This window comes from Arachis hypogaea, chromosome 19, assembly GCF_003086295.3.
Source record: "Arachis hypogaea cultivar Tifrunner chromosome 19, arahy.Tifrunner.gnm2.J5K5, whole genome shotgun sequence".
NCBI lineage: Eukaryota > Viridiplantae > Streptophyta > Magnoliopsida > Fabales > Fabaceae > Arachis > Arachis hypogaea.
In genome coordinates, this window is record NC_092054.1 from 133044063 (window position 1) to 133116151 (window position 72089).

At 33.6% G+C, this 72089-nt stretch overlaps 2 protein-coding genes and 1 non-coding gene across 3 annotated transcripts; 2 read left to right on the forward strand and 1 right to left on the reverse strand.

Annotated features, from left to right (window-relative positions):
• Positions 1-19536: 19536 nt before the first annotated feature.
• LOC112781469 (small nucleolar RNA R71) lies at positions 19537-19644 on the reverse strand. The gene has a single exon (XR_003192245.1). It is a non-coding gene; the product is annotated as a small nucleolar RNA R71 (small nucleolar RNA).
• A 26695-nt stretch (positions 19645-46339) lies between these two features.
• LOC140182357 (uncharacterized) lies at positions 46340-48345 on the forward strand. The gene is made up of 5 exons (XM_072228527.1): positions 46340-46478; positions 47318-47401; positions 47591-47812; positions 47888-48009; positions 48130-48345. Exons 1-5 carry the CDS (start codon positions 46340-46342, stop codon positions 48343-48345), a joined length of 783 nt encoding a protein of 260 aa, XP_072084628.1.
• A 12741-nt stretch (positions 48346-61086) lies between these two features.
• Positions 61087-64674, forward strand: LOC112776764 (uncharacterized). Its single transcript, XM_025821000.3, has 4 exons — positions 61087-61580; positions 61711-61899; positions 63102-63332; positions 64197-64674. Exons 1-4 carry the CDS (start codon positions 61556-61558, stop codon positions 64451-64453), a joined length of 702 nt encoding a protein of 233 aa, XP_025676785.1. The 5' UTR covers positions 61087-61555; the 3' UTR covers positions 64454-64674.
• Positions 64675-72089: the final 7415 nt, after the last annotated feature.

A 72089-nucleotide genomic window follows, 5' to 3' on the forward strand; every position in this document is an offset into this window, starting at 1 on the left:
GTCGAGCTCTACGTTTCTACCAGAACAATTTTATAGGTAACTTTCTATTTCACCTCAGTCCCTTCTTTCCCCCAATTTTTGAATTTTGAGTGGGAAGATTGAATTTCTTTGATTTTCGATGTTTTAGGATCCAATTAGCTTGAGGGAAACGTTCACTCTTGCTTATGCGAAGCTTGAGTAAGGTGAGGATATGATAATTCTATTTTATTTTTATTGAATTTAAGCTTTGAGTATTAAATTGGATATATACATGTTATGAATGTGTATTAGGTTGTGAATAAATAATTGGAGCTTGAAATTGTGAATACTGAAACTTAGAGGAAGCTGATTAGTTGAGGTTTTGAGGGCTTTGTTCTTTAGGAAAAATTATCTTGGAATAATACTTGGGAATCGGCTAAGGTATGGTTTAGGTTTCTTGCATTTAATATATAATGTTCTGTGAAAACTTAGGCTAGATGACCATAGGATAAGTTGGATTGCATGTGTATATTTAATACTTAGTATCCTGTTGATGAACATGGTTGGTTTGGTGCTTGTTGATTAAATGGTGATTTGGTGAATTATTGATTTGAGGTATAACTATTGTGGAGGTTGTTGTGATAATGAGGTGTTTTGTGTTAAAAGCCTAGGATTTGTGAACTATGATTTTTAGTTGAATTTTGGTTGTTGGATTTGAATATTGTATGAGTTTAATTGTTGATCTGAGGTAGATTTATTGTGGTGATTGTTATGATGATGAGGAAGGATATGTTGAATTGAAAAGAATGCAGGTTTGGACCCAAAAAGGGTGGCAAAGTCCGAGTTTTAGAGGAGATGCTGCCAAAATTTTATAAAAATTAGAGATTTTGTTTATATGATTATTTAAAAAGATTTAGATTCAAAGGTTATATGGTTTGATTTTGAGTTATTAAGAAAATGAGCATGTTTTAAGTTTGATTCATTTAGAAAAGAATGAATTATGTTTTGAATTGGAACTATTGATGGACAGAATGGGAGGTGTGATAATGAATGGTAAGAATTGAATATGATTGATGTATGATGATTAATGAGATATGATTGAGAATGATGTGGATGTTGATGAATTATAATTGAATTATTTATATGGCTTATGAATTTGAATAATCTGAGATACGAGATTCCCTGGATAAAGTGCCGTGGCTTGCCACCATGTGTACCAGGTAGAAAACTCGATACTCTGTTGACCCTACGACGTAAGTGTGACCGGGCACTATATAAATTTCCGAGAATGTTACCCCCATTGAGCAATATTGATTGTTTGAGAAAAAGCTATGCATAGACTCTTGGGGATGCACGTCGGGGGGACAGTCTAAGTACAATTCAGACTTGTCAGGTTGGCTAGATAACCGGCAGATGAGTCTCATCAGCCATAGGACAGGCATGCATCATATGCATAATACTTGAATTACTTGCTTGTGCTTTAATTGGGTGTGCCTATATGTACTTGCCATGTTAATGTGTATTTGTTACCTGCCATAATTGTAACCTTCTTGTGCTTACCTTTATCTATTTATTTGTCTGTGAAAATGCATGGTGGAGTTAGCGGTATGGAGGAATGGCAGTGTGGGACTTAGATTTTAAGGTTAAGTTAAGTTAGGTTTAAATATTCTTAGAAAACCACCTCTTATGGCTTCTGTTTAATACTTTAAGCTCCACAATCTGAGTTTTGGCGTTCTAGGATTGCCTCTGGCATTCACAGAACCTTATATATTATGTGTGTGGCACCTTTACCATACTGAGAACCTCTGGTTCTCATTCCATACTATGCTGTTATTTTTCAGATGCAGGTCAAGAGGCACCTCGTTAGGCGTCTGGACTCTTGAAGCGGAGTGGTTACTAGGTAGTTTTGTTGTACAGTGATGTATATATATATATATATATATATATATATATATATATATATATATATATATATATATATATATATATATATATATATATATATATATATATACTTAGTTTTGTTGGATATGTATCTATATATGTGTAAATATTCTCCGGCCAGTCTTGACTTTGCAGGCTGAGTTAGGAGCTTGTTATTTTGTATCTTTGGCACTCTACTCCTACTTCTGTCATCTTATGTTTAGTAGTCACAGTTTTCTTAGCACGCAAGTTGACTCGTTCCTTGAGCGTTGCGCTTTTATTTTGCGATTTTTATTTCCTTTATTCTTCAAGGCTCCTAGCATATTATAATTCTTCTGCTATTATATGTACTCATTTTATTTTAGAGGTCGTAATACCACACCACCTCCATTTTACGACTTAAGCGTAAAGCTTTGTGTGGTAGGGTGTTACACTTCTATGGACTAAGAATTCAACAAAAAATGGTAGGGTCTAAATATTGTTCAACAATAATATTTATCTGAGGTAGAGACTCTTATTGTTCAGCATGAAGACTATCTGGATAAGTATAGAAGACCTGAATCTCTTGCACCACAAGCACACCTATCACAAGCTAATCTTGGAGGAAGGAGAGGTTGTGGTGGCCACTTTTCTACAAAGTGCAGAGGCAATTTTTGAAATTCTCGTCCATAGTGCCAAGTTTGTGGAAAAATTGGCCATCTAGCCTGGTATTGTTATTATGGATTTGATCAATATTTTCCTTCTCCATCACAGTCACAATCAACTCATTCTTTTACAAATTCACAAGCACCAAGACTAGGATCATCATCCACAGCATCTTTTTCACCATCTAGAGCCCCACCCTCATCTTCATTTCACAATTTAACTGCATTCTTGGCTATACCTTCTTCTGTTTCTAGTGATTCATGGCATTTTGACACAGGTGCTTCCCAACACCTCAAACTTAATCATCCAATCTTTATCAAGTATATCTTATCAAGGCCCAGATCAGGTTGAAATAGGTAATGGCACAGGTATGCATATCTCTCATATGGGTCACTATTTACTTCTTGCAAAAGATTCAAATCGTATTTTCAATTTATTCCAATTAATTCATACTCCAGATTTAACAAAGAATTTTATAAGTGTTGCTAAATTTGCTGAGGATAATCAGATTTTCTTTGAATTCCATGTCAATCCTTGCTATGTAAAGTGCGAACATACTAAGAAACCTCTCTTGCAAGGAATCTGAACCAATAGCATCTATGAATTTTTAAATGTATCTGTACCAAAAATTGTTACGCAACTTGTGAATTCTATGTTGTATTCTGCTCTTTACAATTCTTACAATATGTGGCACATGAAACTTGGACATGCTACAACTAAAATAGTTCAGCAAGTTATGAAACAATGTAATATATATTTTAGTAATAAAATTGACTCCTCTTCTTTCTCTTAAATTTGTCAATATTGTATGCAAGCAAAAATGCATAAACTATCATTTACAGATTCTTTAACATAATATACTAAACTTTTGCAATTAGTATATTCAGATGTGTGGGGCCTTCTCCATTAGTTTCACATCTTGTTTTTCATTATTAGATAACTTTTATTGATGCTTTTTCAAGATATACGTGCCTCTATTTGTTAGTCACTAAGTCTCAGTTTTTTTGAAGTATTCAAAAGCTATAAAGCAACTATGGAAAACATGACTGGTTAGATAATTAAAAATTCTCAAACTGATAATGGTAAAGAGTATCTCCCTCACTCTTTTTAAGATTTTCTTACAGAGTCAGGTATCATTCATAGAAAAATATGCCCTTATATATCTGAACAAAATGGCAGAGCTGAAAGAAAGCATTGGCACATGACTAAGATGGGTCTAGCAATGCTCTTGTCAGCATCCATGCCTTTACTATATTGGGATGAAGCACTCCTCACTTCCACTTATGTTATAAATAGATTACCAACCACTGTTTTGAATACTAAATCACCATATGAGCTTCTTTTTTCAGCCAAACTAGATTATACTTTTCTAAAGGTGTTTGGCAGTGCATGCTATCCACACCTTAGACCATACAACCAACACAAGTTTGACTATAAGACACAACAATGTGTTTTTATAGGATATGCTTCCAACCAAAAAGGTTACAAGTGTCTTACACTTATAGAAAAGGTTTATGTCTCAAGACATGTGGTTTTTAATGAAACCAATATTTTATACACTACCTTATTCACTTCTAAGTCATCAGATTCCCTGACTAATACCCTTAATCATAATAGTATCCCCTCAATCACCAAAGAAATCACTGTTAACCCACCAACTCTAAATAACCCCCTTTCTTCATCCGTTTCTCAGACCCCTACTACTACTCATAATCAAACTACTACAACTATCTCAAATACAAAAGTCTCACTCTCCAAGCCATTGACTGGCCAAATACCTATATCACCCATAGAAATTTACCTTCCTCCTATAGTGCCATCCACAAATAGCCATTCCATGACAAGTAGAGCTAAAGCTGGAATATCTAAACCCAAATCATGTACTGCTAGCATTAATAGAGCACAAAAAGTGAAAGATCTTTTACCAAAATCTCCACATATTTCTCTAACTATACTTCACTAGCCTGAGGCTATAAGGGAAGAATACAAGGCTCTAATTCGTGCCAATATATGGGATCTTGTTCCTGCTCCATCATAATAGGATGCAAGTGGGTGTTTGCAGTAAAGAAAAATCCAAATGACACTATACAGAGATACAAAGTAAGATTGGTTTCTAAGGACTTCCATCAACATGAAGGCATTGATTTTCAAGAGGTGTTTAGCCTTGTCATTCGACTAGCTATAATTAGGCTTGTTCTATCTCTGGCTCTTTCTCAAAATTGGACAATAAGACAATTCGATTTTAATAATACATTTGTAAATTGAGACTTGCATCAAACCATATATATGACTCAACCAATCAATTTTAATCAACAATCACCCAATTTAGTTTGCAACTCAATAAAAGTTTATATGGTTTGAAGCAAACTCCAAGAGAGTGGTTCACTAAGTTAAGTCAGACATTCTTCTCTTTTCGCTTTAACAACACAAAATTAGATACTTCTTTTTTATTAAGTATGACACGAATTCTATAATCTATCTTCTATGCTATATAGATGATATCATCATAATAGGCAAAGATTCTGATGAAATCCCGAACATGATTCACTCTCTTAATAATGCTTTGATGAGTTTAAAAACTTGAAATTATTGTGATGATCAAACATAATTAAAAATGTTAATTAGAAAAATTTTTAATTTAATATTTGCTTCCAATTGTTTGGTTAATGGGTTTGTTAATGTGCAGAAAAATTGAAATGAATTTTCTGTTGGGCCAAAAGGCAATATAAGCCAAATGTGATGAAAATGTGATCAGCCTTTGTGCAAAAATGTTTTATACTGAATGGTTGAATTATTTAAAAGGATATCAAGGCTATTTGAGCCAGAAAATATATGCACAGCCCAAAACAATTCTTTTGTTAGACCAACAAGCCTTTGGTCCAAAATTGAAGGAAGAGAGAAAGACTCCAAGCAAAGCCACAGATTACCTACTCCCCATTGTGGATTGAAATTCAAAATCAAACTTGGTTAATTGCATAGGTAACCAAAACTAAAAATTAAATTGAGTTAATTTTACATTGAATGCTTTGTCTCTTCTCTCTCCTCTCTCTCTTGTTTTTGGTTGTCACTTCAATCAGAGAAAAGAAGCAAGAGCAAGTTATCAGAGAAAAATAGTGAAGCTATGAAGAAGAAAAAGGCTAGGTTGATGATGGCCTTTGCAAAAGAAAGATCCGAAGCATGGTGTGGGTAAGATGTTTGCCATTGAAGGCAAGTTTTCAAGAGGAGCTTCAAGATCTTCCATACCAAAGATAGGAAAGATCCATCTCGGTCAGAGAAGAAGATCTCAGTGGGTAAAGCTCATTTCCATTTTGGTTATTCCAAGAGAGAACGTAGCTACTGGAGCTACGAAAAGGAAGAAGCAAATATGGAAAGGAAGAAGCTGTCAAGGATCAGAGATTCATCAAGGGTCAGAGTTCTTCCTTGGAGCCAAAGTCAACATCAAAGGCTCATATTGAAGAAGCTTGATGAGAAAGGAGGAGAGAGGTACATGCATGTTGATTTTCAGTTTTTCCTCTCTCTTCTCTTTGTCCGAACCGAAATTGCTTGTGTGTTGGAGAAGATGTTGGTGGTTTGGTTGAACCGGTTACAACCTTGGAAGCTTCCCCTTCTATAATAAGGGTAAACGGCCAAGGGTTGAGACAAGGAGAAAAAGCACAGAGTTCTCATAGCTACTGATGAGCGGATAATTTATACCCTTTTTGGCATTATTTTTATATAGTTTTTAATATGTTTTAGTTACTTTTTATTATATTTTTATTAGTTTTTATGAAAAAATCACATTCTGGACTTTACTATGAGTTTGTGTGTTTTTCTGTAATTTCAGGTATTTTCTGGCTAAAATTGAGGGACCTGAGCAAAAATCTGATTCAGAGACTGAAAAAGGACTGCAGATGCTGTTGGATTTTGACCATCCTGCACTCGAAATGGATTTTTAGGAGCTACAGAATCCCAATTGGTGCGCTCTCAATTGCGTTGGAAAGTAGACATCTTGGGTTTTCCAGCAATATATAATAGTCCATACTTTGCCTGAGATTTGATGGCCCAAACTGGCATCTAAACGCCGGCCAGAGACCCTTTTCTGGAGTAAAACGCCCAAACTGGCACCCAAGCTGGCGTTTAACTCCAAGAGTGGCCTATGCACGTGAAAGCTTCAATGCTCAGCCCAAGCACACACCAAGTGGGCCCCGGAAGTGGATTTTTGCGCTATCTGCACTTAGTTATTCATTTTCTGTAATCCCTAGTAACTAGTTTAGTATAACTAGTACTTTTTACTATTGTATTAGGGGATTATGATATTATCATCCTTGGACTTGGAGGCTAGCCACACGGCCATGCCTAGACCTTTTACTCTTATGTATTTTCTACGGTGGAGTTTCTACACCTCATAGATTAAGGTGCGGAGTTCTGCTGTTCTTCATGAATTAATGCAAGTACTATTGTTTCTCTTTCAGTTCACACTTACTTCTTCTCCAAGATATACTATCGTACTTAATTCAATTAAGTCAGAATGAAGGGGTGACCCATGACAATCACCCACTATCTTCGTTACTCGCTTAGCCAAGATCCGCGTGCCTGACAACCACAAGCGGTCTACATGATGTTCAATGTAGTCATTGGACGACAGCCGGAGTATATTCTCTTGGGTCTCTAATACACGGACCGAGTCCGTGAGATTAGGATCTTCGTGGTATAGGCTAGAACCATTGGCATCCATTCCTGAGATCCAGAAAGTCTAAACCTTGTCTGTGGTATTCCGAGTAGGATCTGGGAAGGGATGACTGTGACGAGCTTCAAACTTGCGAATGTTGGGCGCAGTGACAGTGTGCAAAAGGATAAGGGTCCTATTCCGACACTAGTGAGAACCGACAGATGATTAGCCGTGCGGTAGCTGTACCTGGTATTTTTCATCCGAGACGAGACATCCGACAGTTTATTAGCCGTGCAGAGATCGTACCTGGTATTTTTCATCCGAGAGGATCATACAGCTTGCCATGGAAGGGAGCATGCATGATTGGAAGAAGACAATAGGAAAGCAGAGGTTCAGAAGCAACAAAGCATCTCCAAACTCTTATCTGAAATTCCCACTAATGAATCACATAAGTATCTCTATTTTATTTTATGTTTTATTTATCTTTTAATTATCAAAACCTCATAACCATTTGAATCCGCCTGACTAAGATTTACAAGATGACCATAGCTTGCTTCAAGCCGACAATCTCCATGGGATCGACCTTACTCACGTAAGGTATTACTTGGACGACCCAGTGCACTTGCTGGTTAGTTGTGCGGAGTTGTGAAAAGTGTGAATCACAATTTCGTGCACCAAGTTTTTGGCGCCATTGCCGGGGATTGTTCGAGTTTGGACAATTGACGGTTCATCTTGTTGCTTAGATTAAGTAATTTTATTTTATGTTTAAGCTTTTTATTTTTTATTTTTGAAAAAAAATTGTTCTTCAGAGTTTTTAAGAATGAATTCTAGAGTTTCATGAGATATGTTGAAGCCTGGCTGGCTGTTAAGCCATGTGTAATCTTTTGGACCGAGGTTTTCACTTTCCATTGTAGAAAAGACATGTCTGTAATTGATATGCTAAAGCTTGGCTGGCCACTTGGCCATGTCTAATTCGATTGGACCGAAGTTTTAGACTAACATTGCAGGAATCCTGGAATTCTTATTAAAAATTTTGAATTTCTTTATTTTCTTTTTCCAAAATAATTTCAAAAAATATACAAAAAAATTAATAAAATCATAAAAACTAAAAAAATTTTGTGTTTCTTGTTTGAGTCTTGTGTCAAATTTTAAGTTTAGTGTCAATTGCATGTTTTTAATTTTTCTTAGACTTTTGAAAATTCATGCATTGTGTTCTTCTTTGATCTTCAAGTTGTTCTTGATGATTTTTCTTGTTTGATCTTTCATTTTTCTTGTTTTGTGTCTTTTCTTGTTTTCATATGCATTTTCGAATTATTGGTGTCTAAAGTTTAAAAATTTCTAAGTTTGGTGTCTTGCATGTGTTTCTTTTCTTAAAAATTTTCAAAAGTATGTTCTTGATGTTCATCATGATCTTCAAAGTGTTCTTGGTGTTCATCTTGGCATTCAAAGAGTTCTTGCACGTATTATTTGTTTTGATCTTAATTTCTTATGTTTTGTGTCATTTTGTGTTTTCTCTCTCTTCATTAATTCAAAAAAATAAAAAATAATATCTTTCCCTTATCTCACTCATAAATTTTGAAATTTTGGTTGACTTAGTCAATTTTTTTTTTAAATTTAGTTGTTTCTTGTTAGCGAAGCCAAAATTTCAATTTAAAAACTCTATCTTTTCAAATCTTTTTTCAAAAATAAAATCTTTTTCATTTTTTCTTCTTAATATTTTCTAATTTCTTAAATAAATTTTCAAAATTTTTTTCTTAATTTTATTTCATAATTTTCGAAATCATTGCTAACATTTAATGTTTTGATTCAAAAATTTCAAGTTTGTTACTTTCCTGTTAAGAAAAGTTCAATCTTTAAATTCCAGAATCATATCTTTTAGTTTCTTGTTAGTCAAGTCATCAACTTTAATTTTCAAAATCAAATCTTTTTTTTATTTCTTTTTCAAATCTTTTTCAAAATAAATTTCAATCATATCTTTTTCAAAATTTAATTTCAAAATCTTTTTCTAACTTCTTATCTTTTCAAAATTTATTTTCAAATCCTTTTCAATTAACTACTTGACTTTTTGTTTTAATTTTAAAAAAAAAGTTTACTATTTCTTATCTTTTTCAAAACCACCTAATTGCTTTTTCACTTCTAATTTTCAAAAATCACTAACCACCTTTTCAAAATTCTTTTTAATTAACTAATTGTTTTAAATTCTAATTTTATTTTATTTATTTTCTTAAATTTCGAATTCTAACTTATAATTAAAATAAAAACAAAAATATTTTTCTTTTCTTTTAATTAATATTCGAATACTCTCCCTCTCTCTGTGTTCGAATTCCTCTCATTCCCTCTCTACCTCATTCTTCTATTCTTCCATTCTTCTACTCACATAAAGGAATCTCTATACTGTGACATAGAGGATTCCTCTTCTCTCTTTGTTCTCTTCTTTTTCATATGAGCAGAAACAAGGATAAAGACATTCTTGTTGAAGCTGACCCTGAACCTGAAAGGACTCTGAAGAGGAAGCTAAAGCACAATACTCTAGAGAGGACCTTACAAAAATTTTCGAAAAAGAAGAAGATATGGCAACCGAAAACAACAACAATGGTGGAGATGCAAGGAAGATGCTTAGTGACTTTACTGCACCACCTTCTGACTTCTATGGAAGAAGCATCTCAATTCCTGCAATTGGAGCAAACAACTTTGAGCTTAAGCCTCAATTAGTTTCTCTAATGCAGCAGAATTGCAAGTTTCATGGACTTCCATTGGAAGATCCTCATAAATTCTTTGCTGAATTCTTGCAAATCTGTGACACTGTTAAGACCAACGGGGTTAATCCTGAGGTCTACAGACTTATGCTTTTCCCCTTTACTGTAAGAGACAGAGCTAGGATATGGTTGGACTCACAACCTAAAGAAAGCCTGAACTCTTGGAAAAAGTTGGTCAATGCTTTCTTGGCCAAATTCTTTCCATCTTAAAAGTTGAGCAAGCTCAGAGTGGAAGTCCAAACCTTCAGGCAGAAGGAAGGTGAATCCCTCTATGAAGCTTGGAAAAGATACAAGCAATTAATCAGAAGGTGTCCTTCTGACATGCTTTCAGAATGGAGCATCTTATGTATATTCTATGATGGTCTGTCTGAATTGTCTAAGATGTCATTGGACCACTCTACTGGTGGATCTCTTCATCTGAAGAAAACGCCTGCAAAAGCCCAGGAACTCATTGAAATGGTTGCAAATAACCAGTTCATGTACACTTCTGAAAGAAATCCTGTGAATAATGGGATGACTCAGAAGAAAGGAGTTCTTGAGATTGATACTCTGAATGCAATATTGGCTCAGAATAAAATATTGACTCAGCAAGTCAATATGATTTCTCAAAATTTGACTGGAATGCAAGCTGCATCCGGCAGTACTAAAGAAGTTTCCTCTGAAGAAGAAGCTTATGACCCTGAGAATCTTGCAATGGAAGAAGTGAATTACATGGGAGAATCCTATGGAAACACTTACAATCCTTCATGGAGGAATCATCCTAATTTCTCATTGAAGGATCAGCATAAGCCTAATCAAGGCTTCAATAATAATAATAATGGTGGGAGAAATAGGTTTGGCAATAGCAAGCCTTTTCCATCATCTTCTGAGCAACAGACAGAGAATTCTAAGCAGAGCCTCTCTGACTTAGCAGCCATAATCTCTGATCTGTCTAAGACCACTCTCAGTTTTATGACTGAAACAAGGTCCTCCATCAGAAATTTGGAGGCACAAGTGGGTCAACTAAGTAAAAGAGTTACTAAAATTCCTCCTAGTACTCTCCCAAGCAATACAGAAGAGAATCCCAAAAGAGAGTGCAAGGCCATCAATATAACCAAAATGGCCGAACCTATAGAGGAGGAAGAGGCAATGATTTCCAATGAGGAAGACCTCAATGGACGTCCACTGACCACTAAGGAGTTCCCTAATGAGGAACCAAAGGAATCTGAGGCTCATACAGAGACCATAGAGATTCCACTAAACTTACTGTTGCCATTCATGGGCTCTGATGAGTATTCTTCCTCTGAAGAAGATGAAGATATTGTTGAAGAGCAAGTTACTCAGTATCTAGGAGCAATCATGAAGCTGAATGCCAAGTTATTTGGTAACGAGACTTGGAAGGATGAACCTCCATTGCTCATCAATGAACTGAATGCTTTGGTTCAACTGAAATTACCTCAGAAGAAACTGGATCCCAGAAAATTCTTAATACCCTGTACCATAGGCACCATGACCTTTGAGAAGGCTCTGTGTGACCTGGGTCAGGAATAAACCTCATGCCACTCTCTGTAATGGAGAAACTAGGGATCTTTGAGGTACAAGCTGCAAGAATCTCACTAGAGATGGCAGATAAATCAATGAAACAGGCTTATGGACTTGTAGAGGATGTCTTAGTGAAGGTTGAAGACCTGTACATCCCTACTGATTTCATAATCCTAGACACTGGGAAGGATGAGGATGAATCCATCATCCTTGGAAGGCCCTTCCTAGCCACAGCAAGAGCTGTGATTGATGTGGACAGAGGAGAGTTAGTCCTTCAATTGAATGAGGACTACCTTGTGTTTAAAGCTCAGGGATCTTCCTCTGTAACCATGGAGAGGAAGCATGAAAAGCTTCTCTCAATACAGAGTCAAACAGAGCCCCCACACTCAACTTTTAAATTTGGTGTTGGGAGGCCACCATTAAGCTTTGAGTCACTGTGAAGCTCTTTAAGAGTTCACTATCAAGCTATTAACATTAAAAAAGCGCTTATTGGGAGGCAACCCAATGTTATTTAATTATATTTATTTATATTCCATTGTCATTTTATGTTTTCTTTAGGTTGATGATCATGTGAAGTTATAAAAACAGCTACAGAATTAAAGCAAAATAAAAAACAGCATCAAAAACAGCATACCCTAGAGGACAGGCTTACTGGCATTTAAACGCCAGTAAGGATAGCAGAATGGACGTTTAACGCCCAGTCTAACAGCATTCTGGGCGTTAAACGCCAGAATGGGCAGCACTCTGGGTGTTTAACACCAGAAAAGGGTGTCTGGTGTCTAGCTGGCGTTAAACGCCAGAATTGGCAGACAGACTGGTGTTTAATGCCAGAAAAGGGTGTCTGATGGGCGTTAAACGCCAGAAAGGGGCATCAGCCTGGCGTTTAACGCCAGAAAAGGTAGCAAAGTTGGTGTTAAATGCCAGAAATGGCACACAGAGAGCGTTTAAACGCCAGAAAGGTACAGGGAGCAGAATTCCTTGACACCTCAGGATCTGTGGACCCACAAGATCCCTACCTACCCCAACTCACTATCTCTCCTCATCACACCTCTCCATAACACTCTTCTCCAAATACCCTTGACCAATCCCATCAATACCTCTTCCCCAAATACCATTCACCTATCAAATTCTACCCTCTTCCCCACAACCTCTTCACCACTCACATCCATCCATCATAAAATCCCACCTACCTCGCCATTCAAATTCAAAACATTTTCCTCCCAAACCCAACCCCTCATACACGGATTCCCCCTCTCTCTTACCCTATAAATACCCCTCCTTACCACCTTCAATTTCACACATCATACACACTTAAACCCCCTTGGCCGAAACCAACCTTCCCCTCTATCTCCTCCATTTCTTCTTCTTCTACTCCTTTATTTCTTCTTTTGCTTGAGGACGAGAAAACCTTTTAAGTTTGGTGTGGGAAAAAGCTCTGCTTTTTGTTTTTCCATAACTATTAATGGCACCTAAGGCCAGAGAAACCTTTAGGAAGAGGAAAGGGAAGGCAGTTGCTTCCAACTCCGAGTCATGGGAGATGGAGAGATTTATCTCAAAAGCACTTCACTAGAAAGAGGATGGAGCAAACAAGAGAGCCCACTCATGGACCTCACCAAGAGCACTCCATTATCCTCCATGAAATCAGAGAGGACCAAAAGGCCATGAGGGAGGAGCAACAAAGGCAAGGAAGAGATATTGAGGAGCTAAAGCACTCCATAAAATCTTTAAGAGGAAGAACTAGCCGCCGTCACTAAGGTGGACCCGTTCTTTAATTTCTTTGTTTTTATTTTTCTGTTTTTCGAATTCTATGCTTTATGTTTTGTCTATGTTTGTGTCTTTATTACATGATCATTAGTGTTTAGTGTCTATGTCTTAAAGCTATGAATGTCCTAAGAATCCTTCACCTTTTTTAAATGAAAAAATATTTTCTGAAAAAAAAAAGAAGTACATGAATTTTGAATTCTGTCTTGAAATTAGTTTAATTATTTTGATATAGTGGCAATACTTTTTGTTTTCTGAATGAATGCTTGAACAGTGCATATTTTTGATAGTGAAGTTTATGAATGTTAAAATTGTTAGCTCTTGAAAGAATAATGAAAAAGGAGAAATGTTATTGATAATTTGAAAAATCATAAAATTGATTCTTGAAGCAAGAAAAAGCAGTGGAAAAGCAAAAGCTTGCGAAAAAAATGAAAAAAAAAAAACAAAGAAAGAAAAAGAAAAAGCAAGCAGAAAAAGCCAGTAGCCCTTTAAACTAAAAGGCAAGGGTAAAAAGGATCCAAGGCTTTGAGCATTAATGGATAGGAGGGCTCAAAGGAATAAAATCCTGGCCTAAGCGGCTAAATCAAGCTGTCCCTAACCATGTGCTTGTGGCGTGAAGGTGTCAAGTGAAAAGCTTGAGACTGAGCGATTAAAGTCGTAGTCCAAAGCAAAAAGAGTGTGTTTAAGAGCTCTGGGCACCTCTAACTGGGGACTCTAGCAAAGCTGAGTCACAATCTGAAAAGGTTCACCCAGTTATGTGTCTGTGGCATTTATGTATCCGGTGATAATACTGGAAAACAAAATGCTTAGGGTCACGGCCAAGACTCACAAAGTAGCTGTGTTCAAGAGTCAACATACTGAACTAGGAAAATCAATAACATTATCTAAATTCTAAGTTCCTATGGATGCCAATCATTCTAAACTTCAAAGGATAAAGTGAGATGCTAAAACTGTTCAGAGGCAAAAAGCTACTAGTCCCGCTCATCTAATTGAAACTAATCTTCATTGATGTTTTTGGAATTTATTGTATTTTCTCTTCTTTTTATCCTATTTTTTTTTGGTTGCTTGGAGACAAGCAACAATTTAAGTTTGGTGTTGTGATGAGCAGATAATTTATACCCTTTTTGGCATTATTTTTACATAGTTTTTAATATGTTTTAGTTACTTTTTATTATATTTTTATTAGTTTTTATGCAAAAATCAAATTTCTGGACTTGACTATGAGTTTGTGTGTTTTTCTGTAATTTCAGGTATTTTCTGGCTGAAATTGAGGGACCTGAGCAAAAATCTGATTCAGAGGCTGAAAAAGGACTGCAGATGCTGTTGGATTATGACCATCCTGCACTCGAAATAGATTTTCAAGAGCTACAGAAGCCCAATTGGCGCGCTCTTAATTGTGTTGGAAAGTAGACATCTTGGGCTTTCCAGAAATATATAATAGTCCATACTTTGCTCGAGATTTGATTGCCCAAACTGGCATCTAAACGCCGTCCAAAGACCATTTTCTGGAGTAAAACGCCCAAACTGGCACCAAAGCTGGCGTTTAACTCCAAGAGTGGCCTATGCACGTGAAAGCTTCAATTCTCAGCCCAAGCACACATCAAGGGGGCCCCGGAAGTGGATTTTTGTGCTATCTACACTTAGTTATTCATTTTCTGTAATCCCTAGTAATTAGTTTAGTATAAATAGCACTTTTTACTATTGTAGTAGGGGATTATGATATTATCATCCTTGGACTTGGAGGCTGGCCACACGGCCATGCCTAGACCTTTTACTCTTATATATTTTCTACGCTGGAGTTTCTACACCTCATAGATTAAGGTGCGGAGCTCTACTGTTCTTCATGAATTAATGCAAGTACTATTGTTTCTCTTTCAATTCACGTTTACTTCTTCTCCAAGATATACTCTCGTACTTAATTCAGTTAAGTCAGAATGAAAGGGTGACCCATTACAATCACCCACTATCTTCGTTACTCGCTTAGCCAAGATCCGCGGGCCTGACAACCACAAGGGGTCTACATGATGTTCAACGTAGTCATTGGACGACAGCCGGAGTATATTCTCTTGGGTCTCTAATACACAGACCGAGTCCGTGAGATTAGGATCTTCGTGGTATAGGCTAGAACCATTGGCATCCATTCCTGAGATCCAGAAAGTCTAAACCTTGTCTGTGGTATTCCGAGTAGGATCTGGGAAGGTGATGAGCGGATAATTTATACGCTTTTTGGCATTGTTTTTAGTATGTTTTTAGTAGGATCTAGTTACTTTTAGGGATGTTTTCATTAGTTTTTATGTTAAATTCACATTTCTAGACTTTACTATGAGTTTGTGTGTTTTTCTGTGATTTCAGTTATTTTCTGGCTGAAATTGAGGGACTTGAGCAAAAATCAGATTCAGAGGTTGAAGAAGGACTGATGATGCTGTTGGATTCTGACCTCCCTGCACTCAAAATGGATTTTCTGGAGCTATAGAACTCAAAATGGCGCGCTTCCAATTACGTTGAAAAGTAGACATCCAGGGCTTTCCAGCAATATATAATAGTCCATACTTTGCCCAAGTTTAGAAGACGGAAACTGGCGTTCAACGCCAGCTCTCTGCCCAATTCTGGCGTCCAGCGCCAGAAACAAGCTGCAAAGTGGAGTTCAACGCCCAAACTGGCACAAAAGCTGGCGTTCAACTCCAAGAAGGACCTCTACACGTGCAACACTCAAGCTCAGCCCAAGCACACACCAAGTGGGCCCCGAAAGTGGATTTATGCATCAATTACTTATTTCTGTAAACCCTAGTGACTAGTTTATTATAAATAGGACCTTTTACTATTGTATTAGAGATCTTGGGACGCCTAGTTCTTAGATCAGAGGGGCTGGCCATTCGGCCATGCCTGGACCTATCACTTATGTATTTTCAACGGTAGAGTTTCTGCACTCCATAGATTAAGGTATAGAGCTCTGCTGTTCCTCAAAGATTAATGCAAAGTACTACTGTTTTCTATTCAATTCATCTTATTTCGCTTCTAAGATATTCATTCGCTCTTCAACCTGAACGTGATGAACGTGACAATCATCATCATTCCCTATGAACGCGTGCCTAACAACCACTTCCGTTCTACCTTTGACTGAATGAGTATCTCTTAGATCTCTTAATCAGAATCTTCATGGTGTAAGCTAGAATGATGGCGGCATTCAAGAGAATCCGGAAAGTCTAAACCTTGTCTGTGGTATTCCGAGTAGGATTCAATGATTGAATGACTGTGACGAGCTTCAAACTCGCGATTGCTGGGCGTAGTGACAGAACGCAAAAGTTAGTAAATCCTATTCCAGCATGATCGAGAACCGACAGATGAATAGCCGTGCCGTGACAGGGTGCGTTGACCATTTTCACTGAGAGGATAGGATGTAAACCATTGACAAGGGTGATGCCTCCAGACGATTAGCCGTGCCGTGACAGGGCATTTGGATCATTTTCCCGAGAGAAGACCGAAAGTAGCCATTGACAATGGCGATGCATTACATAAAGCCAGCCATGGAAAGGAGTAAGACTGATTGGATGAAGACAGCAGGAAAGCAGAGGTTCAGAGGAACGATTGCATCTCCATACGCTTATCTGAAATTCTCACTAATGAATTACATAAGTATTTCTATCCTTTATTATTTATCTTTTAATTATCTAATCCAATCACATTTGACCCTACCTGACTGAGATTTACAAGATGACCATAGCTTGCTTCAAGCCAACAATCTCCGTGGGATTCGACCCTTACTCATGTAAGGTATTACTTGGACGACCCAGTGCACTTGCTGGTTAGTTGTGCGAAGTTGTGAACCATGGTATTGGCATCATGTTTTTGGCGCCATTACCAGGGAAAGAAAGAGCAATGAATTTTACATAATCAAAGTGTAATCACAATTTCTGCGCACCAAGTTTTTGGCGCCGTTGCCGGGGATTGTTCGAGTTTGGACAACTGACGGTTCATCTTGTTGCTCAGATTAGGTAATTTTCTTTTTGTTTTATTTTCAAAAATTTTTCAAAAATCTTTCAAAATTTTCTTCTTTGTTTTCAAAAAAAAAAAAACTTTTAAAATAAAAAGGTTTTCGAAAAAAAAAATGTTTTCAAAAATATATTTTTCTTCAGAATTTTTAAGAATGAATTCTAGTGTTTCATGAAGCATGGCTGGCTGTAAAGCCATGTCTAATACGACTGTAGGGCATGTTAGACGTGTCATGTCTGAGTTACATACTAAAGCTTAGCTGGCTATTAAGCCATGCCTAACCCTTTGATTGGAGCTTTAGACTAAAAAGCATAAGATTCCTGGAATTCATATTAAAAATTTTGGAATCCTTATTTTTATTTTTCATAATAATTTTCGAAAAAAAAAATACAAAAAAATTATAAAATCATAAAAATAAAAAATATTTTGTGTTTCTTGTTTGAGTCTTGAGTCATGTTATAAGTTTGGTGTCAATTGCATGTGCATCTTGCATTTTTTCGAAAATTCATGCATTCATAGTGTTCTTCATGATCTTCAAGTTGTTCTTGGTAAGTCTTCTTGTTTGATCTTTGCATTTGCATGTTTTGTGTCTTTTCTTATTTTTCATATGCATTCTTGAATTCTTAGTGCCTAAACATTAAAGATTTCTAAGTTTGGTGTCTTGCATGTTTTCTTTGCATTAAAAATTTTTCAAAAATATGTTCTTGATGTTCATCATGATCTTCATAGTGTTCTTGGTGTTCATCTTGACATTCATAGCATTCTTGCATGCATCACATGTTTTGATCTAAAATTCTCATGCATTGCATTATTTTTCTTGTTTTTCTCTCTCATCATAAAAATTCAAAAATCAAAAAAATATCTTTCCCTCTTTTCTCTCATAATTTCGAAAATTAGATTTGACTTTTTCAAAAAGTTTTAAAATCTAGTTGTTTTTATGAGTCAAATCAAATTTTCAATTTAAAAATCTTATCTTTTTCAAAATCTTTTTCAAAAAAATCAAATCTTTTTCAAATTTTTTAGTTATTTTCGAAAATTTCAAAAATATTTTTCAAAAATCTTTTTCTTAATTTTAAATCATATTTTCGAAAATAACATCATCAATTAATGTTTTGATTCAAAAATTTCAAGTTTGTTACTTGCTTGTTAAGAAAGATTCAAACTTTAAGTTCTAGAATCATATCTTGTGATTTCTTGTGAATCAAGTCATTAATTGTGATTTTAAAAATCAAATCTTTTTCAAAAACTAATTTCAATCATATCTTTTCAAAAATATCTTCTCATCTTATCTTTTTCAAAATTTGGTTTCAAAATATCTTTTCTAACTTCCTAACTTCTTATCTTTTCAAAATTTGTTTCAACTAACTAACTAACTTTTTGTTTGTTTCTTATCCTTTTCAAAACTACCTAACTAACTCTCTCTCTCTCTCTAATTTTCGAAAATATCTCCCTCTTTTTCAAAATTTCTTTTTAATTAAACTAATTATTTTATTTTTTATTTGAATTTTCGAAAAACTATTAACCCTTTTCAAAATTAATTTTCGAAAATTACTAACCTTTTTCAAAAAAATATTTTCAAAAACTCTTTTTCAAAAATTATTTTCGAAAATTCCCCTTCTCTCTCATCTCCCTCTAATTATTTATTCATCTACTAACACTTCATCTCACCCAAATTCGAACCCTCTCTTCCATCTGTGTTCGAATTTCTTCTTCTTCTTTTCTTCTAGCTCACACTAGGACCTATATACTGTGGTAAAAAGGACCCCTATTATTATTATTTTTCTGTTATCTCTTTTTCATATAAGCAGGAGCAAGGACAAGAACATTCTTGTTGAAGCAGATCCAGAACCTGAAAGGACTTTGAAGAGGAAATTAAGAGAAGCTAAATTACAACAATCCAGAGAGAACCTTTCAGAAATTTTCGAACAGGAAGAGGAGATGGCAGCCGAAAATAATAATAATGCAAGGAGAATGCTTGGTGACTTTACTGCACCTAATTCCAATTTACATGGAAGAAGCATCTCCATTCCTGCCATTGGAGCAAACAACTTTGAGCTGAAACCTCAGCTAGTTTCTCTGATGCAACAGAACTGCAAGTTTCATGGACTTCCATCTGAAGATCCTTTTCAGTTCTTAACTGAATTCTTGCAGATCTGTGATACTGTTAAGACTATTGGAGTAGATCCTGAAGTCTACAGGTTCATGCTTTTCCCATTTGCTGTAAGAGACAGAGCTAGAATCTGGTTGGACTCTCAACCCAGAGACAGCCTGAACTCTTGGGATAAGCTGGTCACGGCTTTCTTAGCCAAGTTCTTTCCTCCTCAAAAGCTGAGCAAGCTTAGAGTGGATGTTCAAACCTTCAGACAGAAAGAAGGTGAATCCCTCTATGAAGCTTGGGAAAGATACAAGCAGCTGACCAAAAAGTGTCCTTCTGACATGCTTTCAGAATGGACCATCCTAGATATATTCTATGATGGTCTGTCTAAGTTATCTAAGATGTCATTGGATACCTCTGCAGGTGGATCCATTCACCTAAAGAAAACGCCTGCAGAAGCTCAAGAACTCATTGACATGGTTGCAAATAACCAGTTCATGTACACTTCTGAAAGGAATCCTGTGAATAATGGGACGCCTATGAAGAAGGGAGTTCTTGAGGTTGATACTCTGAATGCCATATTGGCTCAGAATAAAATATTGACTCAGCAAGTCAATATGATTTCTCAGAGTCTGAATGGAATGCAAGCTGCATCCAACAGTACTCAAGAGGCATCTTCTGAAGAAGAAGCTTATGATCCTGAGAACCCTGCAATAGCAGAGGTGAATTACTTAGGTGAACCTTATGGAAACACCTATAACTCATCATGAAGAAATCATCCAAATTTCTCATGGAAGGATCAAAAGCCTCAACAAGGCTTTAATAATGGTGGAAGAAATAGGTTTAACAATAGTAAACCTTTTCCATCATCCACTCAGCAACAGACAGAGAATTCTGAGCAGAACCCATCTAGTTTAGCAAACTTAGTCTCTGATCTATCTAAGGCCACTGTGAGTTTCATGAATGAAACAAGGTCTTCCATTAGAAATCTAGAAGCACAAGTGGGCCAGCTGAGTAAAAGGATCACTGAAATCCCTCCTAGTACTCTCCCAAGCAATACAGAAGAGAATCCAAAAGGAGAGTGCAAGGCCATTTGACATAAGCACCATGGCCGAACCTGTAAGGGAAGGAGAGGACGTGAATCCCAAGGAGGAAGACCTACTGGGACGTCCAGTGGTCAATAAAGAGCTTCCCTCTGAGGAACCAAAGGACTCTGAGGCTCATCTAGAGACCATAGAGATTCCATTGAACCTCCTTATGCCATTCATGAGCTCTGATAAGTATTCCTCTTCTGAAGAGAATGAGGATGTTACTGAAGAGCAAACTGCCAAGTTTCTTGGTACAATCATGAAGCTGAATGCCAAATTATTTGGTATTGAAACTTGGGAAGATGAACCTCCCTTGTTCATCAATGAACTAAGTGATCTGGATCAACTGACACTGCCTCAGAAGAGACAGGATCCTGAAAAGTTCATAATACCTTGTACTATAGGCACCATGATCTTTAAGGCTCTGTGTGACCTTGGTTCAGGAATAAACCTCATGCCCCTCTCTGTAATAGAGAAACTGGGAATCTATGGGGTACAAGCTGCTAAAATCTCATTAGAGATGGCAGACAATTCAAGAAAACAGGCTTATGGACAAGTAGAGGACGTGTTAGTAAAGGTTGAAGGCCTTTACATCCCTGCTGATTTCATAGTCCTGGATACTGGAAAGGAAGAGGATGAATCCATCATCCTAGGAAGACCCTTCCTAGCCACAGCAAGAGCTGTGATTGATGTGGACAGAGGAGAATTAATCCTTCAATTGAATGAGGACAACCTTGTGTTTACAACTCAAGGATCTCTCTCTGCATCCATGGAGAGGAAGCAGAAAAAGCTTCTCTCAAAGCAGAGTCAAACAAAACTTCCACAGTCAAACTCTAAGTTTGGTGTTGGGAGGCCACAACCAAACTCTAAGTTTGGTGTTGAACTCCCATATCCAAACTCTAAGTTTGGTGTTGGAGAGTCTCAACAATGCTCTGAACATCTGTGAGGCTCCATGAGAGCCCACTGTCAAGCTATTGACATTAAAGAAGTGCTTGTTGGGAGGCAACCCAATTTTTATTTATCTAACAATATTTTTCTTAGTTATATGTCTTTATAGGTTCATGATCATGTGGAGTCACAAAATAAATATAGAAATTGAAAATGGAATCAAAAATAGCAGAAGAAAAATCACACCCTGGAGGAAGCATCTGCCTGGCGTTCAACGCCAGAACAGAGCATGGTTCTGGCGCTGAACGCCCAAAATGGGCAGTATCTGGGCGCTGAACGCCCAAAATGGGCATCATCTGGGCGCTGAACGCCAGAAATGCACCCTGGAGAGGAGCTGGCGCTGAACGCCCAGAACAAGCATGGTTCTGGCGTTCAACGCCAGAAATGGCCAGTGAATGGGCGTTGAACGCCCAAAATGGGCACCAACCTGGCGTTGAACGCCCAGAGTTGTGTGCAAGGGCATTTTACATGCCTAAATTGGTGCAAGGTTGTAAATCCTTGAACACCTCAGGATCTGTGGACCCCACAGGATCATCTCAGGATCTGTGGACCCCACAGGATCCCCACATACCTCCACCCACCTTACCTCCTCATAATCCTATATCACTCTCCATTCATAATCATCCCTTCTGTTTTCCATTTACCACTCACATCCACACACCCCACCTACCTTCAAAATTCAAAATCTCTTTTCCCACCCAATCCCACCCATATGGCCGAATACACACATCCCTCCATCTCCTCCATATCTTCTTCTTCTTCACCTATTCTTTCTTCTCTTGCTCGAGGGCGAGCAATATTCTAAGTTTGGTGTGGTAAAAGCATAGCTTTTGTTTTTTCATAACCATTAATGGCACCTAAGGCCAGAGAAACCTCAAGAAAAAGGAAAGGGAAGACAATTGCTTCCACCTTTGAGCCATGGGAGATGGAAAGATTCATCTCACAAGCCCATCACTAAGAAAAGGATGGAGCAAACAAGAGAGCACATTCATGGATCTCAACAGGCACATGAAGAAGCTCATCATCAAGAAATCCCTGAGATACCTCAGGGGATACAGTTTCCTCCACAGAATTTTTGGGAGCAAATCAACAACTCCCTAGGAGAATTAAGTTCCAACATGGGACAACTAAGGGTGGAACATCAAGAGCACTCCATCATCCTTCATGAAATTAGAGAAGATAAAAAAAAAGCAATGAAGGAGGACAACAAAGACAAGGAAGAGACATAGAAGAGCTCAAGGACATCATTGGTTCCTCAAGAAGGAAACGTCACCATCACTAAGGTGGACTCATTCCTTGTTCTTACTTTCTCTGTTTTTCGTTTTCTATGTTATGTGCTTATCTATGTTTGTGTCTTCATTACATGATCATTAGTAGTTAGTAACTATGTCTTAAAGTTATGAATGTCCTATGAATCCATCACCTCTCTTAAATGAAAAATGTTTTAATTCAAAAGAACAAGAAGTACATGAGTTTTGAATTTATCCTTGAACTTAGTTTAATTATATTGATGTGGTGACAATGCTTCTTGTTCTCTGAATGTATGCTTGAACAGTGCATATGTCTTTTGAAGTTGTTGTTTAAGAATGTTAAATATGTTGGCTCTTGAAAGAATGATGACAAGGAGACATGTTATTTGATAATCTGAAAAATCATAAAAATGATTCTTGAAGCAACAAAAAGCAGCAAAAAAACAAAGCTTGCAGAAAAAAAAATAGGCGAAAAAAAATAGAAAGAAAAAGAAAAAGCAAGCAGAAAAAGCCAAAGCTCTTAAAACCAAGAGGCAAAAGCAAAAAGCCAATAACCCTTAAAACCAAAAGGCAAGGGTAAATAAAAAGGATCCCAAGGCTTTGAGCATCAGTGGATAGGAGCGCCTAAAGGAATAAAATCCCGGTCTAAGCGGCTAAACCAAGCTGTCCCTAACCATGTGCTTGTGGCGTGTAGGTGTCAAGTGAAAACTTGAGACTGAGCGGTTAAAGTCAAGGTCCAAAGCAAAAAAAGAGTGTGCTTAAGAACCTTGGACACCTCTAATTGGGGACTTTAGCAAAGCTGAGTCACAATCTGAAAAGGTTCACCCAATTATGTGTCTGTGGCATTTATGTATCCGGTGGTAATACTGGAAAACAAAGTGCTTAGGGCCACGGCCAAGACTCATAAAATAGCTGTGTTCAAGAATCATCATACTGAACTAGGAGAATCAATAACACTATCTGAACTCTGAGTTCCTATAGATGCCAATCATTCTGAACCTCAATGGATAAAGTGAGATGCCAAAACTATTCAAAAGGCAAAAAGCTATAAGTCCCGCTCATATGATTGAAGCTATGTTTCATTGATAGTTTGGAATTTATAGTATATTCTCTTCTTTTTATCCTATTTGATTTTCAGTTGCTTGGGGACAAGCAACAATTTAAGTTTGGTGTTGTGATGAGCGGATAATTTATACGCTTTTTGGCATTGTTTTTAGTATGTTTTTAGTAGGATCTAGTTACTTTTAGGGATGTTTTCATTAGTTTTTATGTTAAATTCACATTTCTGGACTTTACTATGAGTTTGTGTGTTTTTCTGTGATTTCAGGTATTTTCTGGCTGAAATTGAGGGATTTGAGCAAAAATCAAATTCAGAGGTTGAAGAAGGACTGCTGATGCTGTTGGATTCTGACCTCCCTGCACTCAAAATGGATTTTCTGGAGCTATAGAACTCAAAATGGTGCGCTTCCAATTGAGTTGGAAAGTAGACATTCAGGGCTTTCCAGCAATGTATAATAGTCCATACTTTGCTCAAGTTTAGATGATGCAAACTGGCGTTCAACGCCAGCTCTCTGCCCAATTCTGGCGTCCAGCGCCAGAAACAAGCTGCAAAGTGGAGTTCAACGCCCAAACTGGCACAAAAGCTGGCGTTCAACTCCAAGAAGGACCTCTACATGTGCAACAATCAAGCTCAGCCCAAGCACACACCAAGTGGGCCCCGGAAGTGGATTTATGCATCAATTACTTATTTCTGTAAACCCTAGTGACTAGTTTATTATAAATAGGACCTTTTACTATTGTATTAGAGATCTTGGGACGCCTAGTTCTTAGATCAAAGGGGCTGGCCATTCGGCCATGCCTGGACCTATCACTTATGTATTTTCAACGGTAGAGTTTCTGCACTCCATAGATTAAGGTGTAAAGCTCTGCTGTTCCTCAAAGATTAATGCAAAGTACTACTGTTTTCTATTCAATTCATCTTATTTCGCTTCTAAGATATTCATTCGCTCTTCAACCTGAATGTGATGAACATGACAATCATCATCATTCCCTATGAACGCGTGCCTGACAACCACTTCCGTTCTACCTTCGACTGAATGAGTATCTCTTAGATCTCTTAATCAGAATCTTCGTGGTGTAAGCTAGAATGATGGCGGCATTCAAGAGAATTCGGAAATTCTAAACCTTGTCTGTGGTATTCCGAGTAGGATTCAATGATTGAATGACTGTGACGAGCTTCAAAATCCCGATTGCTGGGCGTAGTGACAGAACGCAAAAGGATAGTAAATCCTATTCCAGCATGATCGAGAACCGACAGATGAATAGCCGTGCCGTGACAGGGTGCGTTGACCATTTTCACTGAGAGGATAGGATGTAAACCATTGACAAGGGTGATACCTCCAGACGATTAGCCGTGCCGTGACAGGGCATTTGGATCATTTTCCCGAGAGAAGACCGAAAGTAGCCATTGACAATGGCGATGCATTACATAAAGCCAGCCATGGAAAGGAGTAAGACTGATTGGATGAAGACAGCAGGAAAGCAGAGGTTCAGAGGAACGATTGCATCTCCATACGCTTATCTGAAATTCTCACTAATGAATTACATAAGTATTTCTATCCTTTATTATTTATCTTTTAATTATCTAATCCAATCACATTTGACCCTACCTGACTGAGATTTACAAGATGACCATAGCTTGCTTCAAGCCAACAATCTCCGTGGGATTCGACCCTTACTCATGTAAGGTATTACTTGGACGACCCAGTGCACTTGCTGGTTAGTTGTGCGAAGTTGTGAACCATGGTATTGGCATCATGTTTTTGGCGCCATTACCAGGGAAAGAAAGAGCAATGAATTTTACATAATCAAAGTGTAATCACAATTTCTGCGCACCAGAAGGGATGACTGTGACGAGCTTCAAACTTGCGAATGTTGGGCGCAGTGACAGTGTGCAAAAGGATAAGGGTCCTATTCCTATGCTAGTGAGAAACGACAGAGATTAGCCGTGCGGTAGCTGTACCTGGTATTTTTCATCTGAGACGGGAAATCCGACAGTTGATTAGCCGTGCAGAGATCGTACCTGGTATTTTTCATCCGAGAGGATCATACAGCTTGCCATGGAAGGGAGCACGCTTGATTGGAAGAAGACAATAGGAAAGCAGAGGTTCAGAAGCAACAAAGCATCTCCAAACGCTTATCTGAAATTCCCACCAATGAATCACATAAGTATCTCTATTTTATTTTATGTTTTATTTATCTTTTAATTATCAAAACCTCATAACCATTTGAATCCACCTGACTAAGATTTACAAGATGACCATAGCTTGCTTCAAGCCGACAATCTCTGTGGGATCGACCCTTACTCACGAAAGGTATTACTTGGACGACCCAGTGCACTTGCTGGTTAGTTGTGCGGAGTTGTGAAAAGTGTGAATCACAATTTTGTGCACCAGCTACCCTAAGCTAACAGAAGTTCTTCTCCTTCAATGAGTTTCATTTTGTTTTCTTTTCTTTAGTTTTGTCTGTCTGAGTCTCATGGTAAAAGGCAAACAGAGTGAGGTTTGTAAGAAAAAGCTAGTGAGAGGAAAAAGGCAGTGAGCAAAATTAAAGAAAAATCCATAGATGTCTAAGAGTTCCTTTGTACATCTGTATGTTGTTTTTCATGATCCTGTAGGGATCCCCTTGCGAGTTGGGTTATCACTTTGCAGTTGAAAGCTTGGTAGGTGTCCAAGTCAAGTTCAGATTTGGGGATAGAATCTGGATTTGTCCCAAATAGGAATGGGTAGTTTCTAGGAAAGAATTGGTGTATGTAATCTGATGATTATAGTGAAATTCCATCACAGTTGTGATGCAGACTGGATGTAGGCTGCATTGCACTTAGCAGCTGAACCAGGATACTTCTGGGTGTGATCCTCTCTTTCTTTTCTACTCCTATTCTGTTTCTGTTGCGAACGAGACAAAAATAAAAAATATCTCCTGTAACACCCTACCACACTAAACTTTACGCTTAAGTCGTAAAATAGAGGTGGTGTGGTATTACGACCTCTAAAATAAAATGAATACATATAATAGCAGAAGAATTATAATATGCTAGGAGCCTTGAAGAATAGAGGAAACGAAAATCGCGAAATAAAAGCGCAACGCTCAAGGAACGAGTTAACTTGCATGCTAAGGAAACCATAACTATTAAACATATGATAACAGAAGTAGGAATAGAGTGCCAAAGATACAAAATAACAAGCTCCTAACTCAGCCTGCGAAGTCAAGACTGGCCAGAGAATATTTACACATATATACATACATATCCCAAACTCGAAAGTACATATACACCATCCTGCCTCTCCATAAACCTCTAAGAGGATAAAAAAGAACAAGTTATGCAGAGAGAAAGCTAAGTACATATATATACATCACAGCATAACAAAATAACCCAGTAACCACTCCGCTTCAAGAGTCCAGACGCCTAACGAGAAGCCTCTCGACCTGCATCTGAAAAACAACAATATAGTATGGAATGAGAACCAGAGGTTCTTAGTATGGTAAAGGTGCCACACACATAATATATAAGGTCTTGGGAATGCCAGAGGCAATCTTAGAACGCCGACACTTATATTATAGAGCTTAAAGTATTAAACAGGAGCCATAAAAGGTGGTTTTCTAAAAATATTTAATCCTAACTTAACTTAACCTTAAATCTAAGTCCCATACTGCCATTCCTCCATACCTCCAACTCCTTCATGCATTTTCACAGACAAATAGACAGATAAGGCAAACACAAGAAGGTTACAGTTATTACAGGTAACAAATACACATTTAGCATGGCAAGTACATATAGGCACACCCAATTAAAGCACAAGCAAGTAATTCAAGTAATATGCATATGATGCATGCCTGTTCTATGGCTGATGAGGCTCATCTGTCAGTTATCCAGCCAACCCGACAAGTCTGAATTGTCCTTAGATTGTCCCCCGACGTGCATCCCCAAGAGTCTATGCATAGCTTTTTCTCAAATAATCAATATTGCTCAATGGGGGTAACATTTCTGGGAATTTATATAGTGCCCGGTCATACTTACGTCATAGGGTCAACAGAGTATCAAGTTTTCAACCTGGTACACGTGGCAGCAAGCCACGGCACTTTATCCAGGGAATATCGTATCTCAGATTATTCAAATTCATAAGCCATATAAATAATTCAATTATAATTCATCAACATTCACATCATTCTCAATCGCATCTCATTCATCATTATACGTCAATCGTATTCAATCCTTATCCTTCATTATCACACCTCCCATTCTGTCCATCAATAGTTCCAATTCAAAACATAATTCATTCTTTTCTAAATGAATCAAACTTAAAACATGCTCATTTTCTTAATAAATCTAAATCAAACCATATAACCTTTGAATCTAAATCTTTTTAAATAATCATATAAACAAAATCTCTAATTTTTATAAAATTTCGGCAGCATCTCCTCTAAAACTCGGACTTTGCTACCCTTTTTGGGTCCAAACCTGCTTTCTTTTCAATTCAACATACCCTTCCTCATCATCATAACAGTCACCACAATAAATCTACCTTAGATCAACAATTATACTCATACAATATTCAAATCCAACAACCAAAATTCAAATAAGGATCATAGTTCACTAATCCTAGGCTTCTAACACAAAATACCTCATTATCACAACAATCTCCACAATACTTATAACTCAAATCAATAATTCACCAAATCATTAGTTAATCAACAAGCACTAAACAAACCATGTTCATCAACGATAACATTCAGCCATAATTCTCTCCAAATTAACATAACAACATTCACCATCCAAAATTAATAACTAATTATCCAATAAACTTCAACCAAATATATTCATCGACAAATTACTAAACATTAAACATACACCTGCATTCCAACTTATCCTATGGTCATCTAGCCTAAGTTTTCACAGAACATTATATATTAAATGCAAGAAACCTAAACCATACCTTGGCCGATTTCCACGTAACGACCAAAGCTATTTATTTAAAACCAAGGCAGCCCCTTAAAATTCAACTAATCAGCTTCCTCCAAGTTTCAGTATTCACAATTTCAAGCTCCAATTATTTATTTACAACTTAATATACATTCATAACATATATATATCCAATTTAATACTCAAAGCTTGAATTTAATAAAATTAAAATAGAATTATCGTATCTTCATCTTACCCAAGCTTCACATAAGCAAGAGTGAACGTTTTCCTCAAGCTAATTGGATCCTAAAACATCAAAAATCAAAGAAATTCAACCTTCCCATTAAAAATTCAAAAATTAGGGGAAAAGAGGGTTGAGAGTGATTAAATAAGTTACCAGTGAAATTGTTCCGGTAGAAATATAGAGCTCGACGCGGTGGACGTGTGGCCGCAAACGGTGCGGCAATCGGAACTCGGACAGAGAAGTTATGGGAGTTGAAAATTTGCCGTAAGGTTACGGGGGTGTTTCGCTCTTCTTCTCCCTGGGAAGCTTTCAGCTTTGTGTTGCTGAAATGAGGGAGAAGGCAATGCTGGGTTCATTTAATAGGTCGGTCCAGTTGGACCGACGGCCCGGTTTAGGTCCAGTTCAACCAGTTCAGCCCATGCGATCCAATCTTGGACCGTTTCTGCGAAATTAGTGTCAAAATTCTCATTTCGATGAGCTCTATTCCAATTTGATATAATATTTGCATTTCTAATATTCTTTATTAAAAACTAATTTATTGACTAATTGTCTACTAATTTAACCGGGGTTTACATCTCCTAACCAGTTAAGAGACAAAAAAATATCTCTTGACTTGTTATGAGACAAAAAGTAGAAATATCTCCTGAAGTTCCTTTAAAAGGAAGAAATTAATACTCAGCAAAAAGGGGCTAAGATTTAACCCCCTTCTCTTAGCCACTGATTACCATCAATTGGTATAAGAGCTTGGCCTCAAAGAGATCAAGCTTTGCAGCTTGGATAAAAGATCCTAATGGCGGCTAACAGTGGCTCAAACCTGGTGGCCTATACTCTGATAGAAGGGCAGTCAAGTAACAGACCTCCATTCTTTAATGGAAAGAACTACAGTTACCAAAAAGAAAGAATGAAGATATTTGTTCAATTTGTAGATTACAGACTTTGGAAGATAATTCTGGAAGGTCCATAGTTTCCAACCATTACAGGAGCTGATGGTGTGGTTACCCTCAAAGGTGAAGCTGATTGGAATGATGATGCCAGAAAGAAAGTAGAGCTCAATGCCAAAGCAGTCAACTTGCTCAACTGTGCAGTCAACTTCGAGGAATACCGACGGGTATCACGATGCACAACAGCAAAGGAAATTTGGGACAAACTTCAAATCACTCATGAAGGCACAACCCAAGTCAATAGATCCAGAATAGACATGCTGAATAGAGAATACGAAATGTTCTCAATGAAAGAAGGAGAGACGATAGATGAATTGTTTGAAAAATTCAACGTCATTGTCACTGGCTTGGATGCTATGGGGATCACATATTCTGAATCTGTGCTTGTAAGGAGAATATTGAGATGTCTTACAAAAGAATGGGAACCCAAAGCAATAGTGATAGCTGAAAGTAGTAACATTGATACTATGCCCTATGATGATTTAAGAGGAAATTTACTTGCTTTTAAAAACAGATATTTGAAAAAGGATGCAAAAAAGAAAGGAATTGCTCTCAAATCTGTTACCGAACCTCTGGAAAATGAAACCAGTGATAACTCTTCTGGAAATGAATTTGTTCTGTTTGCTATGAAATTTAGGAAAATGGTGATGCTGAAGGAACGAAACAAAGGAGGTAGCTCAAGGAAGCCAAAGAGGGATCTCAGCAAAGTAATCTGTTACAACTGTAAAGAAGTTGGGCACTTCAAGTCTGATTGTCCAAAATTGAAGAAGGAGAACAAGCCGAAAAAAGGAAAGAAGAAAAGTCTCATGACATCTTGGGACGACTTGGAAAACAACTCTGATGAAGATGATGAAACAGAAACCAAGTCTCAAACGTGTCTCATGGCCGACATAGTTGATGAGGTAATATTTCATGAACCCTCAACTGAAGACCTTCATCTTATGATTGATCACCTTTCTGAAAAGATTAAATGTTTCTTAAATGAAAACCAAGATCTTGAGACTCAAATAGAAATACTAAAAGCTGAAAATGGTTTTCTTAAAGAAAAATTAAGGGAAGCCAAAACTGCTGTTGATCTTGTTGAGGAAAACAAGCAGTTGAAAGCTAAACTTGAAAGCTGTGAATATCACCATTCTGTGACTGCAAATATAAATTATTTTGAAGAAAATGAGTGATTGCATAAAGAGATAAAAAGACTTAAAGAGGACCTAGCCAGCTTTGCTCAAAGCTCTGAAAATTCAAATCAACTCTTGGCTAGCCAAAAACCTCTTTATGATAAAGCTGATTTGGGTTTTCATAAATCTGAAAAATTTATTGAGAAATCTTCTTTTACCAACTTGGCATCCACCTCGAATGACATAAGGTTTCAAAACCCAACAAGCTTTAGGAAAATAGCAACTCAAAAATTTTGTAGATTATGCAATCGAAATGGTCATTTCCCTATTCAGTGCTTCATAAGTGAAAGGATGATTGGAGATAAGATTTACAAAATTATTTGTGATTATAATGGCTTGGGACAAAGAAGATGGTTTGACATCAAAGGATCCAAAAAGATTTGGATACCTAAGGTTACTTAAGTTTGTTTTCTAGGTTTGCCTAGCATCCAAAAGAAAGGACAACATATGGTATATGGATAGTGGGTGCTCTAGGCATATGACCGAAAAGTCAACATTCTTCATCAAGCTTGATGCATATGATGGAGACTTTGTTACTTTCGGTGACAATGGAAAAAGAAAAATAATGGCCATAGGTAAAGTGGGTAAGAATTTCTCTTCTTTCATTAATGATGTTTTGCTTGTTGATGGATTGAAACATAATTTACTAAGCATTAGCCAATTATATGATCTTAGATATTGGGTTATTTTTAGACAATTGGACTGCTTAGTTGTATGTGAAAAATCCGGTGACATCTTGTTTGAGGCTAAAAGGTGCAATAATGTGTATGGATTAACTCTAGAGGACATAAAGGATCAAAAAGTAACCTATTTTACTTCTCTTGAATATGAAAAATGGCTTTGGCATAAGAAATTGGGTCATGCTAGCATGTACCAAATTTCTAAGCTAGTAAAGAAAAACTTGGTTAGAGGAATTCCTAATATAAAATTTGATAAGGATATTACTTGTGATGCTTGTCAACTAGGCAAACAAGTAAAATCATCTTTTAAACCAAAAGAAGGAATTTCCACTAAAAGGCCATTAGAAATGTTACACATTGATCTCTTAGGTCCAACTAGAACTCAAAGTTTGGGGGGTAAACATTATGGTTTGGTAGTGGTGGATGATTACTCTAGATTTGGTTGTGTTCTTTTCTTAGCCCACAAGAATGATGCATTTCATGCTTTTTCTTCTCTTTGTAAAAAGACCCAAAATGAAAAAGATTTAAAAATTGCTCACTTAAGAAGTGATCATGGAAAGGAGTTTGAAAATCAAGATTTTGAAAATTTTTGTGATGAATTTGGAATAGCACATAACTTTTCATGCCCAAGAACACCTCAACAAAATAGTGTTGTTAAAAGAAGGAATAGAAGCCTTCAAGAAATGACTAGGGCAATGGTCAAGAAATGACTAGGGAAATGCTTTGTGAAAATGATGATCCAAAGTTTTTATGGGCTGAAGCCGTAAATACAACTTGTTATATTTTGAATAGAACCATCATTCAAAAAGGTTTAAAGAAAACTCCATATGAGCTGTGGAAAGGAACCCCACCCAATCTTAAGTATTTCCATATTTTTGGATGCAAATGCTTTGTACTTAACAATAAAGAAAATCTTGGAAAATTTGATCTAAAGTCCTATGAGAGAATGTTTGTTGGATACTCCACCACTAGCAAAGTATTTAGGATTTATCTCAAGGAACATAGAACAATAGAGGAATCCATACATGTGTCTTTTTGTGATTCTAACTCTATTCCAAGTGCTGTGTTAGATGATGATGCAGGTAGTGAAACTGATGTGAACCAACAACCTAGTCAAGAAAATTCCCAAGTCTGTCCCAGCTGTTGAATCTGTCTGTGCAGAAACGTCTCTTAAGAATGAAGAAGACATTTCTATTTTGTCTCCTGAACAAGCCAGAGAATCCAGAACAGAGTGGTCTACTGAAACTCATCAAGACAGAAACTTTCCTCAAAGGCCGCGTGAATGGAAATTTTTGAAGGGTTACCCTCATGAATTCATCATTGGTGATCCTTCACAACGCATAACCACAAGAAGCAAACCGAGTCAAGCAATGTTGCCTTCTTGTCCCAATTGGAACCTCTCAATGTGAAGCAAGCTCGTGAAGATCCCTCATGGGTCAAAGCCATGAAAGAAGAGCTAGCGCAATTTGAAAAGAATGAGGTTTGGACTCTTGTACCAAATCCAAATGGTAAAAAGGTAACCGATATAAAGTGAATTTTCAAAAATAAATTGGGTGAGGATGGTAGTGTTGTTTGTAACAAGGCTAGACTAGTATCCCAAGGTTACGATCAAGAGGAAGGTATTGATTTTAATGAGTCGTTTGCTCCAGTAGCAAGAATGGAAGCAATTAGGTTGCTTCTTGCCTATGCTGCCCACAAGGGCTTTAAAATGTTTCAAATGGATGTCAAATGTGCCTTTTTTTTAATGGTTTTATAGATAGGGAAGTATTTGTGGCTCAACCCCCTGGTTTTGAAAGCAAAGAGTTTTCAAATCATGTTTTTAAACTCTCTAAGGCTCTTTATGGCCTTAGGCAAGCTCCAAGAGCTTGGTATGAAAGGCTTAGTGCCTTCTTGTTGGAAAATAAATTTCAAAGGGGTACACCGATACTACTTTGTTTATAAAAGAATCTAATGATGATATCTTGTTCAAGTTTATATGGATGACATTGTGTTTGGTTCGGCCAATAAAGCCTTGTGTGAAGAGTTTGGAAAACTTATGACTAGTGAGTTTGAAATGAGTTTAATGGGAGAATTAACCTTCTTTCTTGGTCTTCAAATTGAACAAACTCCTAGTGATATTTTTATTCACCAAGGTAAATATGCTAAAGAGATAATCAATAAATTTGGTCTTGAAAATTCCAAACCAATGGAAACTCCTATGCATCCAAACACAAAACTTGACAAGAATGAAAATGGGAAAAATGTGGATGAAACAAAGTATAGAAGAATGATAGGATCCCTCATGTATCTTACATCTTCTAGACCGGATATTGTTCAAAGTGTGGGTGTGTGCTCAAGGTTTCAATCTCACCCAAAAGAATCCCATCTTTCGGCCGTTAAAAGAGTCATTAGATACATTAAAGACACATGTGATTTTGGCCTGTGGTATCCTAAATCTAATGAATTTTGTGTAGTGGGGTTTTGTGATACAGATTATGCGGGAGACCGAGTAGATAGATGAAGCACTTCCGGAATGTGTTACTTCCTTGGAATCTCACAAAACATGTGGTCAAGCAAAAAGCAAGCGACGGTTGCTCTGTCTACAGCTAAAGCTGAATATATATCTACCGCTGCATGTTGCACTCAATTAATTTAGTTAAAAACTCAATTGGAAGATTAGAAATTGAAAATCAATAGTATACCTCTGTTTTGTGATAACATGAGTGCAATAAACATTTCAAAAAATCCTGTACTGCACTCTAGAACCAAGCACATTGAGGTTTGATATCACTTTATTAGGGAACATGTGCAAAAGGGTACTATTGATATCCAATTTGTAAAATCTGAAGAGCAACTTGCTGACATCTTCACTAAACCACTGTGTGAAGATAGATTTTGTTCATTAAGAAACAGTTTGGGAATGATGGATTTGAGTTTTGTTGAAAAAATGTGATTTTTTATGCCTCTGTTTGTTTTTGTCTCATAGGCAGCAGAGAGACAAATCTGGGCACATGATGAACAAGTCATTAAACAGGGGAAAACTGAACTTTGGTACCTGGGACTCAAGCCCAATCAACCTCCTTTGAAGCCCATTCCATGATATTGGCTCATTAATTTTTTTTTGCATCATGCTTTTAATAAAATTATTTTTAACTTATTTCCTTTCACATCATATCTTCAAAAAGGAAGTTTTTGTCAAATCAAATCTTTTTCCCATATCTTCTCTCACTTTTCAAGGAAGGGTCTTTTCAGTTATTTGTTTTTATTTTAAATTTTCTTATTAAAATTGTTTCTCATTAATACTAGGAGCCTTAAATGAGATTCTCTCTACTAAATTTATTGTGGCTTAACATCTCCACCTTCCACCCTCTTCGGCCTCTCTTCAACTTCTCCTTCTCCACTCCATTTTTTCCCATCATGAGAAAGAAGCTTGCAACACGCCGAAGCACCTGAACCCCCATCACCAAAAATTGTCCATCTTCCAAAGGTCCTCAATCACACACACACATTCACATTCACTCCCACTCGCCCTCTTCACCCTCTTCTCACTCAACAGATTCCATGGAACGTAAGGGAATCCATGCAAGAGCATCATCAAGGCAGGAAGCTACTTCATCTAAGAGAAATACTAAGGGAAAGGAGCAAGTCCCTAAAGAGGAAGAAGAATCACAACTCCCATTTCCACAACTGTCACCACCACCATGGCGTTCCACCCCTCATTGTAAGTCCCAGAATTTTTGAAAATTTTATTATAAATTAATTTCAAGTTTAATTATTTATTTATACCTTTAATTTCAGAAATTTCTTTATTAAAGATAATTAAAGTAAATTTTGATTAATTGAGTTTGAAATAAATTAAGATTCTTATTCAATTTTATAATTATTGAGGTATTTTCTATATTTAAATTATAAATTTTAGTAGTTTTAAAAGAATAAGAATTTTATATAAATTGATTTAAATAATTGAGATTTTGAAATTTAATATTTTAATTTTTATAAATAAAGAAAATTAATTATAGTACCTTATATTTTAAATTAAGAGTATTGGATTGAAAATCAATTAGCAAATTTGATAATTAAATAATATTTTAAAAATAATTTTAAGGGATTAAATTAGATTTTAAATTAAATACTATATACCCTAATTTTATTAAAATTTACCAATCTCCAATTTATTCAAATCTCTAATTTCACATTTGTCCCAAATTAAACCCTAATCCTAAAATTAAACACACAAAACCCTAACCCAACCTAACCTACCCACTGCTTCACCGCTACACATACCACTCAACCCCCCTCCCCAAGCCCCAAACATAACATAGCAGTGGCTGTGAACAAAGGAAAAAGAGAAAGATATTTGGGACACAGCAAGAGAAGAGAGGGAGATCCGGTGGAGGGGAGAGCTAGGAAGTTTTGTACATATATATGCTTGTTTTGTTTTATTTAAAAAGTATTCTTTTTCTGATTTTCAAAAAGGAAAGTGATACGATTTTCAAGTCAAAGGCTCCTATTTTATTATTAAGTATATGAAGTTGTTGTAATACCCGAGCTATCAAAGTAGCGCAGCCGGAAGCATGACATTTTGATAGTTAGGGTGTTACACTCATCCCTCAAGTCGGTCTCAAAGTTCAAAAAGGCCAATCCTTCATGACACCAGAGAACCCTCAAACTTGGACTCATTAGACTTCAAAAACAAATATGGTAAAAGCCATTCCCACTTTGATCCTGCCCGTTTCATATCTTGTGCTGCTTTTGAGTTCCACTCTCAAGTTTTGGTGAATCGTCATCTCTGTGCTTCCTATGTGGTTAATCTGGAAAATCTTTCTGAAAAAGACATTGATTTTACTACTTATTTTGATGATCTGAAATGGTCCGCTATTTTCAAAATTTGAAAACCTGTTTACCCAAATTTGGTACGTGAATTCTATGCTAACATGATGTTTCATGATGGTGCATTACATTCATATGTAAAAAAGGTTCATGTTACATTGAATAGAGATACTGTGAGTGATGCTTTGGGGTACCAAGATGAAGGAGGCAGAGCTTACATGTCTGGTAAATGGGATAACCATGTTGGGGTTACCTTCTAAGTGGCTCTGACTTGGGTGTGCAAAAACTTTTCTGCACTTGAAGGCACCAATCTCACCCATAAAGCTCTCGGCCCTGTGAGAGCCTTGCTTCACCGTATCATTAATCATGTTTTAATGCCTCAAAGTGGCTCTTACCAAAGGGTTACGGTTTGTGACACTCTTGTGCTTTTTGCTATTCTAAATTCTGCACCCATTTCATTTGCATATCTTATGGTGAGACATATGTGGGACTGTGTCCGCAGTGACAAGAAAGCAAATCTACCTTATGGTATGTTTCTAACATGCATCTTTGAGTACTTTAATGTGGATCTCAGCAATGAGCCTATTGAGAATAGGGTTTCCACCATTAAAGGCGGAAGGGTTCCTGATTCTGTTTAAAGGAAAAAGGGCAAAAGTTCAACGGCATCAATGATTTCTGATAGTGAAAGTGAAAGTCTTCCTCCTGAATCTTCTCGGATTTCTGACACTATCAAGGATGTTCTGAATGAGTTCTCCAACATGTATAGCATGATGATCAGGTCCTACAAAGAGGCTCAAATGTAGGATTACAAGTGTTCATAACACACAGCGGAAGTAATAAAGTAATCATATTGATCTATTTTGTGCTTAAAACTTTATTGAAATAAGATGGGTTAGATGCCAATACCTGAGTACCCTAGTGAATAAAAACTTTCTCCTTCGATAGTGCGAAGGTACTATGTGTATCCACACCGAGACTGATCCTTGTTGTCAACTTCTTGACCAATGAATTTAACTGAGAAATTTCTTGCAACTCCTTGCACCAGCAATTCTTCACTAAGAATTAGAATATTCGTGTATGTGGAGGTAAAAGAAAAAAACTTGTGTTATCTTTCTTTTATCATATACACATATATATAGTATGAGATTGGTGACTGATTTGTGAATCAAATTACAACTTAATTTGAAACAGAATCAGTTAGGATCTTATCCATATTTAAAACTCATCATATAATAAATAATTAATTATTTAATATTCTCAATTATCATATTATTATATTCATTGTGCTAGCAAAGAATATAAATATTCCATTTGAATTAATATAATTATTTATTTGATCTAATCAAAATAATAATTAAATGATTATTTACCAAGATTAGAACACTCGTTAGTGTATGACCCCATAGGTTCAATACTAAGCGGGTAGTAACTTAGTCATACTAAATTTACTAATCAAGGTTGGCGTCTAGCAGCGCTCCTTGACGACCCGATAGTATGAAGTAATAATATTTTTACTAAGAACCCAAGATGAACAAAAAATACAACTCCTTCCATCTTTTCAGCTCTTGGCTAACTTTTAGAGTACGGTTTAATTGTCAAACTCTAACTTGTTACCATTATTATAATGAATTATGAATGACTTAAGAAACTCATTTCTTAATTCATTCAAACCCCTTGGCCAAGGCATTGTTTATTTCATTCATTATAATCGTAGAGCTCAAACTCATTACCATAGTTGATGGATTCCATTTTGACTAATCATTAATTCTACAAGTATTTAAATCATACCCAATGTCCATTCAACTAACACCGTAGGGTGTTAGGTGTCCGAAATCAAAGTATAACAAATACATTGTCAATTACTATGATAGTCGTAGGTCAAAGAAAAATTCTAATATTATGTTCATCATAAGAATATCCTATTGACAAATATGCGGTAACTATAACCATTAGAAATTCTTAGAGTGAGTCAGTTCAATGGTTATATCTCTATATATACCATTTATATATATAATTTAATAAATGAAATCTATTAATTTTCATCCAATGAAGACTATTATATATATATATATATATATATATATATATATATATATATCCGAATCACTAATGTCTCATTTTTAGTGATTCTACGATTAAGAACAATTTAAATTAAAAGTACTCAAAAACGTACATCTCGTTATTACGATCCCTATTGTAATTATTTGTTTCTAATTTTAATTAAGGACACTATCATAAATTATAAAAGTTTATTCTTATAAAAAGGAATAATAATAATAATAATTCATGATAGTATTTTGTTGGACATATACACTTATCTCCAACAATCTCCCACTTGCAGTAGAGCCAATGACAGATTGGATCTAGAGCATACATGTATTTCCAACATCGAAAACAAGCATATGAAAATGGGAAGGCCTGGACCAAATGTCATGAAAGGGAAAATCTGCTGATTAAGAGCTTGGAGAAGGACATGGCTCATTCTGAAGGAGAAGACGACCATCCTGATTCTGATATAAATCTTTCTGATGCCTAAAGATTTGCTCACTGCTGCTTATGTTCTTGAACAATTTCTCTTTTGTTGTCTTTTTGGATTTAGTTTCACTTGAACTGTTTTATGTTGGGATGACTGTACTCAATAACTTTGATACTCTGTTTGTGTTTTAATATCATTATTATGCTTGGCATTGCTGTTTTATCTGTGTTGCAGGTTCCCTCCTTGATGACAAAAGGGGGAGAAAATTTAAAAAGGGGCTGAAAGAAAAATTAAAATGGGGCTGAATTGAAAATAGAGTTGGGACTGCCAATTCTTGTGCTCTGTTTTTTAGCCCATTTGATTATTGTTTCATGCCATTTTTTTATGCTCTGTTTTGTGGCTGAACACTGTGTTTTAGTGATTACTTTGATATGTTGCTTTATTGGCAGGAAACATATTTTTTGCTTTAACTTGAATATATTATTTTGAGTAGTATATTGATCATTTATTGGACATGTACTGTGAATGTACTATGTTTTACAAGAGAAAATTTTTGAACAGCATGTTGAAGCCTTGATTATAAAAAACATATTTGCTCAAAATCAGGCTCTTACTTGATAAATATTGGTTTTGCTCCTTAAGGTTCCATGTTTTGAATATATAAAATTGTTTGGAACTGTTTAAACATGTTACAGGTACTGCTTCCATTGGATACATGCACACATTAAGGGGGAGCAATGTGATAGATTGAAAGGGGGAAGATTCGGCCAAAATCTTCAAGGGAGTTTTCTAAATCCTATTCCTTTTCAATTCATTTTTAATAATGTTTCTCATCAAAGGGGAGATTGATGAGTTTGGAAAACTTGAAATTATTGTGATGATCAAACATAATTAAAAATGTTAATTAGAAAAATTGTTAATTTAATATTTGCTTCCAATTGTTTGGTTAATGAGTTTGTTAGTGTGCAGGAAAATTGAAATGAATTTTCTGTTGGGCCAAAAGGCAATATAAGCCAAATGTGATGAAAATGTGATCAGCCTTTGTGCAAAAATGTTTTATACTAAGTGGCTGAATTATTTAAAAGGATATCAAGGCTATTTGGGCCAAGAAATATATGCACAACCCAAAACAATTCTTTTGTTAGACCAACAAGCCTTTGGTTCGAAATTAAAGGAAGAGAGAAAGACTCCAAGCAAAGCCACGAATTACCTACTCCCCATTGTGGACTAGAATTCAAAATCAAACTTGGTTAATTGCATAGGTAACCGAAACTGAAAATTAAATTGAGTTAATTTTATATTGAATGATTTGTCTCTTCTCTCTCCTCTCTCTCTTGTTTTCGGTTGTCACTTCAATCAGAGAAAAGAAGCAAGAGCAAGTTATCAGAGAAAAACAGTGAAGCTATGAAGAAGAAAAAGGCTAGGTTGATGATGGCCTTTGCAAAAGGAAGATCCGAAGCATGGTGTGGCTAAGATCTTTGCCATTGAAGGCAAGTTTTCAAGAGAAGCTTCAAGATCTTCCATACCAAAGATAGGAAAAATCCATCTCAGTCAGCGAAGAAGATCTCAGTGGGTAAAGCTTATTTCTATTTTTGTTATTCCAAGAGAGAAGGTAGCTACTAGAGCTACGAAGAGGAAGAAGCAAATATGGAAAGGAAGAAGCTGTCAAGGATCAGAGATTCATCAAGGGTCAGAGTTCTTTCTTGGAGCCAAAGTCAAGATCAAAGGCTCAGATTGAAGAAGCTTGATGAGAAGGGAGGAGAGAGGTACATGCATGTTGATTTTTGGTTTTCCCTCTCTCTTATCTCTGTCCGAACCGAAACTACTTATGTGTTGGAGAAGATGTTGGTGGCTTGGTTGAACCAGTTTCAACCTTGGAAGCTTCCCCTTCTATAATAAGGGTGAACGGCCAAGGGTTGAGACAAGGAGAGAAAGCACAGAGTTTTCATAGCTACCCTAAGCTAACAGAAATTCTTCTCCTTCAATGGGTTTCATTTTATTTTCTTTTCTTTAGTTTTGTCTGTCTGAGTCTCATGGTAAAAGGAAAACAGGGTGAGATTTGTAAGAAAAAGCCAGTGAGAGGAAAAAGACAGTGAGCAAAATTAAAGAAAAAGCCATAGATGTCTAAGAGTTCCTTTGTACATCTGTATGTTGTGTTTCATGATCCTGTGGGGATCCCCTTGCAAGTTGGGTTAGCACTTTGCGGTTGAAAGCTTGGTAGGTGTCCAAGTCAAGTTCAGATTTGGGGATAGAATCTGAATTTGTCCCAGATAGGAATAGGTAGTTCCTAGTGAAAAATTGGTGTATGTAATCTGATAATTATAGTGAAATTCCATCATAGTTGTGATGGAGACTGGATGTAGGCTGCATTGCACTTAGCAGCTGAACCAGGATACTTCTGGGTATGATCATCTCTTTCTCTTCTACTCCTATTCTGTTTCTGTTGCGAAGGAGACAAAAATAAAAAATATCTCCTAACCAGTTACGAGACAAAAAGAAAATGGCTCTTGATCTGTTATGAGACAAAAAGCAGAAATATCTCCTGAAGTTCCTTTAAAAGGCAAAAATTAATATTCAGCAAAAAGGGGCTAAGATTCAACCCCACCTTCTTTTAGCCACTGATTACCATCATGATTTTACTCTCAAGGACGTAAGAAAACTACACTACTTAGGTATTAAGGTGGACAATAGTGTTGAAGGACAATTGCATTTTTCTCAAACTCAATATGTCGAAAAATTATTATCAAAAGTAGGAATGAATACTGCTGCACCCATGCTAACCCCAATGATTTTCTCTCTTCGAATCCTCTCATTAGGGTCTAAAATTTTTGAAGATCCAACATTGTTTAGATCTGTTGTAGGAGCTTTGCAATATGTTACTGTAACTGGACCTAAATTATTTTTTGCTGTATGTAAACTCTCTCAATTTATGCACAATCCTCCGCTTTCTCATTGGAAGGCCGTGAAGAGAATTCTGCATTATCTACAGGGAACTAAACATCATGGATTAGTCATCAACAAGTGTGCAGATTACAGCATCTATGCCTTCTCTAATTCCAATTGGGCTGCTAATCTTGAAGATGGAAAATTTGTTTCTGGTTATTATGTCATTTAGGAATTAATTTAATCTCTTGGTCATGCAGGAAACAAGCTACTATAAGCCGGTCCTCCACTGAAGCTGAATTTTGCAACTTGGCCGCGTGCGAGGCTGAAATAGTTTGGATCCAGAATTTGCTTCAAGAACTAAATGTCAAGCTGAGAACTGCTCCAACAATATTTTGTGACAATATGAGTATTGTTTTACTCACGGATAATCTAATCCTCCATTATAAGACCAACAATTTTCAACTAAACATCCAAATTGTTAGAGAAAAGGTGAACAAAAAGCTACTACATGTTGTTCACATACCAGGAACTGAGCTGCTTGCAGACATACTAATCAAACCACTCACTCCAGCAACGTTTGAGAAGTGAAAAACCAAACCCAGAGTAGTTCCTAAACCACTCTTGAGTTTGAAGGGAGGTATAAAGGATAAAGGTTAAGGAGGCTGAGCTTAGTGTAACCGATTTTAGTTAACATTGGTTTGGTGTAACTGTATTCAGTTATGCATCTGAATTCTGCATACCTTCTTCTCTTATAAATAGTTGTATTAGTGTTGTAGAAGAGAGATACAATAATTCACATTCAGTTTTTACTTTTTACAACTCTTCTTTCAATTCAACTTTATTCTCTTTCTCTGTCTTTCCTTGAGACTTCAGCTACTGAAGATAGCTTTCATTCAACCTTTGATAAAACCATATTGTCTCCTGAATCTATCAAATGCATGCCATTCAACACATTCGAATGAAATTAGGAAAATAGTGGCACTCCAAATCACAAATGTTGACGGATGTCTACCGGAATACATCAGGCTCAATGTGATCAACACCATATGCCTCCCAAACGGACTGGATACAATATATAAAATGCAGAGGATTATTCACCAAAGAAACACAACATTCATTGTAAATACATATGAAAATAATTATTTAAATTTGTTTATAACGTACTTCCATTCTTGCATCTCATCTAAAATCTCCTGAAGTGAGCAACAGGGTGAAATATGCACAGTCGATTAGCATGCTCACAGTTACGCCACCTGACAGGATTCTTTTGGTTAGTAAACTTCATGGCTAAACATTTTAATACAATATACAAGAGTAAGAAAAACGGTGACTAAATATTACATGTTAGTAAGCACGAAACGATGGGGGCACCAAGAATCGGAGCGAGAAACAGTAGACGCTAAGCCCAGCTTAGCAACGACGTTAGTGGACCATCGATCTCTTTATAGTCAAAACGTGAAGCCTTACATAGCGCTCTGTACAGGTGCACCAAGCATGTAAAACTCCAACTAATCTCCTTGATCTTAGCAAAGTGCAGAGCAATGACAGAAATTTACAATGCGCGTTGTCCCAGACGTGTCTCCAAACAAGATTGTCCCAAATAACAACATGATGTGACACTTCACGTACCTCTCTATACTAAGTTAATCATTCAACTGCAGCCGCTCTTTAAGGTCTCAAAGCCACGTTAACTTGATGAAACTTCGTCTACAATTTGCCTTCCTAAGTGCAATTGCAAACTGGTGTATGCATTCAGCCTCTAATGCCTCTTAATTACTCATGGTTACATCGGTCACCAGAAGACCGTCTGTCAGAAGGCCAAGAATGAGTGCCACATCTTCCAAGGTGATTCTCAACCAGAGCTATAACCAACGCAGCCTGACATTGGATCACTCAAATTTATGCTACGTGATAAAAGCCAGTATCACATAAAAAAGGCTCCATAATTAAAAGTTATATGAATCCAGTGGAAGTAGATGGTTGCAGAGGTCAACACTCATGAACCCTACAAAACATAAACAAATATTAACACTTCAATCAAAGTAAAATAACGAATAATAAATTAAAACAAAATATTAATTATTAACATTAAATTTACACTAAATTTGCTATTCATATTAAATTTACACAAAAATATTAATATTAACATTAGATTTAATTTAAACTTACTTAAATACTAATAATAATATTAAATTTCCAACCTAATATTAATATTAACTTTACAAGTTATCTTAATTAAGTACCATTAACTCATTTCATTTCATTATTGAAAATATCTTTAAAAAATATTCTAATATATTTCTAAAACACATATTAATAAATAAATAAATTTAACCAAAAAAATACATACATACATACATACACAAAGTTGTCAAATTTGCGAGTCTGAATAAACTCATAGGACTGACGTAGACTCGACTCGTGAATTAATAAACTCATACGAGTTTACCTATTATGAATTTTTAATATATATATAATATTTTTTCAAATCTAGTCATTTAAAATTAATAATATCAATTTTAAAGCGCATAATAAACTAAAATAGTAGTACACATTATAATAAGTACTTTAGAATACAGATTCAACTCCTTCACAATTATACTTATGCAATTAATACAACATAAAACACACAACTAAGGGTGTGTTTGGAGATCACGTTGAGGAATAGAAAAGCACGTTTGAGTGTCTTGAACGTTCCAATATCATGTTTGGCAACTTTTTGGAACCCCTAACCCAGAAGTGCTTTCACCTCTGAATGTACGTTCACGTGAAGCTACAAATTCAAGCTTCTGCATTCACGTTGGGAAAATTAATTACTGTTGGAGGAATTAGATAAGAAATTTATTCCATATCTACCAACTATACCCTTCATTTCTTCTATAAAAAGGATGCACATAACCACATCATTTCACCAAAGTTCTCTATATGTTCTTCTCTGTATGTTCTTCCTTATAGATTTTTTTTTCCAGATTTATTTTCATCACTGCTAAAGTAAAGATTTTAATTTTTTTTATTATTTTTAATTCTTTCTTTCATATTTTGATTTTTACATTTTTTATTGTATTTTTTATTTATATGATAAATATTTTTCATATCATTTTTTAGCATTCTGATGTTATTTTTTTAATTTTCTATTATTATATTTTTATTGTATTTTTTTATTTATATGACAACTATTGTTGATATAAATTTTTATTTTTATTAATTTTTATGATACTTTTATTATTTTTTATTTATATAAATGATACTAAATTAAAGAGTACTAACGACACTAAAATAAATTATAAAATATTTTTTTGTTTAATATTATAAAATGTATAGTACTCCCTTTTATATTTTTATTTCTTATTATTTTTTAGTTCATATGAATTTTTTTTATTATTTACTGTTCTTTATGTTTAATATGTAAAGTGTCTTTTTTATTCTTATTTGACTTTGTTCTTTTTTATTTTTTACTTATTTTTATCATTGACTTTTTTTTATATTATTTTTTCAATGTTCTAATCCCTCGGCCCTTAGGTATGTTATTACTTTTTTTTATGGTATTCTTATTATTTCTTGTTCATATGAATTCTATTTTTTTTTCTCTTTTATGTACTGTGTTTATATCTTATGCGAAGTTTATTTTATTTTTTATTTGATATAGTTCATATAATTTTTTTATCTTTTATTATATTTTTTTTATTCATATGATATATATTGTTGGTTTTATAAAATTTTTATTGTTTTTTATTTACGTGAGTTCTCATTTTATATTTTATTATACTTTATTTTTGTTTTGGTTGAAATTTTTTATTTTTTATTCGACTATGTAAAATTTATAATTATAATTCTCATATATTATTTTTTATTGTAACTTTTTTATAATATAGATTAATTGATCCCATTAAAAAAGATAAATTAAATAAAAAATTATTCATAAATATTAATAAAATTATGAATATTGGATGCCAAAAAAAGTCTTATAAAAATAAAATTATTGAGAGTACGGTATAAAAATAATATTAAATTAATATTCTCACGTTATTACCTGAAATTTAAAAAAAAGTTAACATATTTGACTATATATATATATAATTTATATTTTTTCTAATAGAACAATGAGTAACAATGAATCTCTAAAGACAAAAGCAGCATGGGACATGGAGACTACTAAACAATAATTTATCCAAGCATGTTTAGATCAAGTTGCTAAACAACAACGTAATGAACCACTCTTACAAAAAAAGGTTGGAAAGATGCTTTGTCTCAATTTAAAAACTGGAAAATAATATGATAAGATTCAATTAAAAAATAAGTGGGACAATCTTAAGAAAGAATGGTCAGCATGGTACAAGCTTTTTGGCAAAGAAACGGGTTTAGGATGGGATTATACTAAACATACCGTTGATGCACCAAATGAATGGTGGGAGAGAAAATAATTGGTACGTAGTAACTTATTATTAAAGCAAAAATCTTAACTTTAATTTTGATAATAAGGATTGTGTTGATTAGTTGTACACATGCAGGAAAATCCCTTATATGGAAAATTCAGAAATAAAGGACTTCCTTTTAAAGATGAGTTAACTATATTATTTAAAGATGTTATGGCCGATGGCAAATTTGCTTGGGCTCCCTCATGTGGGATGTTACCTAGTGGCATAGAAGAATATGGTGATGGATATGGACCATACTTTGAGGAAGGTCATGTTGATATAGAAGAAGGTTCCAGAGATAGTGAAGAAGGTATAAGTGCTAGTGTGGGAGTTAATTCTGAATTTCAACATATAAATCTTAGCTCTTCTCAAGAAAATAATAGTCAAAAGAGTACGAAAAAAAGAAAGAGAGATGTGGTTTGTGAAACAACAAAACAGAAGAAAAATTTTAAAGTCCCTGTCTCAAAGCAAATTGCGAATGCAATAAGTAGAATTGCCTCTGCATCTGAATCACGCTCAACTATTGTGTCCACATTTCTATTACCCGGTGCATCTATTGGGGAAGTAATGGCTGAGATTCAAAAGATAGAAATGATCACTAGTGATCCCGATTTTCATAGTCGTTGTTGTCAACTAATGATGTTTAAACCTGCTAGAGAAATGTTTGTATCCTTAAAAGGACATGAGCAAAGATTGTTGGATTGGCTCAAACATGCAGCATATAATTCACTACCATTCATGCAAAATTACTATTTTTTTTTGTGATTTTTATGCAAAACTAGTTAAGTTATTATTGTACTCCATTTTAATTTATCCATGAATTTTTTGTTATGCTAGGATAAGACAATATTTCCATGATTTTTTTGGAATGAACATGGAGTATTTGTTTGAAGAGTATGAAAATTGAAAAGGAACAACATGAAGAATCAAAATTACTTTCCATTATAGAAGAAGAAACAGATGAAATTGAAAATATTTCTGCATTAATTGGTTAATATGCAGTCAATTATCTGTGCAAAAAACCATGCAGAACTAGTGAACAAACATGTTATTTATGGGTGCAAGAAATTTTATGTGGCTATGGCATTCGTTGTTATGAAATGCTTTGGATGGAAAAACATGTTTTCTTTCAATTTTGTGATGAACTAGTTGAACAAGGATTAAAATCTACAAGACAAATGGGAGTTCAGGAAATGGTTGCAATGTTCTTAAATACGGTTGGTCATGGAGTGGGTAATAGGATGATACAAGAAATGTTTCAACATTCTGGAGAGACAGTAAATAGACATTTTCATGAGGTATTGGTTGCTTGCTTGATATTATCTATTAAATATATTAAGCCATCGGATCCTAAGTTTCAAAATGTTCATAGCAAAATAAAAAATGACCAACGATATTGGCCATTTTTTAAAAATGCTATAGGAGCAATTGATGGTACTCATATCCCATGTGTGGTTAGCCCAAGTGATCAACCCAAATTTATTGGAAGAAAAGGATATCCAACACAAAATATAATGGCTGTATGTGATTGGGACATGTGCTTTATTTTTGCTTTACCTGGATGGGAAGGCACTGCGCATGATACTCGTGTATTTGATAATGCTATTACAACTCCTACCATGAATTTTCCGCATCCTCCTCGAGGTTAATTTTTATCATTTTCTTACAAATAAACTATATTTACCTGGTTATCATGTAACTATTTTTTTTCTTCATTAGGTAAATATTATTTGGTAGATGCCGGTTATCCAACACCGAAAGGATATATTGGTCCATATAAATGTGAGCGCTATCATCTTGCAGATTTTAGGCGTTCTTCTAGATTTACAAATCATAATAAAGTATTTAATTATTATCACTCAAGCTTAAGATACACAATAGAAAGGACTTTTAGAGTGTGGAAAAATAGATTTGCTATCTTGCGACACATGCCTAAGTTCAAAATTGAAACTCAAGTGCAGATAGTGTGTGCAACAATGGCTATTCATAATTTTATTAGAAGACATTCTGAAACAGATACTGAGTTTAATCAATATGAACATGCAAACATTCTTGATGGAGAAGATAATAGTTATGTTGGTGAAAGCTCAGATCAAACTCTAACCATTATCTCTTCTGCAGAAATAGACCGTGTTCGAGATTCGATTAGGGATCAAATTATTAATCACATGCAGTAGAAATAATAGTGTTCTTATGTACTAATTTTGTATAAGATATTATTTTTTATGTATTTCATTAGTGTTTTATATTTTAATTTAATATTTATTAGTGTTTTTATGTATTAAAATATATTTTGTCAATTTTTATATGTTACTTTAATTTAGTAAGTAAATATTAACTTTATTATAAAATGAATTAAGATTTATTCAAATATCTAAAGTAAAATAATAGAATAATATAAAAAATTATTTTAATTGATGTCTCTTTTAGTAATTTTTCATCTAAAAGTGATTTTGAGTAGTATAATCCAAATAACATTTACTTTACTATAATCCATTTTGACATAAAGATTGTCAAACATAAATCATGTTAACACAAACTTACTTTTCATCAAAATCAAGTTTGCAAAATCAATTCTATGCAAACTCCCTTTTGCAAACTGTAATCCAAACACACACTAAAAGTTTAATAAACTAAAACTAAAATCTTTCAATATTTTTATTTTTCCTAGCATCAATATCATTTTCACCATGTTCATCAGAAATATCATTTCCTTTAAGTTTGACATGACCAACAGGATCATAATAATTCATATGTTCATAATTCTGTAAATCATAAAATTACTAATAGTCTTCAACCATCAATCATAATTCTGTAAACTGTAAAATCAAAATTATAAATTATAATACATTAAGATTGTAGTCTGTAAAATCTAAGTGACTAAATCCTAATATGTAAAAGCATAAAGCAATATAATGTTTTAAAATAAAATTATTTGAATGCAGCGATGCCCGATGTAAGTGAGGAGAATGATGTCCAGGAAACCAGCTGTGACTGAGAATGACGGTAGCAATAGCATGAAACAAAGACAACAACAAAGAGCGAGCTAAACATCATGCAAAAGCCAGAGCATCATATTCACGATGACGCAAAAGCCAGGCGAACTAGCGACAGCGGCAGCGCGGTGGAATTGCAGATAATTGAGGCACGAAGCAACGTAGACTAGAGAGCAACATTGGCAGAGACCCAGGGACAATCGTACAAAGAAGAACAGACGTAAGAGAAGTAGGTGAACAGCGATAGTGCCGTGAAACAGTGGCAGTGCAGAACAATGAGAGTGAGACTTGAGAGAAACAGCGCAAAGTGGCGAGGGGCAAGTCTGAGTTCTTTGGTGGTGTAACTGTACCCTAGAGGAAATTTTTTTTTTGTCTAAACGATGCTGTTTTGGACAAAAGAGGAAAAAATGCAAACTTGTTAACTCGTTTATGGGCTCGTGAGTTTGACCGAATCTAGCTGAGTCTAGCCAAATGTATTCAAGATCAATTTAAGTCTGAGTCAATTTTATTCTACTATCTAAACTCGTAAAAACTTATGAATTAATTCGCGAATTTGACAACAATGTACATATATACTAATATTTATTATTACTAACAACAACTAGAAAATTGATAGTCTATTTATTCTATTATATAAAAATCGGGTTTTTGTACTTAATGATAAAACTGACATGGCATGCTTCAGAGAGTATTTCCTGATTTATTTCTTTTAACTCATTAAATACAATTCATTACGATAAATTAATTATATCAACTAATTAATTTGATTAGATATTTAAGTATCACACAGTTTAATATTAAGTATATTAATTACTTGAAAATAATTGTTAGAGTATAATTAGAATCAATTAGATCAATTAGCATTATTCAATATATCTAAATATTTATTATAGGATATTACGTCTTTATTATTTCGATTCTCTTATCACCTATAAATACCTTTCTATATTGTATCATTCTACACAACTTGAATACTCAAACCTTTTTCCTATTGCTCCCTCTCCCCTTTCTAACATGATTTCAGAGCATCAAAGCTTTGATGCATTCTCGACCTCACCGATTAACTCATCCACTACTTATTCTCATGGAGAAACCATATGTTTTTCGTCACCTTCCGATAGTTTGTCATCTCTTCGCACTTTGTCACTTTTTAGCAGTTTTTCGGCAGTTCGCCATCTTTTCAGTAGTTTTTCGGTAGTTGGCCACTCTTGCAGCAGTTCCATCTACGTTCTCTTCCGGTAGTTCTGTCTGCGCTTCCTTCCAACAGTTTCCTTTGCGCTTCCTTCCAACAGTTTCATCTGCATTTTCTTGTGGCAGTTTCGTCTGCGTTTCCTTCCGGCATTTCCGTCTGTGCTTCCTTCCGGCAGTTCCGTCTGCGCTTCCTTCCGGCAGTTCCGTCTGCACCCGTTCTATCAGTTTATGTATTTTTTTTTTACTTAGTTATTTCAAACTCAAGTGGCCAGGGGGGATGTTAGAGTATAATTAGGATCAATTAGCATTATTTAATATATCTGAATATTTATTATAGGATATTACGTCTTTATTATTTCGATTTTCTTAGCACCTATAAATATCATTCTATATTGTATCATTCTACACAACATGAATACACACAAATCTTTTCTCTACTGCTCTCTCTTACTAATAATAGCTCTTACTAATAATAGTAAATACAATTTAATTTAGTTAGAAGTTCATTATTTTATAGTCTTATATATATATATGATAGAATAAGATTGTAAAAATAATCTTTTATCATTTTGGATATTTTAACTATTTTTTTCTATTTACATATAATTTTGTTTTGTATTAACTTTGTTTATTTAATGATGAAATATACTCATGTTAATTCTATCATATAATAGTTTATTTTTCTCCTATGTATTTTGATTTGTATAGTTACTATTGATCTTGCTGTTTTCATTTTCTTGAATTATTCTTTATTTTTTTATAACTTGATAATTTAAACAAAAAAGCAAAAAAAGGAAAAAAAATGATGGCAAAAAATGGAGGCTAGAAGCCTAAAACAGCAACATCATTCCTCACTCCTCAGCATTATTATTATTAATATGAACTTTATTATTTCTTTTCTAACATTCTTTAATATGAGTTTCATTTCTTTTTCTTCATTATTATTAATGTTTTTATTATTTTCTTCTCTAATTATAAATCTCCTTATAATAATTCTTTGATAGAATATTTTTTTAGTCTAATAGATTTTTTTCCTTATTTTTTGTCAAAAATAATTTATATTAGGAGAAAAAAAGAAGATATAAATTAAATTTTAAAATTTAAATTTAAATAAGATATGCAAAGGGGTAACTATTGAATTCATTTGTTAGATTTAAACTCTTTGTATTATCGTCATTAAAATTTTCAAATACTATTATAAAATTCTAGATATTTTTTTATCTTATTATTCTTAAATTATACATTATACCATGTATTTGAAGAGTTTCATCTTTTTTGAAATAAATGTGACATTATATACTTTTTTGGATACAAAGAGGTAATGAAGTTGAAGTGAGTAACAAAATTAATTATATAATAAGATACAAATTTTTAAAATTTCTAGCACAATTGACAAATTTTTAGTTTCAAAATAAAATTTTATTCTATTTTTATAATTTTTTCTTGATTTTCTTAATTAATTATGATTGTAATAATTCATCACAAATTTATGTTTTGTAGAGAAAATTTATCAATCATAAAATACAGAAGACTTAACCAAAAAATTTAAAAAAATATTGATTAATCACAAAATAAAAAATTATGAATTGTGATTTAATTATGTTGTAAAATAAAAATTGGGGTTATTTAAACTTATTTTTTTACCATTAATGTTAACTTAAATTATAATAAGATGAAAAGTAAAAATTGTATATAATAATTTAATTTAATTATTTATACTACCAAAATTATTCTTTATTATATTTCATTCACTTTTATTCATTGGTGATCTTTAATTGTCTATTTTAAATAAAAATTTGAATTAATTGAATTAATTTTTTCAATTAGTAATATAATTATTGTGATATTTTCTTTGCTCAGTAATATTTTATAATTTATTTAATCTGATTAATCATCTCTTTCTTATTTTATGTTAACTTAACTAATTAAAGTTAATAAATTTTAGTTATTTTAATTCTTGTAACTTTTTATTTTAATAATGTATTTCAATTAATGCATTAATACAATAATAATAATAATAATAATAATAATAATAATAATAATAATAATAATAATAATAATAATAATAATCTCATTTTAAAGTGATATTTTATCCTCTATATATATATATATATATAGGATAAAACATATTAGAATTTATATTAAAAGATTAGATTAAGATTATGGTAGATTAATTATATTGTTATTAATTAATTATATTGAAAGATTAAGATTATGATGGATTATCATTATTTTATTACTTTTTATTTTTTATATTAATTCAGATATTTAGTTTTTTTATTATTATTTTTTATTCTCTTATTCTATGTATTTATTCCCATAAATCTTGCTAAATTAAATAAGGTACTATATTTTTTCTTTTTATTCCTCTTTTATATACACATAAAATTTATTAAATTATTTCTCTTCTGTCTATTAATTTTTTTTCTCTTCTATTTATATTTCTTTCCTTCAATATTTTATTGGTTCTTATTTTTCTAAATTTTAATTTAATTTATGTATTTGTTCTTATTACACCTAACATTTTTTATTTATGTGTAATATACATTCTTATATATGTTATAGAAATATGATTTGATTCTATTAACTTGCCAAATTCTTTTAAAAAAAATCTAAAGCTAAAGTACAAAAATATATTTATAGATATTTTACTTTTTTTTAACTAAAAAATATAATATTTTTTGCCATATTTGTTGAAATTCTAAGTTAAATATGAATATTGATATTTGAAATAGAATAAATATATTTTAAATTTTTTGCATCTAAAAATAATATTCTATCAATGTTAAAATTATTTAAATGGATAAGTAATAGTGAATATAGAATTATTTAGGATGGATAGAACTAAGTACATATTTTTATTGAAAATATAAATTTAAAAATATTATATTCAATTCTCAATAGTCAACCTCTCATTGAACCATTATATGTTCAAAAGATTTTTGAAGAAATTAAAATATTTTAAGTATATAATTTTTTGTAAAAATTTAATTAATTCATGATATTTATTGTTGTTGATTAAAAAAGTAAATTAAAATAACAATTTAATATTTCTATAATCTTAAAATATTATTTATTTATTTTTCTATCATTATTTATCATCCAATTATCACATTAATATAATTTAATTCAATAAAATTATTTATCATCATTTGATTGAATAAAAATTCTATTTTATCTGAAAATTTTACAATTTCTTAACCTCAAGATCATCCATGTGAAATCATTAAGAAATATAACTGAGATCGCAGAATCGCCCCTTTATTCGAGAGCATGATTGAGATAAGAGAGCTTGGCTCTTGTGGTTCTTTGATCTTCATTAACCAAAACCTTCTGTATCCTTGATAGGACTGAATCACAACTCTACCATGGAAAAAGAGCTATGGAGGCGAGTTTGATGTGTTGGAGACCAAAATCTTGAAATCATTATTTATATTTGAGTGTGACCCTCATTAAACCCTAAAACTCGAATAAAATAATATCTATGGTTTTAATCTCATTTATCCAAATCAAAAGTAATAATGAATTATTTAATTCAATATTTATGACCATAAATGAGAACATCGTTATATAAGTCATTTAATATGAAATTACTTAATTTGCGATTGTAATTAATATATGTATTGCCCATAAATATATTAAGAAATAATAATTTCCTAACAATTTTTCACTTGGACTATACATATATATTTTCCTGAGATAATCACATCTTATAAATTTTATGCGCACATCTGAATGTCATTTCTATGATTACTTTAATAATCTGGTCTATCTCATATATAAGTTATGAAATTACCATAACTTTTATCACATTAGTGTCGCAACGAAACCACGATGATTGTAAACCCCGTAAAATTAGTGAATAACTAGTCAATAAATTAAATTTAATAAAAAAATAAAAAATATGAATATTATATTAAAATAAGATAGAGCTCGTTAAAACGAGAATTTCGACACTAATTTTAAAGAATTTGGCCAAGATTGGGCCAAACGAGCCAAACCAATTAAACCGGGCCCAAATTGGGCCCGTGGGCCCAACCGGACCCATCACTTAAAGAAAGCACAGCATCCTTTCCCCTTCATTTCTGCATCCACGCTGCCATTGTTGGGAGGGGAAGAGGAGAGCTTCCAAACCCTCATTCAAACACCCCTTTTGCCATAACTTCTTCATCCGAGCTCCGATCGCCGCACCGTTTGTAACTACGCGTCCAGCGCGTCGAGCTCTACAATTCTATTGGAACAATTTCTTTCGTAAGTTACTCTAACACTCCAACCTCTCCTTTCCCCTCAATTTTCAAAAAATTATGAGTGGTGTTGAATTTCTTTACTCTTTGATGTATTAGGATCCAATTAGCTTGAGGAACACGTTCACTCTTGCTTAGACAAAACTCGGGTAAGGTGAGGAAACCATAACCCTATCTAAATTCTGAATTTGTACAATAGATATTGAGTTGGGTATATATATGTGTTGTATATTTGTATTAGGTGGTGTGTTTGTAATTGGAACTTGATATTGTGGACTAATAGAGGCCTTGGATTGGTGTCAAGTCTTGGTGATTTTGTGAATTGAGGAGCTGTGTGTGTGGCTTAAGTGTTGCTTTGGACAATAAGTAAAAGCGGCCAAGGTATGGTTTAGGTTTTGCGTGTATAATATATAATGTCATGTGAAAACTTAGGCTAGAGAACCATAGGATAAGCTGGAATGGTTATGTTTATTGAATGTTAGTGATAATGATATAGTTTGAGCTTGTGTGGTGTTCACTTGATTTTGTTGGTATTGATACAATGAATGATGATGAGATGATGGTTGGAGAATTTATGATCATGGCAATATATGTATATAGATTGATATGCTAGTTTGTGATTAAACTTGTAAAGATTGGGTTGAAATGAGATGTTATTGAGCTGAGAAAATGATAGGATTGCAAGGATTATTATGCTATTGTTAAGGGTAAGTTATATTGATGGTTATAGGTATGTTGAATTGAGTGGGAAGGAGTTTTGAAAAGAAAATGAGGTTTTGAAGCTTTTGAAAAACTTGGTTTTTGGCTGAACTTTGGCGACTCATAACTTGGCTTCCAGACTCCCAAATAGTTTCAAACTAGTTTACGCCGTGAAGTTTACGCCGTTCAAAGAACAGAGGAAAAATGTTTTAAGACGGAAAAGTTATGTGTGCCTAAAGTTCGGGATTTAAAATGGCAAAGCTGCAGTTCACACTTGGTAAAAATTTTTGGAAAATCGTGCATCCAGGCGTACGCGTGGCTGACGCGTACGCATGGCATGGGGGCTTATATGCGTATGCATAACCAGGGGATGTGCACGCGTCCTGAGCTAAACGCCTACCCATGCGTGCGCGTGGCCCACGCGTGCGCGTGGCCCCTGTTTCCTGTAAAACTGGATTTTTGTGTTTTAAACCAGATTTTAGACTTCTAAACCTCTATTTTCATCCTTTTAGTCATAAAGTATAATACTAAGCCTGGTATCTAGTTGAAGCTAGGAAATAGAGATAACTTGGGAATGAAGTAAAGGTTAAAAATGATGAATTGTATAAGAAAGAGGTGTATAAATGAACGAATTATGATGTTAAGGCTTGAATGATTGATTTTCTACATTATGAAATATATGAGGCAAGTAAGAAAATAATGTAAGAAATTGAGAATTGATAATGTTAATTAATCAAGAATATTAAAATGTATGATCAATGGGTTAAGTAAAAGTGAGAATGATGAGATGAGATATGAATTAGTATCGAGAATGAAAGCGATGATTATGAGAAATGATTGAACATTTTGAGCTTGGGGTATTGTTTTCCCATGTCAGCTTAGGGTGTTGTCTCTTCTCCCCATGTCAGCTTGGGACTCGTCCCATGGATATTATTGAGCTTGGGGGCGTTTTCTTCCCCATGTCAGCTTGGGGACTCTCCCCATGGTGTATTTTTGAGCTTGAGAACATGTCGGGATGGCTACATAACCGAAAGTTGATATCAACAGCCATAGGACAGGCATGCATCATGTGCACAATGTTTGTTTGCTTATTTGTGAACTATTTGGGAATGCCTACGTGATTATAACATGCTATTTGTTATACCTATTATCTGTATTACTTGTAAGTTACTTGTGTTTGCCTTGTTTGCTTATTTGTCTGTGTAAACTAATCGGAGATGGAGGGACGGAGGATATGGTGGAAAAGACTTAGTATTAGGGTCAGGTTTAAGCTAGGCTTAGATATTCTTAGAAGACCACTTTTTTTTGTTGCTAGTTAATAACTTAAGCCTTAAAATCTGAGTGTCGGCATTCTAGGATTGCCTCTGGCATTCCCAGGACCTTATATATTATGTGTGTGGCACCTTTACCATGCTGAGAACCTCCGGTTCTCACCCTATACTGTGTTGTTATTTTCAGATGAAGGTCGAGAGGCACCCCGGTAGGCGTCTGGATTCCTAAAGTGGAGCGGTTTCTGGGTTCTTTTGTTATGTAGCTTATGTATATATGTATTTAGCTTTCTCTCCAAGAAACTTGATTATTTTGTCCCTCATAGAGGTTAAAGGAGAGTTAGAATCTTATTTCTGTATTTTGGGTATTTTAGGATACTTGTATATGTATGTAAATATTCTCCGGCCAGCCTTGGCTTCGCAGGCCGAGTCAAAAGCTAGTTATGTTGTATTCTTGGCTCTCTACTCGCTCTTTAGCTTATTCATAACTATAATCTTTAGCTTTCTTCACACGCAAGTTATTCCGTTTCCAAAGCGTTGCGTTTTTTATTTTGCGATTTTGTATTACCCATTTTTCAAGGCTCCTAGTTTATTATATTCTTTTTGCTATTATATGTACGTATTTTATTTTAGAAGTCGTAGCGCTTCGCCACCTCTGTTTTACATCCGAGATGTAAAGTTATGTGTGGTAAGGTGTTACAATGATCGCCATACTAAAATACTCAACCACAGATCAAATTTGGATGAGAAAATTAAGAAATTACATACAAAAATGATCTCATGCATGCCTATTATAATTGGTCTAACTTGAATAAAAATTATATTTTATTCGGTGACAGACTCAGATGAAACTGCAAGGGTAACGCCCAGGCTTATAGTGAAGTGATGGGTCTATGGAAGAAGAAGAGAAGAACTTAACAAACTCACAAAGAGAGAGAGAGAGAGAGAGAGAGAGAGAGAGAGAGAGAGAGAGAGAGAGAGAGAATGGACTCGGCATGAGAAAGGTGGCGACGGGCTCAACAACGACAGTAATAGGATAAGCAGCAATAGTGATATGAGCTGTGAAGGAAAATGGGAGCTGTGAAGGGTTCAGCAATAACGATGACAGGAGCTATGAGAATTCTTGTGAAGAAGTCAAGAAGAAGACTCGGGGTGAGGATGACTGAGTTTCTCTTGCATGTCTATAGCGTATGGACTGAAGCTGTGAATCACTGAATCTGTGATGTGAGGCAAATCCTAATTCCTAAAAAGTGTTTATATACATGTATCTGGGGCGGGTATATCCTAAACCCGACCATGCCCTGTGCTGAGCAAAATCAGCCCCGACTCGAGTCAAGTTATTACCCTCCCTAACTAGGTATGGACAGGTTGGGTACCCGCATATTCGGGTACTCTTGCCAAGTCTAACCACATATTGATGCTCCATTTATTAAAAGTTTATTGCTAGCCAATGGATTGCTACACACAAGGCGAGATTCTAACTCCTAATAGTTGTTTAAGCGGACGAGTGAGATGATCACTCAACAAACCCAAATTGATTAAGACAAATACTAATTATTTTTAATATTTTAATATTAAAAATATTGAGAGTTTGATTTTAATTATAATTTTGTAAAATATTTATAATAATTATTATTATATATTTTTTATTTAATTTTTTAATAAATTTTTTTATATAATTTTATGTATTATCCCATACAAGGTATAGGAACATATACTAGTTGTAATAACAATTAACATATTAATATTTATTACTAATACCCAAAGGTAAAATTATAATTCCTATTACAAACTAACAAATATATTTTAATAATGATTTTATCTCAAAAGAATTCTAATAATTTATACTCAGAAACTAATATAATAAATTAATTAAAAAATAATAAAATATAACTAGAGTAAAGTGTTAATTTTTGTCCCCAATGTTTGGGGTAAGTTCCAAAGTTGTCTCTAACGTTTCAATCGTCCTATTTAAGTCCCTAACGTTTCAAAATTGACTCAATGTTGTCCTGCCGTTAAGGATCCGTTAACAGAATTGACGGCGGAACAAAATTGAGACGATTTTGAAACATTAGGGACTTAAATAGGACGAAAACGTTAAGGACAAAAACGATACATAAAAATAAATTTTAATTTAATTTTATCTTTCAATAATATTAATTTTTTACTATACATAGTATTCAATTATTTTTCAATTACATCTAAATAAATTACACTTAATCACATTACTTTCATTTTAAATAAATTTATTTTTTATAATTTTAAAAAATTTTGGTACATTAGAGACAAAAGGTATAATTTATCTTTATTATATATAAAAAATTTTATATATATATATATATATATATATATATATATATATATATTATTTTTTTCTTTTCTGCAAGTTTATATACTAGTCATTCTACAAATATTTCATGATAACTAAAAATCTTTAAGAGTAAAATTATAAAAAAATAATTTATTTAAAATGAAAGTAATATGATTAAGTGTAAATTTACATAGATGTGATTAAAAAATGATTGAATACTATGTATAGTAAAAAATTGATATTATTGAATGATAAAATTAAAATTTATTTCTATGTATCATTTTTGTCTCCAACGTTTTGGTCCTATTTAAGTCCCTAACGTTTCAAAATCGTCTCAATTTTGTCTCGCCGTCAATTCTGTTAATGGATCCCTAACGGCAGGACAACATTGAGTCAGTTTTAAAACGTTATGGACTTAAATAAGACGATTGAAACGTTAGGGATAACTTTAGGACTTACCCAAACGTTGGGATAAAAACGATACTTTACTCAATATAACCATAACTATTAATTCTCCACATACAAGTGATTTTTCATACAAGTCATACAAGTTATTTATATTCATGCCGTTTCACGTTTTTTTTGTGCCTCTTTTTCTTCTCTTTCTTTCTCCGTGTTTCCTCTTCCTCTTCCTCTTCCTCTTCTTCTTCTTCTTCTTCTTCTTCTTTCTCTGTGTCTCTTTTTCTTCTCTTCCTCCCCCTTTTTTTATTAAAATTTCTTCTCCTCTTTTCGTTTTCTCTTTCTCCTTCATCAAAATCACCAGAAAAATGAAGAAACATTATTCAAGGTACGTTTCTTGCCTTCTCTTTCTTCTTCTTCTTGCTGCACGTTCTTCTTCCTCTTCCTATTCTTCTTCTTCATTTACGTGCTTTTCTCTTTGTTTTCTTTCTTCGTTATTCTCGGTTTCCATTGTTTTTTTACATCAAGCTCTGAAATCATTTTTGAAGAAGAAGAAGCAGCAGAAGATGAGGAGAAAAAAGAGAAAGAATTCTGAATTATGCATAAGGTGTACTTCAACGAATTTTGGGTGTATTTTTGTAATCCTTTGGATGTATTGATTTCAAGAAGAAATATACTGTCTCTTCCTATATTGGGTGTATTTCTTAAATCCTTTGGGTGTATTTCTGTAACTGTTTGGATGTATTTCTGTAATCCTTTGGATGTATTTTTATAATTGTTTGGGTGTATTTTTGTAATCGTTCGGGTGTATTTCTGAAGTTCCATCATCTTCAAAACAATTTCAAAGCTTGATTTCAGAAACCATGAAAATCGAAAAAAACAAAAGGAGATCGAAGGCAAAGAGAGAACGATTTTCCATACAAATCATACAAGTCATTTATATTCACGCTTCTTCATCTTCTTCTTCTTCTTCTTCTTCTTCTTAAAAGGAAACTAAAATGAAACACGCGAAGATGGTTCAGTAACGCGCGTGTTAGGCCCAACTTGTAAGACTTGTAAACAAAAATGACTTGTATGCTATGAAGCACGGATTCTCCTATGGTGCCGGCGTATCCGTGTCGGACACGAATCCGACACCGACACTCGACGGATACTTTAAACGAGCGTATCGGTGGTGTGTCTTCTTGCGGTGCAAAATTTTGGTGAAGCTGTCACGAATCCGAACGAGTCCGATCCGATTTTGTGGTTTTATGGTCCAATTAACCGATTTTTTTATTTTAAAATATTTTAAAATTAAAACAAATCAAAATTTAAATTTAAAAAAAATTAGTATATGTTCATACTAATCTCCGACTTTTATCTAGAATGAGTGAAGATTATAAAAAAGGAGATACCAGTATGTGAGACATCAGAGTTGATGACAACAGTCCAGATCTGACGTATTTATCTTTAGATGAACCAAACATAGAAGATGTGGTATTTGCGGATGATGGACTTGGAGGAGAAGAAATTGATACATTTTCTGTTAGCGAGATGGCAAGAGTAGATTAAAATTTTTTATTTTTTTAATAATTGCATAATTTTTAGACTTTTTTATACAACTATATTTCCTCTTATATTTACAATATGTTATTTTATTAATTTAATATATTATTTAAATTTTAATTCACAAAGTATCCTAAATGTGTCGTATCCAATTTTTTATAAAAAGAACGTGTCGGCGTATCCGTGTCGTGTCGTGTGTGCTTCCTAACTTGTATGTATAGCACTCCTCTAACTAATATTATAATAATTTTAATATTTTATGGACATTTATAATTGGTTGAAAATAGGAGGTGCAAGGGAGGCGTGAGATTGAGTGAATAAAGTGACATTATTATACCCAATTGGAAAATGGACTTTGGAGAGATCCCAAATCACAACGGCAATCCCCCGCCTGTCGTAGGCGATTGCAGCATCCATGGCGGTGGGAAAGCAACGTTGACCGGACCCCCTTTCCAAATTGGATGGCCAAAGGTCAAACGATGCCAAATTCCAAATGGAACTTGGTGTCACACTGACTGGACCCCACCCCCACCACCTCCTCGGAATCACTTGATCGGAGGCCGACTCTCTCCAAAACCCCACATTTCATTCATTCATTCATTCAATTCAATTATTTTATTATTATTCCTCTTTCTTTTCTTTTTTTTTTTTCTGAATCAAACACGCATGCTTTGCTTCCGTAGCAGTTATGATCACCGTTCTTCACCCCTTCTCTGTTTAATCATCAGCAAACGATGAACTCTCCAACGAACAAAACAAGTGCGTATTCCTCATCATCACCATCATTTTTTCTTTTTATGGTTTTGTTCATATGTTTGTCTGAGATTGATGTTTCGGTTTTTCTTGTTTTTTTTTGTGTTTGGAAATTAATTTTATACTTACTATGCAGTGTATCCGAGGGTGAAAGTGAGGCACCAAGTTCATAAAAACGAGGAGGAGGATGATGATGGTGATGCACGGAACCCTAGGTTGAAGGTTTTCATTCCTTCATGCTTGCGACCTCCGTCTTCTCCTTCTCCTTATGCTTCTTGTTATGCTTCTCCTGCTTCTACTTGTCCTCCTTCTCCTTCTCCTTCAGGTTATTTTAATTCCTTGCATCTGCTTCTAATTTCTGTTCTTTTAATTTGTTTCTTTAAGTTTTTGGGAGGGTTTTTAAACTGTATATCAAAGTCTTAAGTGATTGATTACTGCTTCCAACTTCTAGGAACTAATTCTTTGATGTGAAGATGATAGCTAAGAACAGTTGGATAATTTGGTATGTTTGATTGCTTAACATAATATGCGTCAACATCTAAATTATCATTTTCAACATGAAGACATATGAGTAACAACAACCTTCTTTTAAATAGATTGAATTGTTCATAAACTTCTTTTAATTTGCTTCTTTAATTTTTTGGGAGGATTTTTAAACTGTATACGAAAGTTCTAAGTCGAGTGGTAACTACTTCCAACTTCTAGGAGCTAATTCTTTGATGCGAAGATAATAGCTAACAAGGGTTAGATGATGCGTCAGCATCTGAATTATCATTTTCAACATGAAGATACATGAGTAACCACCTTTTAAATATATTGAATTGTTCACAAACTTCTATGGGGAGACCAAGAGAATGGAGACAGAGAATGACAGAAAAATTGTGACTCTGTCTTTGTTCTCACTATCCCCAGTTTTTGGATGACATCAAATTCTGCAAATCTTGTCCAAGAATAGAGATGTTTTGTTTGTTTCTGTATATCTGTCTCTTTCTTCAAGCAAGTTTATGTCTCTGTATTTGTGCCCTGAGATAGCTACCAAACGGGGCTGAATAGATATGACCTAGGATGGGAGGTTTCTATGTTTGTGATCCGCAAATCACGCACAAAACAGAATTTGCCATCTTCTAATTTAGCTTGGAGGGTGCTGTTATCCCTGATCAAACAAATTGGCCTATTCATATGAATTTGCACTTGCAATTTGACTATGGTTATTCAGTTGGGTCAAAGATACTATTTACTTCAAAGGGAGGGGAAAAATGTTTCAAGCAATAAATCAAGGAATCACATGGATGACTTAAGATTCTTTTTTTTTTCCTGTTCCATTTTGGTGGTTTTAGCTATTCTCTATCATTTTTATGTTTGAAGAATTATATATGGAATGTTGACATTATTATTTTATCTCATTCGTTGTGTGTAAAATTTGGTCTGCACTCTGCAGTTAGTGAAGCATTTAGTGAAACTGATGTAGGGTAGGGTCTTGTCTGTTCCATTCTTCTAATATACAATCATCTTTGTCTGGTTTTATAGTAGTTCGAAAGAAAAATGTCTCCAAGCCATCATCAATGGTTAACGCACCAAAGTGCTATGTGCCACCGGTGTCTTCTCCACGAGTACAGATAAATGAAGCTCTTCAAGACTGCAGTTTATCTTCGGATTCGGGATCAACAGGACCTGAGAAGGACGACAGTATTGATGAGAACAAAATAAATACTAGGGCCTGTCGGGTTCATCGCCCTCGTGCTGTCATCTCTAGTCCTTGTAAGTCTCATGACTTTTCATCATCTTGCCATTCAGTTAATGAAGAGATGAATGCATTGGGGTTCTTTTGATTGGTCATTGAAGCTGAGCGAAGTAATTTCTGATACATGTTTGGAACATGGCTTTTTAAGATTTTTACGAGATCTGTTATAGATAATGCAAGTCATAAAGTACTTTCATGGCATTAGGAAATGGATTTTGGTGTGCTCAAAGTAAAATTTGGTAGTGCCATTGTGTGTTAGTTGTTCTATTCAATTAATCTGATAACTAAACTCTCAACAACTCCAATGAAGCCTATTCTGGCATACCACCCTCTTAAATCATTCCATTTGGAAAAAAATTTACCTACAATAGTATAAGTGCTGGTAGCTGACAATTATTGCTTTATTACTAATCACTAATTCAGTAATTCTCAACATCTATAGTGAAGCCTTTTGTGACATCCCACCTTTAAATACATTCAATTAGAAAAAAAAGGATGCATGTGGCTGCCAATTATTGCATTAAGTTTTGTCTAGAATTCTTAGAAAGATGCAAATGTGTTGTTTGAATGGAAATTTTTATGTGGTTCTGGAGTCTATTTGAAGAAATTTGAAACCAAAGCATTTCAGCCTTGTAAGATACTTTTATCATGATTGATGATTCATCTCTCTTATAAGAACCTACAATATCCTTAAAAAAGTAAAGAACTTCCACGCTTGGCAGATGGAGGAGAAGTTTTGAATAACCGTTTTAACATATATGATATATTGGAAAGTATTAAGTACCAATAATTATGATATCAGTTGGTTATAGATTCTTTATTTGGATATATGAGTGATCTCAGAATTCTGACTTCAAATCCTTGTTCATTGTTGTGTTCAGATAATGACAGGTTGATCGGGAGCAGAAACGAAACTAGCAATGGAAGTAGTTCTCCTTTGAAGAATGGTACCCCACCGCAAAATAGACATGCACACTGTAACTGTAAAGCTAAATCACATGAAGATGCTGATACTCCTCTAAACACAAGAAAACCCAAGGAGCCTGATTCTAATGGTACAATTGATCCTGTAGGGAAGAAAAAGGTCCATCAAGGCAGCATAAAATCCGAAAATGTAAGTAGGATCTGGAGATATTAGTCCCACTAGAACCTAGGATCCTGATTAATCGGATTGTTAAAAGCCAAATATGTGTTATCAAGGACAAGGATTAGGTTCTCACACAAAGAAGAAAGAGAGAAACAAAATAATATGTTTTTACTCCAGTATCTAAATTTTTAAATTTTTAACTGTTGTGGGCATGTAAATTTTTCTATGGAAGAAGAGACAATGCATGAGAGATCAAATATTTTTCTTTTTCAGTTTTATTCATATTTGAGCTTTTTGTAACATTGTTTAAGCCATAGAAATAGAAATAGAAAAAGAAAAAGAGAAAAAAAATCAGCTTTAGATATCATACTAAGTACTAACACTAGTGATTCATGCTAACTCATTTTTCGTGAGCGGTGTTGATGACATGCAAAAATAAATTTTGCTTCTTAAATGTTAAATGCATTAGATGTTTTTTCATACTCATTAAGTCTTAACCTCATTATTATTATAAGCATATAATGTAAAAAAATTGATCAAGAAAAAGAATAATATGCAGTCGATCCTTCATAGAAAGTAAGATTTATTCATTGCTTTTGAATGACTATTTATAGATAGTAATATATAATTGGACTCGTGTAAAATGATTTCACATTAGTGCATAGTTAAAAAAAATTCAAGTTCTATTTATATTATTTTCTTTCAATAATGATAATATCTTCCGGTGGCTAAGTCCATTATGCCCATTAGATCAGTAACTATTTTGCGTTAAAATAAAAATATTATAACCTTGTTAAATTTTCTAAAATTTTATTGAATTCGTTTAAATTTTTATATAAAAACATGGTAATTTTCATTAAATCACTAATTTGTCAGTTTTCAAAGTTAAAAATATGATAATTACTTTTTAGTGTATAAATAATATTTTTTAAACTATTTTGACAAATAATATAATAAATTAATAATAGTAATACCAATAATGAAAACATTATTGTTTATAGGAGAAAAGTTAGAAAAAAAAATAACATAAAGAGTAGGAAACAAATAACATATTCGTTTAACAGGAAATACAATTATATTCCATTTATTATTAGCACAAGCTATTACCTAAAAAAGCTATTAATAATAACAGAAAAAAAACTATCAAAAACTATAATAATAATTAAAAAAATAGAAAAAAACTATTAAACAAATAGAGTATTTTTGCAATGATGATCAGTTTTCTTAAGATTCGATTCTAATTTTTACTTTACTTCTTTTTTCTTCTCGTATAACTTGACAAGAAAAACGTTAAGTTGTAAGAAATGCACTGAAAAAATAATCAACACAATAGAAATTTTTTCTAAAGAAAATAAAAAAATTTTAATTCCAAAAAAATTATTCCATCTTTATTTGTCAGAATCTATTTTTTTTTTAGTTTACGATAAGTTCGCCCAAGGTTTAGGGCGAATCTTAACATTTTAGACGAAGTTTGCGTAATTCCTCGGCAAATTCTACCACACTCGTCCAATTAAACACACGTTATAAAAAAAAAAAGATAATACCTTTTGTAAATAAAAATGTCATCTGCCTCCGTTGAATATTTATAATAAATTTTTTCACTTTCTACATGTGTTATAAAATGTTTATTGTACTCATCAATATTTTTTATAGTGTCATAGATATTTAAATATATTATAAAATGGAAGAATAAGGGTGAACATAGTGAAAAAAGAGGAATAAAAAAGGTTAAAAGTGCAGTGTAAAAGTGTAAAGAATTCTACAATTTATAGGACAAGTATTTGGGGCTCCCTTCAACAGTTAATTGGTCGAAAAAGGAGACATTTGGGGCTATTAAAGAAAAAGTGAGAAAAAAGATTCAGGGCTGGAAATGACACTTACTATCTACGTCAGGCAGACATGTACTAATTAAGACAGTCGGGGAGGTCATTCCTATTTACACATTCTCTTGCTTCAGGCATCCAGATACTTTAATTTGCGAAATTCACAGTATTCTCACCCAATTTTGGTGGGAGCAAAAAGGAACAGAAAGAAAGATGGCGTGGATTAGTTGGGACACCATGTCTAGACCAAAGAAGGAGGGTGGCCTTGGTTTTAAAGACCTGGGAGCTCAGAACCTAGCGCTACTCGCTAAACAATGCTGGAAACTAGCTACGCAACCTCAATCATTATTATCCAAAATTTTCAAAGGCAAGTACTACCGTTACAGCAATTTCAAGAGAGCAGAGATAGAAAACCAACCTTCTTGGGGCAGGAGAAGCCTTTTGGAGGGCCGCAAAGTTCTAGAAAAAGGCATGTTGGAAGGTGGGCAACAGGAACAGCATTCGCATTTTTCAGGATCCGTGGGTAGCTACGTCCTAACCTTTCCTTGTCACACACAGCTCAGTCATCAGCAATCAGATTATGGAAGTAGCATGGGTGAATGAATTAATCATGCCTAGCAAACAATGGAACCTGGAATTAATCAATAGTATTTTCTCCTCAGACATGGCTAATCGTATTTTGCTAACAAAAATTGAGGAAGGTGATGATCATTTATTTTGGGTCAGAACCAAAAGCGAAAAATATGAAGTCAACTCAGGATACCAAATTGCCTACCTGTTCTAGCACTCTCCAATTGATTACTGTCCCAATTTGATGTAACACAAAGACACATGGTTGGAGCTCTAGAAAATGCCCCTACTCCTAAAAATCAAGCTTTTCCTCTGGCGATGTTTGCATGAGAAGCTCCCGGTCCTAGAGAACCTTCACCGACGTATCCAAACAATTTCTCCTCTCTGTAGGCGCTGCAATCTCAGCTCAGAAACCATTAGTCACTGTTTATTCTTCTGCCAAAAATTGAAGGAGGTCTGGGCTAGAAGCTCATTACCTGGGCTGGTTTGTGGAGATGGGTCCTTCTCCTTTTGGCGGACGTGGTCGGAGAGTGTAGGCAAGCTCAAGAGGCGGAGAAGCAACAACCATGACTTTCTGATGCTGGTGATTATGTGTTGGCAAACCTGGAAATCAAGAAATCGGCTCATCTTTGAAAATGATATTCAAGGAATAGAACAAATTATTACTTCAACTAGCAACCTTCTTCAAGACATGCAAGGCCACATACCTTAATTTTCTGTTGGAGTGCTTCATCTTCTTTTCTTAAGCTTTTTGGTGTTTTAGCTCGTTAACGAGCTTTTGGAAGATCTCCAATTCATGTATTGCTGTCCTAGTGATGGACAATGTCTATTTTATCCAGTTGAATAAAATATTTTATCTTGAAAAAAAAAATCTACAATATATGTTAATGGTCAATAATACACATAAAATGTAAAAAAAAAATTACTATAAATATTTGATGGAGGTAGATGACATTTTTATTTATAAAACGTATTATCTTTTTATTTATAATGTGTGTTTAATTCGACGGATATAGTAAAATATGCCAAGGGATTAGACAAACTTTGTCTATAATGCTAAAGTTTGTCCAAAGCTTAAACAAAATTATGTAAACCAAAAACAATTAAATTCTAAAAAATAAAGATAGAATATTTTTCTTTTAAATTAAAATTTTTTTATTTTATTTCAAAAAAAATTTCGAAAATTCAAATCTCAATTCTGATTTACAAGTAATACTTTCTTTTTAATATAACTTTAATTGCATGTATCAAAAATAAATAATACAACATCCAAACCTAGTTATGTCACCATATACGAGCATTAAATTACTTCTTTCTTTTTTATTTAATTGTTTGCTTGAAAGAAATTAAGAAAACCATATTTATTATTTATAAAAAATCATTCTTAAATTCAAAAAGCAAGAAATTATGCAATTCAAACCTGAATATAGTTTTATTCCGCTTCTATCACTTCTTCTAGCAACTGATGTCAACATGAACATTTTAATTATTGATAAAACAAAATTTGCATTATGAGAAATAAATTGAGGAGCTTCAAAATAAAATAAAATAAATAATAAAATATAATAAAAAAGCTATGAATTAAGAAGATTTGGTAGCATCAAATGGTTGGAATTTTTTTTAAGAAAAAACTCACATGAGCTCATATCTTAGTGATATTTTGAGTCTGTCACAAATTGTTTTCTGAAGGATTTCTTTCACATCTTTTATATTTTCTTTTTTTTACCATTTTTGTCATTTTTATTTATGCAATTTATTCTTTCAACAAGTTTAAATTCAGCCATTTATATTTAAAGTTTGTTTCTCATTCTCTTTTATTTACTTGGCAACAAATTTATATTTTAGGCAAGTTTATTTAATTTTGAAGTATTTCAATTTTATTTTGATTTTTAGTTCCTCATTTAAAGAAAAGTATATATAAAAAAAATCTTTACTTCTTCTTCATGACAAAAATGGAAGATTTTAGTGCATAAAAAGAATTGGTAATCACAAAAAAGTAGATTTTACTCCCATAAAATAGATATTGAATTAATCAAGATTTATTAAAAATCTGCAGAGCGGTTAGAATTTAAATTAATCTATCTATCTACTTAATATACTAAAATTGAATTTTTTTTCCAACTAATGGAAGTGAGATGTCACTTTCTCATAAATTCATTTTCCTTCCAAAATAAATGTACTATTCTCTCTTCTAAATTTATCTTATAAATTTTTTTTATTATAATTATATTATAATTAGTATTTAATAAATAATATATAATTATATTAATTTAGAAAAATATCTTTATTATAATTATATAAAATTAATATTTAATATATTATTAAATTAATTATCAATCGAGAATATTTTGAATCATTTTAATTATATTAATTTTAATTATATTGATACAATTCTAATTCTTATTCATTATGCAATAATTTTATTAGTGGCAAGTTGTTACCTTAATAGTGACCTTAATAATGATGATGATGATGATGATGATGATGATGTTTAAAATCAAAATATATTTTTTTTGTCCCTAAAGTCTTGGGTCAAAATCAAAATCGTCCCCGACCTTTTTTTCGTATTAAAATCATCTTCAACGTTACAAAACGTTATAAAATCATCCTTTTGTCCATAAACAACATTTTAGAATGTGGGTAAAGTTAGTTTTCTTGGGAGGAGCTCGATTTTTTATTGAAGAATTATTTACACGGAGCTTTGTAGGTCAGATTCAAGTTTCATCCCCTCCATGCTTTCTACGTCTGCCCGAAAATCTTTAAAATGGAGCACATAATGAGATTGAATTCCCTCAATTTAAGTTCCGTTTTGATAAATTTGTATCAAACTCGGAGATGCAATTTCAACGTTTGGTAATATATTTAAATTTTCTTATTTTAAACTTTTCGTTATTAAAATAATTTTATAACATATTATAATTTTTTTATAGAAATTATCAGCCTTCTTTTTCATTAATGCAATGCCATTGAGGGGAATAAGGGTCAGTTTAGTTTCTCGGTGTGGCAATTCTACACCTTGTCGCATTGCATAGATAGCGGATGATGAAGCTTATTTAACAAGGGGATGGTCTGAATTTGTACGAATTCTAAATGTTTGAACTTATGATGTTGTTTCAGTTGGTTGTCGTTACGAGAATGACTCTAATCTATACGTGTCTAAGGACTAGAATAGATTAAATATTATTTAAGTAATTTAGTTTTAAATTATATTAGTATTTGATTAAATTAGTTTTAGAGAAATTTAAATTGTTGTCTCAATTTATATATTATGACTATTTTTCTTGGATATGTTATTTTTAAATGTTTTAATATAAAAAATTTTTTTTCTGATTTTTAAGTTTATTTTCTTCCTTGGATATATGTATCACCTTTTTTTTCTCTTTTTGTATTTCAGATTAGTAATGCAATTATTAATAAAAGTGTAATTTAAAAAAAAAAGAAAAAAAACCTAAAATATCACTATTTAAAGGAAAAAGAAAAGGTACATGAAAGAAAGGAAAACAAAAAATTAAAATTATTCTATTAAAAAAATTGTATACAATTTGTGTATGAATGGAGTCGAGATTGAAGACTATATATGGATATAAAACATAAAAAATTATTGCACAATTGTAGAATAATATATATATATATATATATATATATATATATATATATGTGATTTAAATATTTTTATGTATAATTAATATATATGCAGGTATGAATAAGGAACCATTTAAAATTATTTAACAATATATATATATATATATATATATTTACTGTAATTTATGGAGATTACATATGAATTTTTTTTCCTCTCAAATAAATTTACTCTAATTATATTACAATTAGCTCATGAATAATATATACATGATTATATTATTTTAAGAAAATATCTTCATTATAATTATCTCAAATCAATATTCAATGCATTATTAAACTAATTATTAATCATAGCATTGATATTTTTATTCATTCTAATTATATTAATTGATATAGTTCTAATACTTATTCATGTACAATAATTTTATTAGTAGATAGTTGTATCCACAATTTTATTAGTAGATAGTTATATCCACAATAATTCATGCTCTAATTCTCATTCATTCTAATAATAGTTCATAAATTATATAGTTCTTTTTCTTCTGCTTTAATTAGTGGATAATAATAATAATAATAATAATAATAATAATAATAATAATAATAATAATAATAATAATAATAATAATGTATGGACACAAGATTAATTAATTAGTTAACAAATTAAATTTTAATTATTATGTTTTATTTTCTACTACTCATATCTTTATTCATTAGTAATTTTACATTTTATATTTACAGTAAATATTGAATGTAAAAAACAAAACAATAATATTGATTGTTATCTATTTTATTTATTTAGAGTCATAATTAAATTTGATATAATTATAACAAGTATCTAGAATTAATATTAATATGATACTATAATTTTAAGTTGTATAATATAACAAAAAAGAATGTAACAATTTATATCTGCTTCCTATATAGCAATAATATTATATATATTTATATATCTCCTCTTTTAGCTATTTCCTAAAAATATTGGCATATAATTAATATAGATAACATATATACTAAGCAAGTATCTCCATTGAATTAATCATAAAGGTTAATAAAACATAATGACATAATTTTGACTTAATTATAGCAAGTATCTCTATTAAAAATATTGGCTAATTATATATAGTTCTTTTTGTTTATCATTTAGAAATTCGTACCTCAGATATAGTTCTTTTTTTGTTTATTATTTTTCATACCTAATGGCTACTAACTACGATTCTATCAACAGTGTTACCTATGGTAGATTATGTAATGAAAAAGTTTGGAAAATAAAAGCAAGAATTATAAGGTTATGGAAAGTCACATCCAAATTTGACAAGAGCAAGACGACTTACATAGAAATGGTTCTCATGAATGATAAGATAAGTTGATTATTTTCCATGATTTTTTCAAGTGATGCTAGGTCCACTTTATAATTTTTTTTGTTCATATTTTAAGTTTATTTGAGTCAGAACGGCTTTTATACTTGCGATTGAAACAACCAAACTTGAGGCTAGGCAAGTTCAAGCAATTGCATGAGTGTATGGTTCGTGGTGAAACAAATGCCATTAACACTGATCAAAGAATTATATTTCCAAAGAGTTTTACCGGTGGTCCAAGGTACATGTTCAATAATTGTAAGGATGCTTTTGCAATATGTAAATATGCTGGATATCCAAATTGCTTTATCATTATGACATGTAATCCAGAATAAAATAAGATAAAAAGAGATGTAA

Coding starts and splice junctions, on each gene's coding strand:
- LOC112776764 (XM_025821000.3), top strand. CDS start 61,556: ATGAACTCTCCAACGAACAAAACAA. Junction 61,900..63,101: donor TCCTTCTCCTTCTCCTTCAG/GTTATTTTAATT, acceptor CTGGTTTTATAG/TAGTTCGAAAGAAAAATGTC. Junction 63,333..64,196: donor TGCTGTCATCTCTAGTCCTT/GTAAGTCTCATG, acceptor TGTTGTGTTCAG/ATAATGACAGGTTGATCGGG.
- LOC140182357 (XM_072228527.1), top strand. CDS start 46,340: ATGGCCGATGGCAAATTTGCTTGGGCTCCCTCATGTGGGATGTTACCT. Junction 46,479..47,317: donor TTCCAGAGATAGTGAAGAAG/GTATAAGTGCTA, acceptor GTGATGAACTAG/TTGAACAAGGATTAAAATCT. Junction 47,402..47,590: donor TACGGTTGGTCATGGAGTGG/GTAATAGGATGA, acceptor AAAATGCTATAG/GAGCAATTGATGGTACTCAT.